This window comes from Peromyscus californicus, unplaced genomic scaffold, assembly GCF_007827085.1.
Source record: "Peromyscus californicus insignis strain IS unplaced genomic scaffold, ASM782708v3 Scaffold_5__1_contigs__length_169319896, whole genome shotgun sequence".
Lineage (NCBI taxonomy): Eukaryota > Metazoa > Chordata > Mammalia > Rodentia > Cricetidae > Peromyscus > Peromyscus californicus.
This window is the reverse complement of record NW_026294573.1, coordinates 31832649-31903751: the sequence shown is the minus strand read 5'-3', so window position 1 is coordinate 31903751 and position 71103 is coordinate 31832649. Positions and strand designations below refer to the sequence as shown.

At 47.7% G+C, this 71103-nt stretch overlaps 1 protein-coding gene and 1 long non-coding RNA gene across 4 annotated transcripts; one reads left to right on the top strand and one right to left on the bottom strand.

Moving 5' to 3' along the window:
* Window positions 1–25573: 25573 nt before the first annotated feature.
* Mfsd2a (MFSD2 lysolipid transporter A, lysophospholipid) lies at window positions 25574–40445 on the bottom strand. Of its 2 annotated transcripts, none has more exons than XM_052717001.1 (14): window positions 40204–40445; window positions 38600–38731; window positions 36002–36126; window positions 30921–31059; window positions 30723–30801; window positions 30054–30211; window positions 29522–29612; window positions 29284–29405; window positions 29018–29101; window positions 28366–28449; window positions 28144–28256; window positions 27781–27924; window positions 27512–27688; window positions 25574–26038 (listed from the first exon to the last, which is right to left on the bottom strand). In XM_052717001.1, exons 1-14 carry the CDS (start codon window positions 40294–40296, stop codon window positions 25975–25977), a joined length of 1605 nt encoding a protein of 534 aa, XP_052572961.1. In that variant the 5' UTR covers window positions 40297–40445; the 3' UTR covers window positions 25574–25974. The 2 variants fall into 2 exon arrangements, with proteins under 2 accessions (XP_052572961.1, XP_052572960.1); XM_052717000.1 differs by having other exon boundaries at window positions 38600–38734; window positions 40204–40444.
* Window positions 40446–40568: 123 nt separating this feature from the next.
* Window positions 40569–66445, top strand: LOC128096894 (uncharacterized). 2 transcript variants are annotated; one of them, XR_008213764.1, is made up of 3 exons: window positions 40569–40683; window positions 43186–43329; window positions 64968–66445. It is a non-coding gene; the product is annotated as an uncharacterized LOC128096894 (long non-coding RNA). The 2 variants fall into 2 exon arrangements; XR_008213763.1 differs by lacking the exon at window positions 64968–66445 and adding an exon at window positions 64504–64959.
* Window positions 66446–71103: the final 4658 nt, after the last annotated feature.

Sequence of the window (71103 nt, the reverse complement as noted above, 5' to 3'; positions counted from 1 at the left end):
AGTTCAGCTGAGAGCCATTCGGATATGAGGACACAGAGGCTTCCAGTCTGAGGAAAGAAGACCAGTTGAGAAGTTGGCCAGGTGAGGTTAGCTGTGGCTTGTTCTGTCTCTCTGATCTTCCAGTGTTCACCCCAATACTTGGCTCAGGTTTGATTTTATTAATAAGAACTTTTTAAGATTCCTGCTACACAGTGGGCAGAGTCTGTGGGTAGAGGTCCTCTGGAAAGGGGGAGCTGATGGCATGTTGAAAATGGGGGAGACCTCTCAGTCAGATCTGTGCTTAAGAAAAATCTCGGGGCTGGAGAGATGGCTCAGAGGTTAAGAGCACTGACTGCTCTTCCAGAGGTCCTGAGTTCAACTCCCAGCAACCACATGGTGGCTCACAACCATCTGTAATGAGATCTGGTGCCCTCTTCTGGTCATACATGCTGTATACAAAATAAATAAATAAATCTTTAAAAAAAAAAATCTCTCAGGTTGAGGATGTGGCTCAGCAGTAGATCACTTGGCCGGCATGTGTGGGGGCACCGGGTTTGATCCCAACCCCCCAAAGTAAATAAAAAAGAGAAATGACAAGTCTCTATGAAAATCGTGTGGCAAACAGATTGAAGCAGTCAAGACAGAAGGCAAGGGGACTTTAACGCGTCCAAGCAGCTCAAAACTGAGAGTAGTCGAGACCAGAGAGAGAGGGCAGTGAGCATGCAGGGAAGAGGACAGACAGAGCGAGAGATGACAGTGTGAGAGACTTCTAAATGTGAGCTGTGTAGCTCGAATTCTAACTGGTTTTAATAATAAAAACTGGAGCCAGATATCAGGGTGAATGCTGAAAGATCAGAGAGACAAAGGAGCAAGCCACAGCTGCCTCTTACCTCACCAACTCCTCACCCTGAAAGGGGTGAGCGCCTGTCTCCTCCTGCCTTACGTTCCTCTCTGCGCCCAGTCATTTCGCTTTCGGGCTCCACCTCCCTAGTGCTAGGATTAAAGGCTTGTGCCTCCCAAGTACTGGGATCAAAGGCACAAGATCCCAAGTGCAGGAATTAAAAGTGTGTGCCACCACTGCCTGGCCTCTTTGGTTAACCAGTGGCTAGCTCCGTACCCTGATCTCGAGGCTAGCTTTATTTGTTAGAGCACAAACAAAATCACCACAGAGCTGGGTCAGATCATGCCTGCCATAGTTTCCTGTTTCACTCAGAGTTAGAGCCAAAGCCTTTTCCATGGCTGCTCAGACCTTGGGTCCTCTACTCAGTTTCTTGATCTTGATTTTAGTTTATTTTTACTTTCTTGTTTCTTTTCTTTTCTTTTCTTTCTTTTTTTTTGTTGTTGTTTGTTTTTGTTTTTGTTTTTCGAGACAGGGTTTCTCTGTGTAGTTTTGATGCCTGTCTACAGAGGATCTCGCTCTATAGACCAGGCTGGCCTTGAACTCACAGAGATCCACCTGGCTCTGCCTCCCGAGTGCTGGGATCCAGGTCTCCTAGATTGGTCCACACACACAACTATTGTCATATTGTCATCAATAGAGTAACTCTAGAAACGGCTTTAAGCATCTGACAGTGACGCCAGGGCTTCTCACGAAGCTGTGCATGGTCTGCACTTGTTTGAATGTATAATATTTTATACAGCTCATTAGTTTGAAAGTTCCCATGCACAGTTGTTTGTGGGTGTTCTCAATTTGTCCCTCCTGATCCACTATTTTCTCTTGTACCCCACTCCCTGCCCTCAGGAGCCGTATCTAAGAAAGGCATCAGCCAGCTCACTTGCCCAGTGGCTTGCCGTTGGGTTCGGCCAAAAGAGGTCACTACCTCCTGTCTTGTCCTTTCGGGCCTGTGGGCGGCAGAGACTCTCAGGCGCTTCACCGTTCTTCTTGACTCCCATAACTTTGCCAATATTTTTTTGACAATGCTCCCTTCATTACATAGGTCTCAGTCAGACTGGGTTTGAGTGTGCCATCTGTTTCCTGCCAGGCCCTAACTAACACAGTAGACATATTTATTATCTTTGCATTTCATTTCAGAACAGTGCTGAGCCAAGTCACAAAAGACGTGTTGTAAAAAGGGGAGTTGGTCGAGAATGTGGAACATTTTACAGGACAGTTGAAACGGTTCTGCAGTAAACCCGTGGTTTAAAAAATATCGAGGGAGAAAGGACTGCAGATTACAGACACTGCAGGGTTCGGTTCAACACGGTATAATATATAACCCTGTCCCAAATCTAAATGTGAGCAAGCTCAGCCATGATGGGACCTGAGGCATTCAGCAATGACAGACCAGTCATTCCATAACACCCAAGAACTAACTTAGGTTCTGTTAAATTTGACAGTGACACCGTAGATAGATAGATAAGAAAATTGTCTATGTCTTTAAGACATGGATACTGAGATAAGCAGAGTGAAATAAGATACTACCCAGGATTTGCTTTACAATATTGTGATGAAGAAATGGAAGTAGTAATGGAAATGGGTGGTGTCTTAGTTACTTTTCTTTTTATTTTCTCATTTTTTATTTTATTTATTTAGTTAGTTAGTTTTTATCAAGACAGGGTTTCTCTGTGTAGCTTTGGAGCCTGTCCTGGATCTCACTTTGTAGACCAGGCTGGACTCGAACTCTGCCTCTCGAGTGCTGGGATTAAAGGTGTGCGCCACCACTGCCCAGCTCTTAGTTACTTTTCTATTGCTGTGATTAAAACACCGTGACCAAGGTAACGTATAAAAGAAGACATTTAATTTGGGGCTTATAGTTTCAGAGTGTTAGAGTTCATGGTCATCATGGTGAGGCGCATGGCAGCAGACAGGCCAGCATGGTGCTGGAGCAGTAGCTGAGAGCTCACATCTTGATCCACAAGCATAATGCAGAGAGAGAGAGAGAGAGAGAGAGAGAGAGGAGACAGAGAGCACTAACTGGAAATGGACTTTTGAAACCTCAAAGCCTAGCCACTACCACCCCACCCCCTACCCACCCTCACCCCCTTGCCTCCCCCAGTGACATACCTCCAATAAGGCCACACCTCCTAATTCTTCCCAAATAGTTTCACCAACTGGGAACCAAGCATTCAAATATATGAGCTTATGGGAACCATTCTCCTTCAAACCGTCATAGATGGAACTATAGTTAAATATTGAATATTGAATATTGAATTCAGGTGTCCATACCTATGAACACATTGTACTATTTATTTCCTTTTGTTTTGTATGTATGTCATGAAAAAATAGTTTACAAACCAAACATTCTCTGATTGGATCTGAGGCCTGCTCCAGCAAAGTAATTTATATCCCCTTCTATAAACCTAATCAAAAGTCCATGGCTGGGAGGCCCTGGGGGTGTGGAGGAACCTACTGCTATTGTTTTGCTAGACAGACACATTATCAAACTGCCTTCTAAATATTTGTGTTTGTTCCCTGTCTTCAGAGTTCTTCTACTGCTGTGAAGAGACACCATGACCACAGCAACTCTTATAAGGAAAACATTTAGTTAGGGCTGGATCACAGGTTCAGACGTTTGGTCCACTATTGTCATGGCAGGAAGCATGGTGGTATGTGGGCAGACATGGTGCTCAAGAAGGAGCCGAAAGTTCTACATCTGGATCTGCAGACAGCTGGAAAAGAAGAGACACTGGGCCTGGCTTAAACATTTGAAATCTCAAAGCCAGTGATACATTTCCTCCAACAAGGCCACACCTCCTATTAGTGTCATTACCTGGTAACCAAGCATTCAAATCTATGAGCCTCTGGGGGCCATTCCTATTCAAATCACCACATTCCTGTAGATCACTGCTACTATGGGAGATGTACGTCTGCAGTGGACATCAATGCAGACACTGAGGCTAAAGTGCTGAGAATAAGTGACCTTTGGATAGTCAGTCCTAAATGGGACATCTGTATCAACAACTCCTCCAGGTTCATGGAGGAAGATGGGGGTGGGAAGAATGTAAGAGTCAGAGGATGGGAAGGAGGGTTGTAAAAGGCTCTCTTCTGAACTCACAGCTGTGATCTACACAAGACCTGTACAAGGTCAAGCCCACAGGATAGATCAGCCAACATCCCAGCAGGCCACACTGATGGGACTTGGCGGGTTATTTTAAAACAAAGGAGAGAACAGGAGGGTGGCAAGGGGTGTTGTTGGGGGATGTCCTAGGAAAGCTGGAGGAGAAAGGGGGTGCGGGAATGATTAGGAAACATCGTATGCATGTATTAAATTGATATTCTAAAAACAGGCCCAGTGATTAAGAGCACTCACTGCTCTTACAGAGGACCTGGATTTGGTTCCCAGAACCCACACAGTGACTCACTTCTATCTGTAACTACAGTTCCAAAGGATTTGTTGCCTTCTTCTGGCCTCTGGAAGCAGCAGGCACACATGTGGTGCACGTACATACATGCACACTGGCCAATCCCGCATACACATAAAATAACTTCTGTAAAGATATTCTAGAAGCAAAAAGAAAGATAAAATAAATTTACAAAACAAAAGAACATCGATTAAAAAGACACTTTGGTGTAATGGAGTTGGGAGTCACCAGCAAACCACGGAAAGAAACATGGCTGTGAGAAGACACTTGAGATGGGGTCCTAGAAACTTCCGGTAGTTGTTGGAAGAACAGGAGGTGAAGCCAGGAAGCAGTGAGATTTTGAGGAGGTTATGAAGGTAGGGTCTCCAAGATAGAATCTGGGCCTTTAAGAAGAGATATCTGAGTGCAGGTTCTCTCTCTCTCTCTCTCTCTCTCTCTCTCTCTCCCCTCTCTCCCCTTCCCTTATGCAGACACAGAGAAAAGGTGACTGTCTGCGAAATTCTTCACCCAGCACCAAATCATGTCCTTTTCAGTCTTTAGAACCATGAGAAATAAATGGCTATTATTTAAACCATCACATCTATGCATTTTGCTATGACAATCTCACAGAACTAAGAAAATCATGTTGAGTCCAAGATTTGAGTTTGAGCAGGAGGGTATCAACATACAGACTTAAAGATCAATAAAAATGTTTTCTAATTTAAAAATGTGCAAGTTTCATAGAATCAAAAGGTGAATTTTAGAAATCTACGGGATATGCAATCAAGCAAATGCATTTCTATGTAGTAATGAGTAGCTGGAAAATGAAACTTACAAAACAGTATCATAGTTGGGTATGAGTGGTACATACCTGTAATCATAGCGTTTGGGAGATTGAGGCAGGAGGATCATCATGAGCTCAGGGCACACCTGAGGTATGAACAGAGACCTGGTGTGGTAGTTTGAATAAGAATGGCCCCCATAGCTTATAGATTTGAGTGCTTGGGAGTGGCACTATTTGAAAGGATTAGGAGGTGTGGCCTTATTGGAGGAAGTGTGTCACTGGGGCTGGGCTTTGAGGTTTCAAAACCCAAGCTAGCTCCAGTGTCTCTCCCTTTCTGCTGCCTATGGGTCCTGATGTAGAACTCTTAGGTACTTCTCCAGCACCACATCTGTCTGCACGCTGCAAGGTTCCCCGCCATGATAATGGACCAAACCTCTGAAATGGTAAGCAAATCCCAATTAAATGTTTTCCTTTAGAGCTGCTGTGGTCATGGTGTCTCTTCACGGGAGTAGAAACCCTAAGACACCTTGTTTCAAAAATACCAAAACTTTTTATGTATTTACATATATATGTGTATGTATGTTTGTATGTGTGTATGTATGTATTATTGTAACCATATCAAAAACATCAAATGCTGGCTGGGTGTAAACTCATGGCAAAGTTCTTGCCTCCCACGACCATGAGTAAAGCACCCTCTAGCCCAGCTAAGGAAAAAAAAAAAAAAAGGCAAGTATTTAAGAATAAATTCATTGAAAAACATGTGTGATCTCAATGCTGTTCAAAGTGACACATGGAAGACCTGTGATACAGGTGGTATAAAGAGTTTACCAAAGGTGCCTGGTGGTGGTGCATGCCTTTAATCTCAGCACTCGGGAGGCAGAGCCACGCAGATCTCTGTGAGGCCAGCCTGGGCTACAGAGTGAGTTCCAGGAAAGGCACAAAGCTACACAGAGAAACCCTGTCTCGAAAAACAGAAAAAAAAAAAAAAAAAAAAAAAAAGAGTTTACCAAAGGCACAGAAAGGGCAGAATTAATTGAACTACACTGCAGGAAAGTAGCAGGCATGTTCCCAGGCAGGAGGTGGTAACTCTGAGAGGAGTGGAGACTCGCTTGTAGCAGTTAAAGGGGAAGTTACCTGGTCTAATCAGCAAGAGAATTTGTGTGGGGGAGAATAACTGCATCAGGGTAGGCACATGGACATCTCACTCTCTTATGAAATTATAAATTTAATAGTGTAAATTTTCCTTGAGACTGGTCATTGGGTTACACTTCAGATGTCTATGTAAAAAAATCACAATATAACATTATATTATAGATGATAAAAAATCATAACATAAAATAGACATTAAAAAAAAGGTAGTCGTAGCTGGGCGGTGGTGGCACACGCCTTTAATCCCAGCACTCGGGAGGCAGAGCCAGATGGATCTCTGTGAGTTCGAGGGCAGCTTGGACTACAGGGTAAGATCCAGGACAGGCACCAAAACTACACGGAGAAACCCTATCTCGGGGGGGGAAAAAAAAGTAGTCATTGCCTGTTAAACTGTGGGAACCTTGCTTTGTTTTTCGGCCTTTTGTCTCTACACCCAAGGCTGAAAACAATAAAATATTCTTTTTCTTTCTTAAATTTTTATTTTATGTGTACGAGTGTTTTACCTGTATGTATGTCTGTGTACTACTTGCATGCTTGAGTACCCAAGTCATGAAGTCAGAAGAAGGCATCAGATGCCCTCGAACTGAAGTTATAAACATTGTGAGCCACCATATGGGTTCTGGAAACAAAACCTGGGTCCTCTGCAAGAGCAACAAGTGCTTGTAGCCTCTGAGCCATGTCTCCACCTCTCAACAAAACATTCTTGAGTCAGTTAAGCATGACCTACACACATGCACAAATTTTACATATTCATGACTTAGAAGACTCAATGGTAGTTAGATATCATTTGTTTCCAAAATGGTCACTTCAATGCAATATTTAATGGTTATTCAATGCAATAGTCTATCAAACTCTCAACAGGCACATTATCTCTGTTTGCATGTGTGCGTGTGTGTAAGATGACAAGCTTATTCCCAAGTGCATATCATATAATCAAAGGACCCTGAAATTGATTGATTGATTGATTGATTATTTTTGGATTTGCAAGACAGAGTTTCTCTGTGTAGCCTTGGCTGTCCTGGAACTAGCTCTCTAGACCAGGCTAGCCCGAAACTCAGAGATCCACCTGCCTCTGCCTCCCAAGTGCATGGATTATAGGTGTGTGTGCCTCACTGCCAGGAGAACCCTGAATATTTTTTTTTAAATGAATGATTTTAAAAGATGAAATTAAAGGTTGGAGAGATAGATAGCTCAGAGTGTCTCTTTCTCACTCTTCCCTCCCTCCCCCATGCTCACACACACACAGTGTGTGTGTGTGTGTGTGTGTGTGTGTGTGTGTGTGTGTGTGTGTGTGTTGGTACCTGAGGAGGGTGTTGGATTCCCTGGAACTGGCGTTACAGGCCACAATCTGTTCGATTGTGACCTATCTAACAGAGGTACTGAGAACTGAATTCCTGTTCTCTGCATGATCAACAATGCCTCAGGAAGGCATTTTAATCAGCATAACGATACTAGGGAGACAGACAATCGGCAGTTGTAGCCCTGCCTTCATGAGGGAGCAAGACGAGCTCTCAGGTTATATAGCCAAGGGACATAAGTGGGGGGGGGGGGGGGGGGCAAAAATGATGCATCATTGTGTCAGTCTTGTCGGCTTGACTATCATCAGGATTGGTCAGGCAGGACCTTACAGTGATAGCAAAGTCATTGCTGCATGGGACTTAATTTCCGCCAGTTACTGCTGTCCCTGAAGTCCAGGGTGACTGCAGAAGAGAATGACTCAGAGCTAAAGAGACAGTAAACTGGAAACAAAAATGTCAAATTTTGTTTTCACTCATTTATTATACGTGCATTGGTGTTTTTGTCTGCATATGTGTCTGTGCACCACATGCACGAGTTACAGATGATTATGAGATGTCATCTGGGTGCTGGGAATCAAACTTGGGTCATCTGGAAGAGCAGTCACTTCCCTTAACCTCTAAGCCATCTCTCCAGCCCCCAGAAAGGCCAAGTTTTAAATCCTGCTCTTAGCCATCGGACATTTGTCGGCCAAAGTAAAAAGTCGGTGCCTTTAGCGAAAGCAGACCTCAAGACCTTGTTACAGTAAGGGCATGTGTTTAGTGTGCACATCAGTTCCTGCACAAGTTTATAAATAGATAGGGTATGAGGGACTCTCCAGGAAGATGGCATGTCCTGGGTTTTCAACCAGAAGGGGGTTCCATGAAGAGTAATTGAGCTGTATGGTTATAATTTATATACTTTCCTGTATGTAAATTAAACTACAATACATTTAAAAGTTTTTTTTTATTATAAAAACATAAATGCGGCTGGGCGGTGGTGGCGCACGCCTTTAATCCCAGCACTCAGGAGGCAGAATCTGGTGGATCTCTGTGAGGTCGAGGCCAGCCTGGTCTACGTAATGAGATCCACAACAGGCACCAAAACTACACAGAGAAACTGTCTCGAAAAACCAAAAATAATAAATAAATAAATAATAAATGCATGCTCCTCAACCCCACGCACAAACAGAATATTTGAACAAGTATAACTTGAAGAATGATAAGCTTTTATTTCACCTCTAGGAATGTGGTTTGACTTCAGTTACCTGCAAGTCTTTAATGGGATAGACGGAGGATGCATTGGAGGCAGAAGCCAGCGGTCAGAACTGAAAACTGTGGGCAAGTCGTGAGCAGATGCCATAGCAACTGTGAAGGGGCCTTAAGAGCAAACTAGCTCCTTTTGGTCAGGAGGATGAAGTCTCCGATTTGAGTGAAGACCTAACATTCCATTGAACAGGTCACTGGCCTGGCTAAGTGAGCTCCCTTCAAGAAGGCGGGTTCAGCCGGGCGGTGGTGGCGCACGCCTTTAATCCCAGCACTCAGGAGGCAGAGCCAGGCGGATCTCTGTGAGTTCGAGGCCAGCCTGGTCTCCAAAGCGAGTTCCAGGAAAGGCACAAAGCTACACAGAGAAACCCTGTCTCGAAAAACCAAAAAAAAAAAAAGAAGGCGGGTTCACCTTAGGCTATGTTAAAGAAATGCAATTGGAGGAATAATTGGTCCTTAGTGAACTAATGTGCTTTTCCTTCCCAGAATTCCCAGCTCTTGTGCAGTTGCTCAGCTGCCGGGACCATGAGGTTTAGCTGGGTCGGCCTGACTCAAAAAGGTACAACTATTCTTTTTTCTTATCTTCTGTTTTTTTTTTTTGTGTGTGTGTGTGTGTGTGTGTGTGTGTGTGTGTGTGTGACAGGATTTCTCTGTGTAGCTTTGGAGCCTATCCTGGAACTCATTCTGTAGACCAGGCTGACCTCGAACTCACAAAGATCTGCCTGTCTCTGCTTCCCGAGTGCTGGAATTAAAGGCCTGTGCCACCACTGCCCAGCCTTCTGCATTTTCTTTCGAGTGCTGGCCAGAGCCTAAGAATGATTTTTCTGGTACCCACTCCTTACTATCCCTCTGAAGTCCCCTTCTCTGTCTGCCATAATGTAGTGGACCTTCATGCTGGCTCAACTCAAATGCCTTAGCATTTTTCTTCTCCATCTTCCTCCTCCTAGCAGTGGCCAAGATTCCCAGGTCTTTCTTTTAAAATCTAATAAAATTGTCCCCGAGCTTCCATTTGAGTCTGCTCTTAAATTCTCTTAGTTATGAGACTAGAAACCCCAAGAGGGAACTCTGATTTCTCGAGTATTAGTGACTCTTATGGGATTCCCCCAAATTTTCTAGTAACAGTAATACATGATATTTAAGACAGGAAGGACTTTTTAATACCACTCTCCAAAAATGAAAGTCAACCTTAGACCATAATGAGCTGTGACATATGCAAATAGAGCCACTGAAGCGATGTTTGATCAGGCGAAGGTTGGGCTGGACAACCCAGGTCTCTTCCTTGGCCATTGGATCCATTTAAGGACTATAGAGCAGGTTCAGCTCCTCCCAAATGACCAAGCCCATTTGCTAGAAATCAGACTTCTGGGAACCAACTCAGAAGTCTGGGTCTTGAAGGAAGTGAAGGGCTGAAGAGCATTAGGTCTTGGAAGTGGGGGTGGAGTCGGAGTCCAGAGAACACTAAGATGGGTTACTGGGGACTAAGGCATTTGTTAGAAGAGTTATTAATGCCATGAACAGATGGACAGAGGGGCAACAGCATGGCAGGGCTCTGAGACAGTTCGGACCCCAGCACCAGAAAGAGACAGTAAGCGGGTCTCAGAAGTGAGGAGCTAGAGCTCTGACAGAGGAAGGGACCTTTTCATTCAGTCCTCTAAGGATGGTGGGTGACCATCAAGAAGAACACAGAGCCAGGCTGTCTGAGTCACGCAGGAGGCAGGGAAGGGAGTTGGAAGCAGGATGTGCTATGCCTACACCTCCTTTGATGTCTTTAGGAAGAAAGAAGCTCAGGGTTGCCGAGGAAGAGCGCACCACTCCAATTCAAGTGTATTCTGATCAGACGAGCTGGGCATGGTGGTGCACGCCTTTAATCCCAGCACCCAGGAAGCAAAGGCGGGCAGGTCTCTCTATGAGCTCAAGGCCAGCCTGGTCTACATTGGGAGTTTCAGGCCAGTCAGAGCTACATAGTGAGACCCTGTCTTTAAAAAAAAAAAAAAATTTGTGGTAGTGGGGGACTGCGTTCGCGCTCTCCCCTGTTTAAAAAAAAAAAAAAAAAGGTGCAGACGCATAGCAGAAGAAGAAGAAGCATGTGGACAGAAAACGCCCTTGGTTTTTACTCTAAGGCAGGCAGTAACTGTGTCTTTTCTGCTTTGGCTGGGGTCTGACCTCACAGTTTTTCCTGATTAGCTAGTTTTAAAAGAATCTGAGCAAAGAAAATAAAGGAAATCGGGAAGGAGTCAGACAGTTGAGTTCTGAGAATGAAGCAGGGACTCTGTAATATAAATTTTACTGGGCAGGGGGATTGAAACATTTATATAAAGGTATTACAAGGTGGGGTGATAAAAAGATTTGAATTCATGCTATATAAAAAAAGTTTTACAGTGTTTGACAGAAAAGGCTAATATTTAATGTTTCTTACCACATTAACTCACTTCCCAGGTGAGAAATCTGGCACCAGGATGCTCTCACAAGCTGTCGGTGTGTGATGGGGTTGGTGGACACTGCTGCATACACTGTGGTCCAAGCACAGACTGTCAGAATCAAAGGAAACTCCAATTCAAAGGAAACTCCAATTCCCCAAACTCCTAAATACAGTCCAAATATCCAGAAATGAGCTCAACTTGGACTACAGGAGGATTTCTGGTGGTTAGATAAAAGCCAGTGTACCTCAGGACTTGGGAAGCCAGTTCCTGACTACAAAAGGAGTCATATCCCTTACCTCTGGCAGAAGAGACAGGTGGCTGGCTACCTGTGGTACCTGTCAACATATCAAAGCTCATGCTGGCCTCTAGGCTTCTTCAGTATCACAAGTACCTGCTATACATTTCAAAGCCCATGCTAGCATCCTAGCCCTTCTTACTGAAAAAAGAAAGAAAGAAAGAGAGAGAGAGAGAGAGAGAGAGAGAGAGAGAGAGAGAGAGAGAAAGAAAGAAAGAAAGAAAGAAAGAAAGAAAGAAAGAAAGAAAGAAAGAAAGAAAGAAAGAAAGAAAGGAAAGGAACATTCCTAGGTATGGAAGAGAGAAGTTTGTTATAGATACGTGGGAGAGTCTATCCAGAGGCAGGGAGGCAGAGACATCTGGGAGAGTCCAAAGTAGACATGACCAGACTGAGCTGTGCCATGTGAGGAGAGGAGGGAGGGGAAGGAAGAGAGGAGAAAGGGGAACCAGGCAAAACAGCCAGGAGAACCAAAGGTACAAAGGGAATGGGTAACCAAAATGGTTGGTTGTATAGGGAAGAGCAGCCCAGCCCTCTGGGCTGGAAAGTTCAGGGTAGGGGGCAGGCTGCCATCCAGGAGGACCCTGTAACAGGTAGGGATGGAGGGATGCAGGGAGAACCTGCCGGCAGTGCCCACTTTGATGTGTTAAATAGGCACCTCAGCCATTTGCTCCAGGTTTGAAACCTAACACTTAGCTTCTCCCGATTCTCAACTCTTTCCCCTCAGCTTCGGGTTCTCTTTATAACCCTGCTATTCCTGCTATGCTCTCTATGTTCTGCTCCTGCGATTCTCACCCTGCTCTCTCTAGTCTCTATTCCCTGCTGTTCTCCCCTCTCACAGAGAGCCCTGGCCATGTCCAGTCGGCTTCTTTCTCTCTGCTCTGGACTCTTCCAGATGCCTCTGGCTGTTCTTTCTCATATCTACAATAAAGACCTTCCTTCCACCATCGCACGGATCGGTCACATCATTAGTTCATACGCAGACCAGACTCCAGTATCTTACAAGTAGGACACAAAATAAGTCTTGCTTGGTACTCGAGGAAATAGCAGATATAGGGAGAAAACACAAAATCCTAGTAAAAGAAGTAGGTTAGCTTTGAACAGGGATTCCCTCAAAAAATATCTGACATTCTATTCTGCTCCTGTCCCCCTTCCCCTCTCAGAAACTGGAGGCTAAGACAGGTGGTCCTGGGGTTTTCTAAGTTCTGGGGTCCTTTAACGCTGCCTGGGAGTCCTTGAAGGGAAGGTGTTGTGGCAGTGGTTGTTTTGACTCTCCAGAAAGATGAGAGCTACTGAGGCTCTGAGTTTTTGTATCCCTTAGGAAACCACCAGGAAGGCAGATACTCCTGTCTCTCTCTACTTCTCCTACCTCAGGTTACTTTTAGGATATCTAAGATTCTTCTCAAACCACTTGGCCACATTGTATCACCTGGATGGCAAGGACCTGGCACACCCACCCCACCCAAGTCAGTTCCAAAGGGATCTATGTCAGAGGAAGGGCAACTTCCCAGGGCGGTGAGCAGTCAGGGCGCGCCCAGGGCCAGGCCTCTGGAGAGCCTAGGCCTCTTCCGGAACCAGCCTGAGGCCACAGCAATCAGGGACTTCCTTGATTGCTCTGGAGATATGAGCCCTAGCCTGTCCACCCTGGAGGAGAAAGGGGCTGGGCTCTAGATCCTGGAGTCTAGATATGATCTGAACACACAGCCCTAACTCCCCGACCTCTTCTTCCATATCTCTGCTTCTTATCTTTCTCTCTCTTTCCCTGACTCCTATTGGCAGGCACTGATTTATACCCTAAGGACAATTTTCCTAGACCTTGCCCTAAGGACCGACACTGCAGCAAGAGAGACAGACCTGTACAGTTTTCATCTCTCTTCTTGGCTATGTTCTAAAATCTGCACAAATAATAAGTTAGCAAATACTAGACTACTGATCTCTGGAGAAACACGAGGTTGGATTCCTGGAAGCCTCTGCTTGCGTCATTATTGCCAATTGATCAGTGCATAACGCGTGCTTCTATTTAGAGACACTATTGAACATGTATTGTTGACTCATCAACATTGATTTCATGCCTGAATGAAGCTTACTTAACACATGAATTCTCACAAGCTTCTTGTCAACAATCTTCGATATTATAGTTGAGAGCTATTTTAAATAGTGAAGTCACCAAGAGGAGCACAAAGACGCAAATGCCACCATGGCACTAAACAGACCACACATAGGACATTTGTTAACATGGTGGGTCAGAAAGGAAGAAATCAAGAGAATGGCCTTTTTCTGTTGTAGCTTATTACTAAGGTCAGATGTGTCTAGTTGCCTACCTCTCAAAAGCAGGAGCTGGAGAGATGGCTCAGCAGGTAAGAGCACTGACCGCTCTTCCAGAGGATCCGGATTCAACTCCCAGCACCCACATGGCAGCTCACAATTGTCTGTAACTCTTAGATCTGACACATAAAATAAAAATAATGTCTCAACTCAAAAGCCAGTACACAAAAATGTCATGTTCTTTCTCACATGCATATATATAAAGTAAGGATGTGACCATGCCAAGGTATGGTTGGGGGGTGTCTTAGTTAGGGTTTACTATCGCTATGAAGACACACCACGACCACGGCCACTCTTATAAAGGAAACATTTAATTGAGGGGGCTCACTTACAGTTTCAGAGGTTCAGCCCATTATAATCATGACGGGGAGCATGGCAACATGCAGGCAGATATGGTGCTGGAGCTGAGAGTCTTACATCTTGCAGGCCACAGGAAGTTGACTAACTGTCACACTGAGGGGAAGCTTGAGAAAAGAGACCCACAATGACACACTTCCTCCAACAAGGTCACACCTCCTAATAGTGCCACTCCCTTTGGGGGCCATTTTCTTTCAAACCACCACAGGAGGGTTGGTTTTTATTAGATATGAGGGAGAGCACAGCCAGAGGCATCTGAAAGAGTCCACAGCAGGGAGAGAAAGTGGTAAATAAACTAGGCAGGCACAATGGACTGTACCATGAGGGGGGGGGGGGGAAGCAAGAGAGCACATGGCCAAAATGGCAGGGTTATATGGGAATGAGAAGCTGGGGGAAGCAAAGCCCATGAGCTGGAGAAGTTTAGGGTAGGAGGCAGGGTGAAAAGAGCCACAGGGAATTGTGATACTGAGAAAGCCTGAGGCCAGCATGTGCTTTAATATGCTAATATGCACCACAGACAGTCATTGGTCCAGAGTTTCTTTTGGACCTAATACTGCAGATGCTGATTCACAATGTCATATATTAATGTCTGCATGCTTGCATATAAATGAGGGTAAGAGTGGGTACAGACTATGGAACCAGCAAGGAGACCATGGGAGGAGGAAAGGGTCATTGAAGAAGGGGATGTGGGGGTGTGGCAGTTAACCTTAACTGTCAATTTGACACAAACTAGGCACCTGAGAAGAGACTCTCAATGAAGGAATATCTACATTGGGTTGGCCTATGTGCATACCTGTACAGGATTATCTTAGATTAACCGAGATGGAATGTGCTGCCACTGTGGGTGATACATTCCCTAGGCAGGGGATCCTGAATTATGTAAAAGCGGAGCACAAGCAAATGAGCGTATATGCCCTCGCCGCTCTCTGCTCTTGACTGTGGATGTGATGCACATCACATTGGAGCTCCTCATATACGCCCTCGCCGCTCTCTGCTCTTGACTGTGGATGTGATGCACATCACATTGGAGTTCCTCATACATGCCCTCGCCACTCTCTGCTCTTGACTGTGGATGTGATGCACATCACATTGGAGCTCCTCATACACGCCCTCGCCGCTCTCTGCTCTTGACTGTGGATGTGATGCACATCACATTGGAGTTCCTCCCTGATTTTCTCACAACCGACTGTAATCTGGAATTGAAAGCTGAAGGAAACTCCTTTCTCCCCAGGTCACTTTTCGTCAGGGTATTTTATCACAGCCATAGAAAGAAACTATGGAGGGCTGTGGTGGGATAGAAGTGGGCAAGGGAGCTGGGGATGGGGGAGGAGAATCAGCAAAACAATTTTTTCTTATTTTTAAAAACGCATTTATTTTGCCGGGCAGTGGTGGCACACGCCTTTAATCCCAGCACTCAGGAGGCAGACAGAGACAGGCAGATCTCTGTGAGTTCAAGGCCAGCCTGGTCTGCAGAGCTGGTTCCAGGACAGGCTCCAAAGCTACAGAGAAACCCTGTCTAGAAAAACTGAACTAAACTAAACTAAAAACAAAAACCATATTTATTTTGTTTTGCCTGCATGTATGTGTGTGGACCACATGTGTGCCTGGTTCCCAGGAAAATCAGAAGAGGGAATTGGCTTTCCTAGGACTAGAGTTAAGGATGATTGGCTGTGAGTCACCATGTGCATGCTGGGAATCCAACCCAGGTCTTCTGCAAGAGCAACAAGTGCTCTTAAATCACTGAGCCATCTTTCCAGCCCAACAAAACAAATTTTGCTTGAAAATATCAGAAAGAAAGTTGATACAGTATATGCTAATTAAAAAGAACTTTTTTTAAAGCCAGCCTCAGAGAAATGAAAACTGCGTAGGAAGGCAGTTTATTCAAGAGCCAGAATTCTGAAAATATGGAGGCATGTGCTGGCTAGTTTTATGTCAACTTGACACAAGCTAGAGCCACTGGAGAGGAGAGGGTGGCAATTGAGAGGATGTCTCTGTAAGATCAGGCTGTAGGCAAGCCTGTAAGTCATTTTCTTCATTAGTGATTGATGGAAGAGGACCCAGTTCATTATGGGAGGTGCCACCCCTGGGCTGGTGGTCCTGAGTTCTATAAGAAAGCAGGCTGAGCAGGCCATGAGGAGCAAGCCAGTAAGCAGCATCCTCCATGACCTCTGCATCAGCTCCTGCCTCCAGGTGTTAGTTATTTCGCGGCGCTCTTACCCTGCGAGAAAATGTCACCAAACACGACAGAATCCACTAACAAGAGTTTTATTAAGATGAAAGGGACAGAGAGTGCCCAGGCCTGTGGAAGACACGTGTGTAGAGAAGAAGAGGAGGAGAGAGAGAAAGCCGGGGAATATGGCGCCGGTTTATAAAGGCTGGGCGTGCACAGGTCGACGTAACTACTCCACGCATGTGCGTAGATCACATGGTTGCGTTGCGTGCTCTTACGTAACCATGCAAAATCACGGATCCTGATCACGCAAGACACCTTGACCTGGAAATGGCTATTTTGACCTGGAACTGGCTAGGCGGAAGTGTCCAGGTCTGACAGGCATGTGCAAACACGCCCAACCATGGGGGCGTGTTGTGAATCCATCACCAGGTTCCTTCAGTAAAGAACTGCAATATGGAAGTGTAAGCCCAATAAACCTTTTTTCCCTGTCTAGTTAAGGTTTCTATTGCTGTGAAGAGACACCATGATTACAGGAACTCTAATAAAAACGTTTAATTGGGATGATTTGCTTACAGTTCAGAGGTTCAGTCCGTTATCATCATGGTGGGACATGGTGGCATAAAGGCAGACCTGGTACTGGAGGAGAAGCTGAGAGTTCTACATCTTGCAGGCAACAGGAAGTGGTCTGTCTCACTAGGAGTAGCTTAAGCAAAGGAGACCTCAAAGCCCAATCCACAGTGACACACTTCCTCCCACAAGGCCACACCCAGTCAAACAAAGCCACACTTCCTAATAGTGCCACTCCCTTTGGGGCCATTTACTTTCAAACCACCAATACTCCCCAAGTTGCTTCGGTTATGGTGTTTCGTCACAGCATTAGTGATCCTGACAAAGAGAGGGGACTATCATCCTCACCACTCCATCTTGGAGAACACTGGTACAAAAAAAACCCTTTTATAGGAAGGAAAGAGGGACCAGGATCAGAAGACTAAATGTGAAGTAAGATAGTTATCATTCAGGGCTTATCTGGCTAGAACTTTTGAATCGCCCTTGGCCTTCGGTGCTGGTTCCTGTTAGACAGACACATTAGTTTTCTGCATATTAAATCTCACAGTGCCTTAAATGCTCTCTTTCTGTTGATGTCCAGAATTGAAGAATAAGGAGAGTTGTTAGGAATTCTAATGCTGTCCGAAGGACTTTTGTCTAAACTCTGCCTGCGTAGCTGAAGAAAGATCACACAGCAGTAAACATCTTAATCTCTTTGATGCAGCTTCTCTTTAGAAGTTAGAATGCAGCCAAGTGGTGATGGCGGCGGTGGCACACGCCTTTAATCCAAGCACTCAGAGGCAGAGGCAGGCAGATCTCTGAGATCAAGGCCAGCCTTGTCTGCTTAGTGAGTTCCAGGACAGCCAGGGCTACACTGAGAAACCTTGTCTTAGGGGAAAAAAAGTGAGAATGCATGGCAAAAAAAGTGGCTACAACCTTGCAAAAGACAACTCATAAAGGAATGGCCCCTGTTGCAGCTGGGATGTGCAGTCAGGCTATCAAAAGTTTCGCTGTTCTGGGTCTGTCCGTGAGTGACTGAGTGGTTTTGGGCTACACAGAGAAACTCTGTCTTGGAACCGCCCTCCCACAAAAGTATTTGTAGATGTAACCAACCATCTTATTAAATAAGAAACACAGAGCCGATTCAGAGAAGAAAGCCAAGAGGTTAGAGCTAAGATCCTCACCCTTCCTGCTTCAGCCAAGAGAGCTCTCCAAAAGGGACCTACTTCCTGTGTGTATGTCTTTATATAGTCTAGCTGTTCTGCCTTCTCATTGGTTGTAAACCCAAACACATGACTGCTTCATCACTGCCTGTATGTACAGCCCTCCAGGTCCTCTATGGTATTGAGATTAAAGGCGTGTGTCTCCAATGTTGGATGTATCCTTGAACACACAGAGATCTACCTAGCTCTGTCTACCAAGTGCTGAGATTAAAGGCGTGCGCCACCACTGCCACGCTCGCTCTTGCTATGGCTCTAATAGCTCTGACCCCCGGGCAACTTTATTTATTAACATACAATTAAAATCACATTTCAGTACAAGTAAAATACCACCATAAGTATTGATTTTGGAGTTGCCATTAGTTTCTGCAAGTAGGCAACTTCACAATATGGAATATTGTGAGTAGTGAAGATCACCCAGGTTGAAGGAATCAGAGAAAAGAGTCTCAAATGGATGGCACTATGACTGTGTCTTAACGCTCAGGGAGGTCTGTACACGAAGTCCAAAAACTAAGTCATGTGGTACAACCAAGAACTATTTCTCTCCTGTTGCTAGGTGATGCCTTGATTTATTTTATTTTATTTTTTTTCTCTCAGAAGTGAAGTCTTCTATTTTACCATATCTTCTTACTGAATCCTGACCATTGAAGCCTTCTGCCCAGGTGGGAATGTTCTCTGACAACACAGTACACAGCCTCATGTAGCTATGAGATCCTGGAGGGGGACTGACTCTGTGTGACTGAGGAAATGAATTCTAATTTTTAATTGTGTTGAATTTAATTTATCATAATGAATTTAATAGCCACAGGTGATAGTGGTTACTATGGGCCACAATGTAGTTAGTTACAACTTACTGCATTTTGTATATGTAAGGGCCTGCCTTTGCATGTTATTTTTAAAACCCATTCACTTTTGCAGTGGTAATAATGGGACTCAGGTACATTCATTTTATACCCCATTTCTTACTTCGTTTTCTTGTTTAATTGTAGTTTTTCAGTTGATTAACTTGGATTCTCTTGAATAAACACATCTTTGACAAATGAAGGTAATTTTACTTATTCTAGTTCCCTTTTCATTTTATTTTCTTTTTTTTTTTTAAGATTTATTTATTTATTATGTATACAGCATGTATGACTGCAGGCCAGAAGAGGGCACCAGATCTCATTACAGATGGTTGTGAGCCACCATGTGGTTGCTGGGAATTGAACTCAGGACCTCTGGAAGAGCAGTCAGTGCTCTTAACCTCTGAGCCATCTCTCCAGCCCCTCATTTTATTTTCTTATCCAATTGCATTGGCCAATGCAGTTACTTACATGTTTGCTTTTGTGGTCCTGAAGATCAGTCCCAGAATCTTGTCTATGCTAAACAAGAATTCTAATGAGCTTCGTGTCCAGGGTCTCAGTGTATAGACCAAGCTGGCCTTTGACTCATCATCCTCCAGCCTCAGCCTCCTCCACACTGGGATTACCAGCGTGTGTCTTTATTCCAAGCATTGTGTAATGTAATTTACATATTTACATTGGTAACAGACAAGACTGGCTGTAACTATCCTGTTCTCACCAGTAAGTTCCTTCCTTCCCACCCCCACCCCCACCCCCCGCCTTTATTTCAGCGTTAAGAATTGAACCCAGAGCCATGTAGACATGCACAGCCGAGCACCTAAGCGCGGCTTCTCTCTCAGTTCTATGAAAATGATAGAAACAAGTGGCAGATAGATTTTTCTTCCTTCCCGTGCTTGCTGCTCTTCTGGTGACTTGTGTGTTGCCAAATGGGGGTGCCACTCACTGTTTCCCAAGTTAGAACTCTGGGCACCACCTTTCCCGGTCCTTCCCTCTCTCTTCGCTCCCTCCATCTGCTCCAGGCTAACTTGCTGCCAAGCCACCCTCTGTGTTCTCTACTGCCAGCACCCAGGTGGTGTGTTCAGAACTTCATTCACTCTGGGAACATTACATTTTAAATACAAAAAAAAAAAAAAAAAAAAAAGGCTTCCTACTAGACTGGTGAGACGCATGGGCAGGTAAAGGCACTTACAGGGTTCCATAAAGGCAGAAGGAAAGAATAGAGAACACAAAGTTGCCCTCTGATCTTCAGACACATGCTATGGCATGTGTGCCTTCTCATGTCACACACATGCACACATGTATACACACACACACACATACACATACAACATGATCAGTAGCAGCAGCTACTGATCTTAAACTTAAAATGTTTTTAAGTTTTCCTGCTTTCTATTCTACTCTCCCTTCCTTGAGTCTTTTGTTAGAAATAATTTTGGGGTCAAAATGAAATTCGACCACAATTCCAACTGAAGTGTCTGGGCAAGGTCAGCTTTACTCCTGGTGAAGAGAGCATGCTCACAAGAGCAAGCACAGAGGCAGGAGTACTTGGTTTTCATGCTAACTCAGGGCATCTTTTCCCCATTGGCTGTCATCCACGTCACAGTCTTATCCGACTGGCTGGGCTGAAAAGAACAGGAAATGAAGGAGGAAGGGAAGAGGATCTCCACTGTTCTAGTCCGTCAAATTCCTGGAATGCAATAGGAGCCTTGAAGGGGCGAGAGGGATTTAAACGTTTGCATACAAATCTCACAAGGTGAGGAAAAGAAAGAGATTTTAATTGCTTGTCCTCGACACAAGTTTTATAGTACTCGTATTTGATATTTTTACACTTTCCCCTCAGAGAAGTTGATACGGTCCTTCTAAATCGTTCATCTGCTATATGACACACCTGCTTCAAACTATTAACAGCGCTGTGCTCTTCTTAGAATGGATGTGTGCGCATCCTCTTCTGCCAACATTCTCAGCCTCACCTTACTGTCTTGGTGTTCTATTTTATTTTAGTTTAGTTTTAGTTTTTAGAGACAGGGTTTCTCTGTGTAGCCCTGTAGCCCCGGCTGTCCTGGAGCACACGCTGTAGACCGGGCTGGCCTCAAACTCAGAGCTCTGTCTGCCTCTGGCCCCAGAGTGCTGGCATTAAAGGCGTGCACCACCGCCACCACCCCACCCGGCTTGTCTTGGTGCTCTGCTCCTCATTCCTTGACGCCCGTCCCTGGCCTCCAAGCTTTAGCACAGGCAGTTCGTCTGGTCTCCCTCTTCTCTTTGCTTTTCTTCAATCTAATCTCACTGTTACTTCCTTATTTCCTTCCTCTTCCTGGTAACGTCCAGGAGCATGTTCGCTCAGTCTCAGGTTTTCCAAGCATGGAAAGAGTCCACAAAGGCGAGATTGCGCTGGAGCCCTACTCTTAGAAGAGGGCCCGTCGGAAGAAGGGCTCACTGGATACTGTGTCCAATAAGTAGCGTGTCTGCCCTTGGAGTCCTAGTGCGTGACAGCTTTTGGCATGTACTTCCTCTGATTTGATACTTTATATGATTCCTCTGATGGGGGCAGGATTGTAAGGCCCACACTTAGGAACCTTCAGTGGGTGATAGGGATGTGTGACATCCAGCCTTGTGTGCTCCTCCTCCCCTTAAGGTTTTTCTATTCTTTTTCTTTCTTCCTTTTTTCCTTCCTTTCTTTCTTTTTCTTTTTTTCTTCTCTCTCTCTCTCTCTCTCTCTCTCTCTCTCTCTCTCTCTCTCTCTCTCTCTCTCTCTCTCTCTCTCTTTTAACAGGGTCTCTCTGCGTAGTCCTGGTTGTCTAGGGCTCACTATATAGACAAGGCTGGCCTCAAACTCAGAGTGCTGGGATTAAGGGCCTGCACAGCCACCATGCCTAGTAAGGTTGACTCTTTTATAATGCAATCATCAGGAGCCAGCAGACTTTTTTCTCCAATGAAAATCGCTTTCCTATTTAAATGTTTTCAATGGTATTTTGACAGCACTCAGATTTAATTTCAGATCCTCACGCGGTCTTTGAAATCGTGGGGGTTCTAGATCTTGACACCCCCTAACTGCAGCTTGGCCTGTCCATGATCTGGTTCCTCCCCCTCTGAAGCACTAGGTTTTCTGTCCTTCAAACACACCAAGCTTTTCTGTAGTTCAGGACCTGCAGTAACTGTTTCTTCTCCCTACACCTCTTCACTCCAAACTCTTTAAACATCTGGCTAATTCTCTGTCCTGATTGAAGTCAAATGTCAATGAATATTCCAGAACATTCTAACCTAATCTTCCTTGGTCACATCTCTCCTTTTTTTTTTATGCGCTTATTACAATCTGAAATTATTTTTTGTTGGTTTTGTTTTTGTTTTAAGATTTTTTTTTTCTTGACACAAGGTCTCATTATATAGCTCAGGCTGGCCTTGAACTAGCTGTGTAGATCAAGCTGGCCTTAAACTCACAGATCTGCCTGCTCTCCTCCTGAGTGCTGGAATTAAAGGTGTGTACCACCACATCCAGAATACAATAAACGATAAAATAAAGATTTATTTTTCTTAATTCGGATGTGTGTCTGTGTGAGTGCCACATGTGTGCAGGTACCTGCAGAGTCCAGAAGAGGGTAGTGAATCCTATGGATGCTGGGACCAAACCTGTGTCCTTTGGAAGAGCGACAAGTACTCTTAACTACTGTTTCATCTCTCTAGTCCTCTAAAATTGTTTATTTCATTTTGTTTTTAATTAATCAGTTTATTTGTTTGCTTGTTAATGTGTACTGTGAGGGACACACACCATGACACATATGTGGAGGGCAGAGGGCAGCATGTAGCAATCAGGTCTCTTCTTCCACCATGAGGTTCCTGAGGATCAAACTCAGGCCAGGCTTGGTAGCAAGGGCCTTTACCCACTTAGCCACCTTGCGGGCCTTACATTCTGAGATTATTTATTATTACATCCTATCTAGTCATTGTGCTTCTCCACCAAGAATTCAAGCTCTGTGGTTGTACACCAATGTCCTTAGGGCCTAGCAGGTGCATGACCTATGACAGACTCACTGTGTATATGGAATAATATCTTAGATCAATGATTGATCTGTACTTTTTTTTTTAAACAATGTGGAGGGCTTGTACTTATCTCCCAGTAGGTGGCGCCAAAAGCACACCTGGTCCTCTGCAGTGGTGGGAGTTGAAGGGGGGAATGTTAAACAGTTGGGGGCTGCGGTAATGCGGGATCCGGACCAATGGAAGCCACACAGCATGTCTTCCAATGGATGGGGAAATGTGAGGGGTCTAGAAGGGCCTGGGGTAGTCAGTGCCCCTACAGGTCATTAGTGAGATTTCTGGAATAAGGAAAGCTTTCTGGAATCCTAGATCACTTCCCCCCCTCGCTATGTTCTGCATCCGGCCAAGTCACTCCTATGAATACAGAAGAGGGCTTTTGACGAGAAAGGCGCTTTTCTGTGAGCACAGAACTGAAGAGGGGCAGGGTTATGCGTTTAAATCTCCATAGAACATTTGGGGGACTCTCCAGACAGGAGTAAATTAGAGGGTCAGTAGGAACCTGGTCTGGCCTTCACCTAAGCAGTCTCCAGTGGGCTCTCACTCACTCGTTTAGTCCCACATGCCCACCCTACCATTTTTAGCCATGGGCTATGTGTAGAGACCACAAGGGAGGTAAGGTTCTGGAGCTGGCTTAGGGAGCAGACCCCCTCATGCAGGCTTGCTGGAACCAAGACCTGTTGGGAGAGCACTTGCAAGTAGTATAGCTGAAGCAGGAGAGTATTCTAGGATCAAGAGGTGGGCTAAAGAAAGGACTGCATCCGGATCTCAGGCTGTGTGGGGGTGGGGGTTTTGCAGGGCCATAGACATCCCCAGGGAGCAGCTGCATGAAGGCCCAAGTGATCTGAGCAGAGATCTGAGAAATAATTGTAGCAATAGAAAAGGAGCAAACTCACAAATTTAATTTTTGGTTTTTGTTTGTTTGTTTGTTTTTGCAGCACGGGGAATTGAACATAGTGCCTTGTAGATGGCAGACAAGCACTCTATGGAACGGTATGCACATCGTCATCATCATCATCATCATCATTATTATTGTGTTAAAGATAAGCCTTGGGCTATGGGTATGCTACAGTAGCAGAGCATTTGCTTAGCTTGAGCAAAGTCCTGGGTTTGATCCCCAGGAGTGCCAAAAAAAAAAACAAAAATAGAAAACAAGGACAAACCTTGGTAGTTATTGGTTAGAATTGAGGGAAGGGAAACAGGAGGGGGCCTGTGTAAACATTATAAAAATCCCTGAGTACTCCAGATGCAGGGACCAGCCTAGGCCCCGTGGCCCCTGTCTTGCCAGGGGCCTGACTGAAGATGGCAGTTACAAAGGCCACGGGCTTGGCCTAGTAGAATCCAACTAGTCACCGCTGAAGTGGTGAAAGACGTAGGGCCTCCAGCCAACCTGCTTGGACTTAAATCAACCCACCCACTTACTAATGACCTTTGTTAAGTCACTCAGCTTCCCCAGGCCTTGGTTTCCTTATCTGTAAAGTCAGAGTAATAACAGTACCTTCCTTGTAGGGAACTCATGACTGAATGAATTAGTGTGCATGAACATGTATACTAAAACATGTACCAAAAGTTTATCTGTAACAACAGAGCCCGAATTCAAAGGCCAAGCAAAACCAAATAGTCCCAACACTTCTCTCAGGGTCTCATTTACCTGTGTGTGAAACAAGGAGGTTGGACTAGTCACTCCTGGTCCCACCAGCTTTACTTCCTTGTGTTTTTGGAGCCTGACCTGGGTGTGCAACCCAGTCGGACGGTAGGGTGACCCTTGCAAACTTGTAAAAGCCAACTATTAAGTTTTCAGGGATTTACAAGATGGTACAAGCAAGCGTAACTTGACGAGGCTACAGCGGGAATGTTTGCGCTGTGGGAATGGGACAAATACTTTAACCAGGGCCTTTCCCCACCAGAGCCAGGCCACTACCCAATACCCACACCTAGACACATACAGTCTCCACCTTCAGCATCACTGACAACAGTTAAGGGAAAGGTCTCCAGGGACACGACAGACCCCCAACCAGTACACCTAGCCCCACAGGCTCAGGTATACACATGGTGACAGACAGAACAACAGTGGCCTGCTGTTTCCTTAGCCCTTCTCCCACATGGGGACACAGGGAGCAGTGGTTAAAATGCTCAGAGTCTCACAGAGATGGGATGGAGCTCCACTTGTATCACTCTTTGCCGTGTGACTTTAGCCATACCTTTTTTTTTTTTTTTGGTTTTTTGAGACAGGGTTTCTCTGTGTAGTTTTGGTGCCTGTCCTGGATCTCGCTCTGTAGACCAGGCTGGCCTGGAACTCACGGAGATCCACCTGCCTCTGCCTCCCGAGTGCTGGGATTAAGGGCATGCACTGCTGCCGCCACCCAGCTACACCTCTTTTAATGCTAGAGCTTGGGTTTTCATTTTTTTCTCTTTAAGACAGGGACAGTCCTGCCATGACACAAGAGTTCCACAGGTTCAATGAGATCACCATGAACTGTGTGCCAAACCAGCCTAAGGCACTTGGTACGGAGTAAATGTCAGCCAAGGCTGCTATTGTACCCTCAGGTATACTCACTGGCCCCAGGGACTTTGTGAGCCCATTGGCTATCTGGGTCTCACCATGGATGGCTAAGAACACAGAAGGAAGCAGGAAGCTTTGTTCTCCAGTTTTTATGAAAATTAATAACATTAATAGCTCACAGACATATACATACACACATCACTATGTACACAGTCATTAAGTTATTAATTAGTCTCTGTATAAAACGTTTCTACATTAGTGTCCTGAGCTAGCCCCAGTCAGTCCTTGGCATAAAATATTCACAGTAGCAGCCCTAGGGCTTGGCCCTGTGGGCAGGCAGTGAGGAGACGACGGAGCGGCCAGCCCTGCAGTGAGCACACATGTCCTGGGCTGCTCGCCCTCCATCCAGTCCTTGGTCCCTGTCTTGACACAGGAAGAAGAGCAGTTCAGTGCGAGGACAAAAAAGATCCTGTGCCTCATGCTACCTGGTGCCCCAGGTCCTTTGTGTGGCGGCTTCAGGTAACATGGCAGGTCCTAGAGAATGCTGGCGAGCTCTGTGGAGTCTGTATCAGAGCAGCCTGAGCTGCTGGCTTCATCTCTGCAACAGAAAAGACAGCTTAGAGGAAGCATCTTCACCCTCCTCCGCTGCCACCTGCCTTAGGAACCCTGGCCCTGGAGTTCAAGCCAGCTGTCAGTCTTGTCTACACCACAGGGCAGTTTGCTCACTCCTACGGTCGGCCCAGAAACTTCTGGTTGCTGTTCCTGCTGAACGAAGGAGGCCACCGCAAACCTCAGAGAGCCACTGGCTCTGGCTGGCTGACAAGGGGGCATGAGTCACTCCACCCTGCCCTATCATTTCTGGCCACGCCGGAGGACCTGTTTGCCAGGAGGGTGTCAGAGTACAGGTTACAGCTAGAACACAGGGCAGGGCTCAAAGCCTTATCCACAGTTCCTGGCCAAACTTCAATTTTCTTCATCTGCAGGATAGGAATCGTAAGAATCTTGCCATGGGAGTGGTGGCTGTCACCCCAGTACTTAGGAGGCAGAGCCAGGTGAGCCTTGGCTACACAACTAGTTTGATACCAGCCTGAGCTAAATGAGACCCTGCCTCAAAAAACAAAACACCTCAGCTGCCTAAGGATGGGTTTGTTAGAAGGCGGGGGTGGGGGGTGGGGAGTGTGTGTGGGGGTTGGGGGGGGAGTGTGGGAGGAGGGGGGGGGCGGGTTGTCCTGAAAGCATACTTCTGAACACAAGCTCCTTCAGGACAGGGAGTCTTGTTTGGTTTTAGAGACAGGGTCTCTCTACATAGCCCTGGTTATCTTGGAACGCACTATGTAGACCAGGCTGGCCTCAAACTAACAAAGATCCACCTGCCTCTGCCTCCTAGAGTTCTGGAATTACAGGCATGTGTCACCAAGCCTGGCCATTTTCTGTTTGTTTGTTTTTTGTTTTTGTTTTTCCTACCTCAATGCTGGCACTCAGAAAATGCTTGTTGCTTGTTGAGTAAATATATACAGAAGTAGTCAAAGTGTTACCTAGTGTGTAGCTAAGCATTTTCTGGATCTGTCCACCAGCGGCACAAGTTGAGAACTTAGACTGGCGTGCACACACACATACTCACACACACACACTCACACTCACATACACACTCACACATACACTCACATACACACACTCTCACACACAGACACACATTCACACACACACACACTCATACACACATACACACACTCTCACACAAGACACACACACATACACTCACACACACACATTCACACTCTCACACACATACACTCACACACACATTCACACACACATACACTCACACACACACATTCACACACACATACACTCTCACACACATACACTAACACACACTCACACACACATACACTCACACACACATACACACATACACTCACACACGTTCACACTCATACACACACTCTCACACACAGACGCACACACATACACTCACACACACATTCACACTCACACACACACTCACACACACATACACACACACACACACACACACACACACACACACACCCTCCCCCCCTGCTCTCACCGGAGAGCCTGCAGAGCTTTCTTATTCTGGCGCCGCTTCTCCTCATCGATGGGGTACAGCTTGAAGAGCAGCAAGCCCAGGAGGATGAGGATGATGGGAGCCATGGTCACCAGCATCTTCAGTGTAAACTTGACCTGTTCCGGCTGGGAGCACCCCTGTGTCTGGTACTCAGCAAAGCTGTGGGACCCAGTGGGCAAGGAGTGGTGAGGATGGAGTGCCTGGACCCTGCCCCTGTCCCCCGCCTTGCCCAAGACTCACAGGCCACTCACTCAAGACTGAGGGTGGAGACACCCAGGGAGACTCCAGAGGCAAACTTGGTGAAAAAGACATAGAAGGAAAAGAAGATGGGCTCAGTGCCAGGGGAGTGAGGGTGCTTCAGGTGGAAGTCGTCGATGACGTCGGGCAGCATAGACCTAGGCAGAGCGGGTGGTGGCAGCCGTGAGTGACCCCCCACCTAGCCACCAGCCTGTTCCTATGGTATCCGTGTCCATGGGAAGGAACTGCCTTCTGGGAGTTGCAGACCCACCTCATCCCAGACCCATAGAAAGGCAGGGGAGAAGCCACCAGAGCACACTCCCCAAGTGGAGGGGGTCGGCTCGGGGAACAAACTCAGTGAGCCTGTATCTACCTACCAGGGCAGCAAGAAAGCAGCTGCTACGCTGACACCAGCTGCTATGGCCACCACGTACGTGACGATTAGATTACTCTTCATGAGGGCCACCAAGATGAGAAAGGGAACTGCTGACTAGGACAGAGAAGGTGGAGGAAGGTGGGTCACCTGGGAGGCTCCCATCTGCAGCCCCCTCCCCACAGACCCAACGCAATCCCAACTCCACCCCTTGAGCCCCACTCACTGAGATCCCCACGTAGACAGCTGTCTTCTTGCCAAAGCGGGTTAGGAACCACTGCCAGATGGGGATGGTGAATGTGGCCGAGAGCTGTGAACGACAAAACGGTGGAGGAGGTGGGTTATTGCTGCAGAGAACCTCCCTGCCCTTTCCGGGGCCCGAAGATGCTCCCAGGTCAGCCACTGGCAGTGAGGAAGTTGATAGGCATGTCTGATGGCTTCCCGGGGGAGCGGAGAGCAAGCCATCCTCCCGGGCTTTTCATAACTCTGAATGCAAAGCTGCACAAAGTTGTTGGCCTCCTGCAGAGAACCTCCCTGCCCTTTCCAGGGCCCGAAGATGCTCCCAGGTCAGCCACTGGCAGTGAGGAAGTTGATAGGCATGTCTGATGGCTTCCCGGGGGAGCGGAGAGCAAGCCATCCTCCCGGGCTTTTCATAACTCTGAATGCAAAGCTGCACAAAGTTGTTGGCCTCCTTGTTTTTCCTGTATGGACACTGTAACCATCCAGCCTCAAATCCTCCTTTCATAACCCTCCCTAAGGGATTGCAGGTGAGGTCCAGGGAAACCTCCTTCATCCCTTCACGACTCGGGACCAGCCTGAAGGTACCCTCTGACTGTCCAAAGACCCATTCATCAGCTAACCATATGCCCTGTACTCACCATGATGGCCAGGAGGAGGTTCTGGAACTCGTTTCGGAAGCCCAAGGTATAGGTGCAGAACAAGGCGAAGTTGCCCTCCACCAGCTGGGAGATGGGGCAGAACAAGGAAACGAAAGGAGGAAGGTGACTTAGGGATTCCAGAGACCCCCCTACTTGCCCCACTCCCTCCTACCTGCCCCCGAGCTTCACCACAAGCCAAATCTTCTCCAACTCCACTCCTATCAGACCCGCTCTTAGAATGAGTATCTCAGGCCCCACCCACTCACCATGAAAGCCAGGGAGGTGAAAAGGAAGCCTGCGATGAGCTTGACATAGGGGCCATGACTCATGACCAGCCGGAGGCCCTGAAAGAAGGGCATCGACTCGGCCTGCTGGGCCTCGTAGGGTTCTAGGGACCAGAAAGGATCATGAGGAGGGAGCAGAGGTCCCCCCCAAGCCAGAGGACCAAGCAGGAGGGGTTCTGCCCCCCTGGCTGTGGGCTGACCCTCCCCAGTAGTGTCTCACCTCGCTGTTCTCGCACGCCTAGGACCAGAATGACAGCGCAGATGACGTAGATGGAGGCGATGATTCCTGCTGCCAGCAGGTATGCATTTTGCTATGACATACAGAGACAGGGTCAGTCTGATCTCAGCCCAGCAGCCCCACTCCACGATCTCAGGCCAGGCCTTTCTCCTGTGGGGGCCTCACTGTCTCCATCTGTGAACCAGGACGGTCATCCTGGACCTGCTGTTGCTTCCCAAGGCTGGGCTAAGTCCAAGTATACAAAATGTTACACGGCCAGACTGCGAAGTAGTGTGATCCCACAGCCCAAGTCTTCCCCCACCTCTGCAACCCACTGGGACCCTAGACAAGCTACTCAGCCTCCCAGCCTTCACTTTCCTTGTCTACAAAGTGGGTAGATGTACGTACTAATATTTACATTTACCAGACGCCCACTAATTAATAGACACCAGCTACTATTACTGCTTTTAGGATAACTGCAAAGCACCCCATTTGTTCTCCCCCCGATAAACCCCTGCCTTGCCAGGGGCCTCACCGTTTCTTTGAGGGAGGTGGTGCTCTGTGTACGATTGACAACTTCTGAGGCCACTACAGAGCCATTGTGGTCCTGGAGACAAGGTGCGTTGGCTTGGCCCACAATTTGTCCTTGGATTGCTGTGCCTATCACTGTACCCAGCACCTCCACAGTCATCCCTAGGCAGGGAGAGGGTCGTTTTTAGATGTGCCACGGGGCCTGTAGGCCCAGGGAAGAGAGTCATAAGGGAGCCACTCTTGGCTCCAGGTGAGTTGAGCGACGGGGCAGGAGGATGACATTTCAACCAACATTCATGGCTTTTCTCTGCGTAACCTTCAGACCAGTCCCTGTACCCCTCTGGGTCTCACTTGAGCAATAAAGGGATTGAGTTATTTTTTAACATGCTTTCATGGGCTGGGCATATAATTCAATGGTTAAGTGACTGCTTAGTAAACCTAAGGCTCTGGGGTCAATCCCCAGCATCAAAGAGAGACAGGGGACAGAGGGAGGGGGATTCACTACACACACACACACACACACACACACACACACACACACACACACACACACACACACTGTAGAGTAGAGCCAAGAGCTGGGCCCACAAAGTACAAGGTGTGGGAGGGGGGGCGGAGCAGAGAGGTCCAGGGCCCCCCTGGGGAGGGCCCAGCTCATAGGGGAGGGACTTACGATAGGCAGTGGCGGAGTCTCGCTCACTCTGCTCTGTGCTGATGAACATGGTGAGTGCTGAGTAGGGAACGTGGAAACACTGTTGTGGAAGAGAAGCTCTCGGCCAGTTAGATGGATGAAGAGACATGCAGAGGCCCCCAGGGATCGCCCTTGACCCTGCCCCTCACCAAGGTACCAAGGGCAGGAGCCCACACTCACCGTGACCAGTGTCTCAAAAAGGCAGTAGAAAAGCAGGTACCAGAGGAACCCATGGGACCTTTCCATCCCTAGTGGGAAGTCAGGCACGAACCAGATGAGGAAGTAGGCGATGATGGCCAGGGGAGTGGAGAAGATGATCCTGAGTAAGGGAAAGTTCTGAGCGGAGGCAGGAGGATTCTAAGAGCCCACATCTGTTTCGCAGGTGCCCATCAACAGAGAAGGAATTTTCTATTCTGAACCCTCCCAACCCAGAGCCTCAGGGGAAGAGACTGATGGCCGTGCCCAGAGGACCGAAGAGGGCAACTTCCTGGACCAAAATCTCAAGCAAGGAGCTTGAAGGGGTCAGAGAGCAAGGAGCATGGGGTCAGACTCCGAGTCTCATGCATGTCTTTCCTGGAGCAGGAGTGCCAGTGAAAGGGACATTCTAGCACCTGTCCTCTGCCCTCCCATGCTTCATTTGTACACACAGGGAAGCTAGAGCGGGTGGGAGAGGCCAGCGTCTGGTGAAGGAAGGGAGAGGGTCCGCGGGAGAGGACGGGACCCAGTCACAGAACTGTAAGGAGGATGGGGGACAAATGTCTGGCTCCCATGGGAGTCCAGCCTATCACGAGAGGCTATTCCTCAGGACGGATCAACTTCACAGCTTCAGCACAGGAAGCGGAACACAAAGGTTCTACAGAAGAAGGCCTCAGGCCAGCAAGACGGCTCAGTGGGTAAGAGCGTTTGCTGCCAGACCTAACAGCCTGATACTCTTCCCCGGAACACGCATGGCGCAAGGAGGGAACCGACTCCCACAAGTTGTCCTCTGGCCTCCACATGTACTGTGGCATGCCCCTGTGTCTGCAGACATGCCCACACACAAGCACAATAAATATTTTTAAAAAGAGGAAGGCCCTGAGTTACATACACTTCTGGGGTCCAATTCTGAGTCTGTCACTATAAAAACTTAGTCTAAAAAAACAAACAAACAAAAAATTTAGTCTTGAGCAAATTATTTAACTTCTCTGAAACTCATTTCCTCACATATAAAATGAAAATAAGAAATAGTACACTGCCTACATTCAACATTTACTCAACTATTTATGGAGCTCAGTGATGTGCTAGGAACTGTTCTGACTGTGGAAGATGTATCTGTGAAGAAAAAGACACCATTGCTCTCACAGAACTCACAGTCTAGTCGGTAAACAACATAGATTTCGTGCTATTCAGCCCTAAAAATGAAATTCTTGACACATATTACAACAGAGAACCCTGAGGAATGGCCAAGCGTCTAAAAGACAAGTATTGTACAGTTTAACTTGGGGGGGGGTGTCCACCAAATCCATAGTTTCATATGGAAGATACATCAGCTCCTAAGGGCACTTACTATGCCTGATGACCTGAGTTCAAATTCACAGAGCCCATACGGCAGAAAGAATCAACTCCTGAAAGTTGTCCCCTCACACACACACACACACACACACACACACACACACACACACACACCACCACCACCACCACCACCACCACCACCACCACCACCACCATACACTCTCCTTGAACAAAACAAAAAGTGGTTGACAGATTGACAGGTGGAGGGGGAAGTAGGGATTATCTTTTAATGAACTCAGAGTTTTGGTTTGGAAAGATGAAAAAGTATTGGGATGTGCCAGGCAGTAGTGGCGCACGCCTTTAATCCCAGCGCTTCAGAAGCAGAGACCGGCAGACCTCTGAGTTCAAAGCCAGCCTGGTCTACAAATCGAATTCCAGGACAGTCAGGGCTTTGCAGAAAAATAGCAACAATAAAAAATAATGGGACGGGAGGGCATGATGGTCACACAAGGATGCAAATATGCTTAACCCTACTTTATCGGACACCTTAAAGTTTACAGTGAGCCAGGTGACTTTAATCCCAGCACTGGGGAGGCAGAGGCAGGTGGATCTCTGTGAGTTTGAGGACAGCCTGGTCTACAGAGTGAGTTTCAGGACAGCCAGGGATACAGAGAGAGACCCTATCTGGAAAAAACAGCAACAACAAAAAAGGTTACAACGAGCTGGGCAGAGTGGTGCAGGACTAGAGTCCCCACATTCAAGAGACAGAGGCAAAAAGATGTGAGTTCAAAGTCAACCTGGGCTACTTCATGAGATCTGTTTTTTTGGGTTTTTTTTTTTGTTTTTGTTTTGTTTTTTTTTTTTAAATGAAAGACAAGGGCTAGAGGGATGGCTCAGCAATTAAGAGCATTTGTTCTTGCATAAGACCTAGGTTAAATTTTCAGTACCCACATGGCAGCTCATAACCATTCATAACTCCAGTTTCAAGAGATCCAAAGTCCTCTTCTGACCTCCTCAGGTACCAGGCACAGGTGTACTTGCAAGCAAAACACTCATACACTATATATATATATATATATATATATATATATATATATATATATATATATATATATATATATGTTTGATTTTGCATTTTCATTTTTTTTGAGACAAAGTCTCTCTATGTAATCATGCAGACCAGGCTGGCCTCATGTTCAGGGAATCCCCTGTCTCAAGAGGCAGAAGCAGGTGGATTTCTGTAGTCTGAGGGCAACCTGGTTTATATAACAAGTTGCAGGGCAGCCAGGGCTACATAGTGAGACCCTGTCTCAAAAACAAACCAAACCAAACAAGGGTTGAGCCGGAGGTGTTGGTACATGACTATCATCTGAACATTTAGGAGGTAGAGAACAGTGAGTTGGAGGCCAGCCTGGGCTACAGGAAACCTAGTCTTCAAAGAACACAACCAAACAAAGATCAAGGCTGTAGAACGCTTGCCTGGCATGGGCAAGGCCCTACTTTTGAGTTCTACCACAAATAAATCCATAAATAAGGGAAATGCTATATATATATTTTTTTTTCATAGTCTTTATACAGTTATAACATATTGAATGGTGGTAAATGCTATGGAGAAAAGGAAGCAGGCTAGAGGAGGCTAAAGCTGTAGACTAAAGCAGGCTAATAGCCAGGAGACCGCGGGCTCAGTTCACAGCTGGCTGCGAGGGCAGTGGCTGAGAAGGCATGGATCCGGTCAGAGAGTCTGCATTACAGACCTCTGAGGCAAGTGTGGGCCCAGGCAGGGGACAGTCTGTGCAAAGGTCCTTAGGCAGGAGTATGGAACAGCAGGACCCATGGGCTGGAGTGCAGTGAGCAAGAGAGATGGAATCGGGAGATAAGGAGGAGAAAGGGACACCTCACAGGCAAATAAATGTGAGGACTTCAACTCTGGGGGTTGAAGTCGGCTCGAGTCTTAAGTGAGTTGACAGAAAAAATGTTGAACAGGACTTGGGACGTTAAGTGTTTGCTGTGATCATATCAGGAAGGCTCAACAGGAGAAGAGGTCTTCGGGAACCACTACAGGCCAGGGCCACAAGTGGGCAATGCCTGGCAACCAACCTCAGGGGACAGCCTGCTGCACCTCGGTGTGACCCTGCTGACAGGGTCTCACAGATGGCCTTAGGAAGTCCTGGGAAAGAGAATGTCAGCACCTTTGTGGTCTGCAGGAGGGGCTTGCGGTGGGAACTGCCCTACCGTCTGGGAGGAGACCCGGCTAACACTAACCAACCCTGACAGACCCAGACTCTTGCTGGTCTCTGGGCGTGAGGAGATGCAGCCTGGGATGAACACAAGCGCCCCTCAGCCTATGAGCCATCCCATGTGTATTCTGTCACACGCCCAGGCCCTTGCCACCCAGAAAGCAGCCTAAGGGGTCCCCAGCAACTCTCCTGGAGTAGCTGCCACACTGACCAAGCAAAAGTCCTCAGGCCTCCCTCCTACAGGGAAGCCATGCTTGGCCCTCCTCCTCCTCCTCCTCCTCCTCCTCCTCCTCCTCCTCCTCCTCCTCCTCCTCCTCCTCCTCCTCCTCCTCCTCCTCCACGTTGTCTCCTCAGAGAACAGGGCTCCTTCTCAGCCTTCCTCAAACTCCCCATCCTCTTAGCCAGGCCGCTGAACAGCTCTGCTGGCCTAGGAACCCGATGTGACTGGGAGTAACCCTGTGAGGCAGCGCATCAGACAGCGGGCCTCCTATTGGCTGGGCCTCATGAGGCGATGTGGGAGCAGGGCCCCGCCCTCCACCAGCTGCCAGGAGGCCGGCACAGGGCCAAGTCTCCACAGGCTGGCGCTCACAGCTCCCTGAGCAGCTTGCCCAGGTAAAGGAGGCTCTCCTGCCCTCCCCTCCATCCCCTTGGCCATGAAGCCTGGATCAAAGGCTCCAAGCTGGGCTTTTGCCAGGGGCTGGCAGGATTGGGGTGGGTGGGGGGCCTCGTGGGAAAGGAAACCGTGGAGGTGCAGAGGCTGCTGGAAGAGCTTTGAAGGCCGGAGACCAGGTATGGGCGCCCCTGGGGCAGGAAGGCGCCCACTTAAGCTTGGATGGGCTGGAGATGAAAGGGGTACACTCCCCCCACCCCCTGAAGCAGGATGTCCTGGAGGGAACCAGAGCCCGGGCTTGGCCTGTCTTGTGCGGCTCCATCACTGTCTGATCTATGGCAACTGCCTCCCCCAACCTTGTTCCACAGGCTGAGGCTGAACAGACTCAAGGAACAATCCCATTCTCAGTATCGCCCCTACCCATGTCCTACCATCAACCACCTTGAAGGAACGTCAAATTGGGTATCAATACCTGCCAGGCATTATTCTGAGTGGTTTACATATTAAAATCCTCACCATACCTCCATTTTCCCCTAAGGTTCAGAGATGTTAAGTAACTTGCTCAACACAACACAGCTCTAAGTAGCGACGCTGCCAACTGTTCTGAAGACCAGCTTCTGCCACTACAGAAGTGACGAGTGGGAGAACTGAGGATTCCAGCTTCACCAAAGTGAGTGAGAGGACCTCCCTGAGCTGAGGGAGGGGAACCAACGTCACTTGGGCCAGCCCAGAAATGAACTGGCTAGGTGTCCCAGTGCCCATGTCCGGGGCAGCTAAGGCCTCAGCTTGGGGTTTCAACACCTTTGAGCTTTTGTGTCACCTCGTCCCCTCACGCCCCAGCCTGTGACAAGACGCAGAAGGACTGACGGACAAATAGACCGGAAGCCTCGCCTTGTGCACTGTGAAGGAGCGTCTCTACTTACCAGGGCATGAGGCGGCCCAGGCGGGTCCAGGAGGATTTGCTGATGCAGAAGCCCACCAGAGGGTCAGTGAAGGCATCCCAGGCTCGGCCCACAAAAAGTATAATGGAAGCAGGGAGCGGGTCCACCTGCCGTGGGGAAGAGGCCAAAGAAGACATTCACCTCAGCAGGGATTTCCTCACTGTCAGCCAGGCCGTGGAGACCTGTTCCCCCTGGATCTTAAACATTTTCACTCACTTTTTCTCTTTTCAAGACAGGGCTTCTCTGTGTAGCCCTGACTGTCCTGGAACTCGCTCTGTAGACCAGGCTGGCTTTGAACTCAGAGACCCACCTGCCTCTGCCTCCCAAGTGCTGGGATCAAAGGCATGGGCCACCACCGCCCAGTTTCCCTCACTTCCTTAATAGTGACAGTAGCAGAGCCAGGGGCTCAGCTCAGTGGCAGCATGATTGCTTGCCTAGAATGGATGAGGTGCTGGGTTCAATTCCCCCACACTGTGAAAAAACAATAATTACAACAGCAACTGGGCATGGTGACGCACGCCTTTAACCCCAGCATCCGGTAGACAGAGGCAGACGGATTTCTGTGAGTTCAGTGCCAGCCTGGTCTACAGAGTAAGTTCCAGGACAGTCAAGACTACATAGAGACACTCAGTCTCCAAAAGACAAAATAATAGTAATAATAATAATGATGACGACAACAGCATTTCTCTGATAACTATGTTATCAGAGTAGGACTGTGTTCGAAGCTTTTCTGGATCTTTCCTTCCCTCTGCTACACTTAAAAACATCTCACCAGACAGAATGAACACAGAATCATTTCCTTCCTTCTTTCTCACAGTTCTGAGTCCCTGACCACCTGATAACAGAGCTAGTGTCTGTTCCCTGGGCAACCACAGTGAGCCTCAGTTTGCTCATCTGTATAAGAGTTATGGGTTGTAGTGTGGTTTATGAGGTCAGGCTTTATCCTGGATATGGACAAAAGAATCTATAGATGCTTTCCTTCATCTTCTTTTTTTAAGAATCCATCTTATTATTTTAAGTTATGTGATTGGGGGGGGCATGGGGTTGTTTGAATGAATACAGGAGGCCAGAGGCATTGGATCCCCTAAAGCTGGAGTTCTAGCCAGTTGTGGTTTTGAGTGGCCTGGTACAGGTACTCACAACTCAGGTCCTCTGAAAAGAGCAGCAAGCCGTTAACCACTGAGCAATCTGTCCAGTGACCTCCCCCGACCATGACACTGTGAGTGAGTGTGTGTGTGTATGTGTGTGTGTGTGTGTGTGTGTGAGAGAGAGAGAGAGAGAGAGAGAGAGAGAGAGAGAGAGAGAGAGAGAAAGAGATCTCATTTGTACTCCTGACTGGCCTAGAACTTGGTAAGTAGACTAGACCAGGATCCTCCTCTTGGCTCTCCCTTCCCAGTGCTGGGATTACAGATGTGTATGTGTGTATGTGTGTGTGTGTGTGTGTGTGTGTGTGTGTGTGACTATGCCTGCCCTATAGATGCTTTTTAGAAAGTGGCCAGTCACCTTCAAACACTCTAGGTTCTAAATACATATTTTTTGGTTTCAACCTCATCCATAAAGCCTTGATTTTTTTTTTTTATACTTTGTTTTTGAGACAGGGTCCCAGACTGGTTTTGAAAACTCAATCCTCCTGTCTCAGCCTCCTAAGTGCTGGGCTAACAGGCATGTGTCGCCATGTCCAGTTGTTAAAACCCTGCTCCGGAAAGCTGGCCACCTTCCTGAACTGTACGCCCCTACCTACACTCACCCCACTCACTCTAACCCCATTTTATGCTCAACTGCAGGTTCCTCTTATTTATACCCGCTTGGGGCCCAGCCATGGGAACTGTTTGAGACCTTAGCTACTGAATGAGTCTTCTGTCCTTTCTGGGGCTCAGGGTTCCACACCTGCAAGTGGAAACTAATATGCCTCACTTGCCCGGCGATGCTACACAGAAAAGAGCCAGTGAGGGCACCCTGGAGCCATGGTTACTCAGTCTCCCACTCTCTCATCCAGACAGGGTGAATTCTTTGGATGCCAGGCTGCTGGCCAAGGCTTCTCAAATACACACAGTAGCCCTGCTTCACCCAAACTACCCCTCCCCATCAGAGACCCCAAGTACTGGGGCACTCTCACACATGCCCACACCTTCAGGTTTCCCTATCCCCCACCAAGTTGCCACTTCTCAGGTGAAGGTGAGATACATTTCTCCCAAGAGCCTGGCAACATCCACTAAAACCCTGAGCCAACCCAGCTGACTGTCTTCCAGCCAGGGACATGGTGTGCCAGTCTCTTCTAAGAACAGCGTCACCAACGGGTCCCATTCTCCCTCACAGCCGCTGCTTAGCCCTCCAGGCTCTATTGCTCCTGCCAGGCAAGGGAGAGTTGCCAGCCATGGTTCCTGGGGCAGAAAGACAGACTCCCTTCCTGGACACTTCCGAAAGCCTTGTTTCTCATCCACTGTGACCCTGAGTGGCAGCCAAGGAATGTGTTCTGGTCCTGTTTTACCACGGGGGAAGACCTGGTGAACCTACCAAGAAGAGCCTACCGCTTCCCACCTCTGGATACTGGAGGAGCCTGCCGGCGCTCAGGTCACTCACCTTAGCCACATCCAGCAGGTAGATCTGCAGGAAGAACCCCAGGGCACAGCCTGTCAGCTGGTATGGGGCCCCTCCAACTGCATAACAAAGCTTGTTGCAAATGGACAACTGCTGTGTCTTCTTCTTTGGCTCCTTCTGGGGAGAGAAGGGAAGACTGAAAACAAACCCAGGATTCTGGCCTCCAACCTAGTCTCCAGCCAACCGGACCAGAAGGAACAGCTCCTCCACCCTGCCCAGTTCCCACCTAGGGAAATCCCACTTCCCCTACCCCAGAGGAAGTTGCCCTTAAACTCAGACTTATCCCCTGCATCTCCCCTAGACTCTTGAGGAAACCTATCACCCTCCATCTTTAAAGATCATCTCCCAGGTCAGGTGTGGGGAGGTAGAGCCAGGCAGGTCTCTGAGTTTGAGGCCAGCTTGGTCTACAGAGCGATTTCCTAGACAGCCAGGACTACACAGAGAAACCCTGTCACAAACAAACAAACAAAAACATAAAAATCTTCTCCCAGGTCCTCAGCCTTTGCTCCTTTCCAAGTTACCCAGAGAGAGCATGTTATAGCAGTGGACTGGTACCCCGCCCCGCACTAGCTGCCACAACCTGAAAATCCTCTTGTTGCCTGAGCCCAGCCCAGACTCCCTCCCTGACGCCCCGCAAGAGCCAGGATCCACCTGCCTACTGGTTGAGGGCACCAAGGCTGCGGGAGGCCCCACCCCAGCCCGCTGCAGCCACAGCTGTTCCTTCCATCTGTCCCAAAGTTCCTGGGCCCCTGTAGGCAATCTTCAGCTCTAGGCAAACCCTTGAGCAGCCCTACCCTCCGGCTCCCTGACACAAACCCCATCCAGCGCCTAGGGGACCTTGGAGAGGGGTGAAAAGGGTTCCAGGTGCAGGGCTCGGCCTGCTCCGGGTGGAGCACTAGGGGAGGCTGAGGTTGCCCGGGGAAAGTAGAGATTACTCATACAGCATAATTGCTCACTCGCTCCTTCCAAGATCAGTTAATAAAATTAAAAGGAAAAGTTAAGCACCTCCCAAGCAGATCTATTGTCAGAGATCCCTTTCCTGGGGCCGCATGGTTTCATGGGCTGGTTAAATAGGTCCACAGAGCTTGGACCGGCCAGAGAAAGAGTGGAGACATACGGGACGCTGCGCATGTGAACCCTCATAGTCACACAAACGCTTTCGGTATGCGGCTCCTTTAAGAGCAGAGCCCTTGTTCTTATGAATGAACTTGAGTGGCCCTTCTCAGAGTTAAAGCGTGAGAGTGGAGGGGGCGAAAGAGGGGGATGAGAGGTGAAGAACCAAGGGGACTCTCAGATTTTGGGGGTCTCTCTAGATCTAAGGAGAGAACCTAGCGTGGCTCAGCACAGGAGAACCTAGAGCGCCGGGGAGAGCCCCACGCCATGCAGAGTTGCCGGCACCGCTCTTGGCGCAAACCCAGTGGAGGGTTGAGCAAAGAGGCTACAGACTTTCTCCATCACTCTCCGGTCCCGGAGCACCACTTGGACTTCCTTCTTTTTCCAAGCCTCACCGCACCCTGTTACCCACCACAGTGTCCCAAGACCAGGCCTACCCCAGAAGCCCCTGTGCCCGCCTCTCGGGACCTCACCTTCACCTGGACCGGCCGTTCACTAGCTTGGAGGATGCCGGTGGGGAGCAGCCCCGCCGCGGAACCGCTCTCGGCGCCCTCTCCTTTGGCCATGACCCGCGGGCCACGCCGTCTGGAACCGGGACTCGGGGATGCTCCTGTGTTCCGCGGGCCCGCACTCGCCTGGGTCTCCCCGTCCTAGGAGCAGCCGCAGCTACCAGCACGTTCGCCAGCACTGAGCAAACCAGGATCGCCGGCAAGGAAAACTCCTCTCGCATGCCCCCTCCGCGCCTCTTAAAGGTTCGGTCCTGAGCTTCCAGCCAATCCCTTCACGCGCCTGCCCTACTCGTCTGGCGGAGCCTCGCTGCTTAGCCACGTTCTCAAAGCCGGCATCCGGCAACGCGTGCTCCTAACCACCTAAACAAGGCTGAGAAACCCACCTGACTCGCCCAAGGAAACTGAAGCCCAAGGCTGAAAGTGACCTGCCCGAGGCCCCCCAGAGTGAGTTCTCCCCGAGTCGAGCCTGCTAGCCCATAACTTCTGAACCCTTTAAAATCTGCCTCCTTTAAAGTCTGGAGTCAGGTGGCTTCTCCCCTCCCCCAAACCTGAGGTCATAGGCTGCAACTTTCACTATCAATGTCCCCCTCCCATGTCTCAAGATCGGCCGTTCCTTTGCCTTTGATATTTAGGGAGCCTTTTTCTTTCTTTTCTTTTCTCTTCTTTTTTTCTTTTTCTTTTGGGGGGGGGGCTTTTCGAGACAGGGTTTCTCTGTGTAGTTTTGGAGCCTGTCCTGGAACTCACTCTGGCCTCAAACTCACAGAGATCCACCTGCCTCTGCCCCCCAAGTGCTGGGATTTAAGGCGTGCACCACCATTGCCCAGCTCTAGGGAGCCTTTTTCAATGGGAGAAAAAATTAGCCAGCCCATTGGATGCCCCTTCCAGCAGGGAAGCTCTCAAGTTATACGAAGGAGTCATGGGCACAGCAGCCTTTTATGGATAGCTTCTAACAGACTTAACACAATCTCATTGGGTGCCCAGGAACTCCATCCGAGGGTGGTACTATTATTATCCCCATTTTATAGCTGAGGAAAGGGGGACACGGAGAAGAGGAGCAGCTGTTATGACAGAGTGTACAGGCCAGGAAGGTTTTGTCCAGTTCCTAAGTCTTTGCTCATGACTCTCCTGTTCTGCCTCTCAGCATAAATTACAGAAGGCTGGACTGGGTGTATGTGCTCCCAGACAGGAAGCCCTGGGAGATACAAGACTCCAAAAGCCCTCTGTGTCAAAAAGGAGAAAAAGGAAAGCTTTGAGAAAGAGAATACAGAGGAATGTGGTCCTTGAGAGAGAGGACCTTCATCTAAACAGAGCAGGCGTAACTGCCAGCAAAGAGCAGCCTTTTCTTCCACCTCTGCTAATGTCACCCCAGGCTTCCCAGATCCCCAGCAGCCTGGGTGACGTCCAGCTCTCCCTCATCAGTGAAGTTACTGCTGAGATTCTCAGAGGCCGCTCACACACGACCTGTGTTTCTCTGGGCCAGACTCCTTTTTTTTTTCTTTTAACTCAAATTGCAGGGAAGAGATATTGAGATCGGACTCCCCCACGATGATCACAGCACGCTCCCTGGTGCGCCCTGGCAGATTCCATCTGGGCACATCCGCTGTACAGAAACAAGCCAGTGAAACGGTGAAGACCATCAGAAGGCATGGGCGAGGCTCCATGTCCTCACTCTGAGCCATGTGACACGACCCTGTCCCATAAGAAGGCATAGGCAGGCTTTTTGTCCCCACTGTGAGCTGTGTGACACACTCTGTCCCATAAGAAGGCACAGATGGGGCTCCATGTCCCCACTGTGAGCCGTGTGACCCTACCCAGTCTCTCTTCCCTGTTTTAGTCTTGATTTGACTACGGTGTCCTCTCTGATCTCTTTCAGCCCTAAATTCTTCACTCCCTTGAATCATAGCATCCCGTAAATGATCTGAATCACCAGGCCAGATCATGCTCCCCTTGAAAATAAAAACTATATCTCTTTTACTTCCACATCTCACTAAACTACAGTGAGTGAATGTTCAAACACCAGAGGAGCCCATTCAGAAAAGCTGCAGGCACCTCCAGCTCTACAGTTGATCCTGGACAATTCCTGTTACCCTCCTTGTGTGCAAAGTAGGAACCTATCTGATAGGGTTGTTTGGGGGATATGACAAGAAACTGTAGAGGAAGTGTTTAGCACAAGAGCTCAGGAGCTGAGGCTGGGCTGGTCCCCTCCTGGCCTGATTCCAGTCTGTCAGTGTAGCAATGCAAGATTCCAGATATGGCCTGACCAAGCCAGTACAATAGGCCTATTATTTCCCCCAGTCTGGACACGACACATTGTTAATGCAGCCTAAGACTGCTAGGCTGCAGAGCCTTTCTCTCCCGTGATCAGTTCCCATCAGGTTGTGGCTAACTAAATCATTCAGATCCTTTGCACCAGAGCTTGGGGTCAAGTCAAGGTTCTTCACCATCCTCTACTTTGTGTAATGCTGTCAACCTCTCAGCAGAATAATGTCACCGTGCTTATTTCAGCCTGTAGAAATCGTTTTGAATCCTGGCTCTGTTGCCCACAATTTTCTTCCACTATAAATTCAGGTCCAGCTCACCCTGGCAACTTCAGTTCTATCCGTATTGGTCAGGACAGAGCCCGGTAACATGGCCCTACAGACAAGCATTCACCGTGAGCTGAGTCAGAGCAGCATAAACACAACAGTTCCCGATTAGCACATACCCAGCATGTCTTGGGCAAGCACCGTGCTCAGTGCTTTGCTTTGAATATACCATCTAGTTCATTTCTCCCAACACTAGCTAGGGTGTTTTTGGAGACACCAAAGACTAAAAGAAGAGAAACAGGGATTTGATTTTATAAACTTGATAACAGACTTGGTTGTTATCCTTCAGGTACCTACAGTCCTGACCATATGACTCCATTAGTCCCTTTAGACATTCTCCTTTCTCCCTTCTCCTATCCAGACCACCAGGCGAGCTCTGGACACCTCACCAGCTCTATGAGCCTCAGAAGACTGGATCATAAACCTGGACCCCTTCTTCACAGCCACCATCGTCTCATGAGAGAAAGAACTTCTCCCGAGTGGGCAGGCAGCTACCTATCCAATGGTAGGACTGCCTTCTAGCCCCTAGTACCTTTTCTGGGTCTAGCTCAGGCTCTCAGTTAAGGACAAATGAGTGTAAGTTCTCTGTGTTGCTCTGTATCCATGCAAGGCTGCAACTGGGTACTCCCCCAGAGAATTTCTGGATCCCCCAACCTTTCCGGAAGTAGAGAAGCAGAGTGTGTACAAAGGTCCCAGAGAGGATAAGAATACTGTTCAGTTGGTAGCGTGCTGGTCTAGCATGCAAAAAGCCCCACGTTTGATTCCCAGTAACTGTCATGGTGGTGCATGCCTGCTATCCCAGCACTTAGGAGACTGAGGCAGGAGGGTTGTTCAAGACTAGCTAGCCTAGTCAGAGAGTGGGGAGTGGGGGTGGTGGATGCCTTTAATGCCAGCACTCAGGAGGCAGAGGTAAGTGGATCTCTGAGTTCAAGGCCAGCCTGGTCTACAGAGCAAGTTCCAGGACAACCAAGGCTACACAGAGAGACTCTGTCTTGGAAGAAAAAAAAAAAAGTAGAAAGCCATAGAGGAAAACACCAGATGTTGACCTCTGGCTTCCACATGTGTGCACATGGCTAAATATACACTGTCCCTCCACGTGCATGCGCATGCACACACACACACACACACACACACACACACACACACACACACAACTTCATTGGTTTGGCGTGAGTATGTGAAGATTAGATGGAATGCTTAAAATAGTGAGCTTGACACACCATAAGCCAATGGTTCTCAACTTGTGGGTCGTAATCCCTTTGGGGGTCACATACCAGATATCCTGAATATCAGATATTTACATTAAAATTCATAACAGTAGCAAAATTACAGTTTTGAAGTAGCAACAAAAATACTTTTATGGTAGGGGTCCCCACACCATGAGGAACTGTATTAAAGGGTTGCAGCATTAGGAAGGGTGAGAACCCCTGCTGTAAGCAGTTTATAAAGTACTTCATTGTTGCTGTTGTTGTTATCATTATTTCTACACCGGGCAAAACATCACCAAACAAGGTTCTTTTTGTCAAAAAGATAAAATTTGCTTGTAACTCGCTGTACATCTTTAATCCCAGAACTCAGGAGGCAGAAGCCGGCAGATCTCTGTGAGTTTGAGACCAGCGTGGTCTATATAGAGAGTTCCAGGACAGCCAGGGCTATAGAAAGACCTTGTCTCAACAAGAAAAACAATGTTTGTTGTAAATGGTTGGGGGCTAGATTACATCTAATGACTCAAGATGGTATTTCTGGCCCACTGGGATGCTGCCAGGGCAAGTAACCAGAGAACTACTTGGAAGCTGGTACTTGCATATTATTGTTGAGGGGAAGGGTTGCTGAATACTATTGCTGCCAGGTGGAGTATTTGCAATCTGTCACTTAGTGGTAAGATTGATCTATAGTCCCAACCTGTCAGTCCTATGACCCTGACTTCTGGAGAAAAGGGTCAAGCCCATACTTTTCTCAACAACTCACTGGCAGATTTACATCCTGGGTGGGGGTGCTGTAGGGAACGGGCAGGGCCTGTTGCAAAGGCTTCCCGGAATAGCTGCAGAGATAGGGATGTCTCAGCCTGTTTCTGATCTGGTCCCTTCGTTTGTCCCATGAAGAGGAGGTGGGGCAGAAAATTAGGAGGAGGGAACTTTGAGGGTCCCAAGAGAGGCTCCTTGGAGAGGAAGTGTCCAAGGGCCCTTGAAGTCACTTGAGGCTGCTAGTTCCTGGAATATTGGTTAGGTAATTATGGATCAGGAGAGGCCTCAAGACTAATCTCTCTGATCCCTTGAGGCCATGGACCACTCCACAGGAAAGCTTCCTGAACTGGTGATAGGTGATTCCAACCCTCAGTTCTCTGGGAACTGAGGAACGTAGAGAGTACCCAGAGATTCCGTGGGACAACTGGTACCCCTGCTTCCAACTAATGCCTCAGGGTCTTCTTATTCTGCACTCTCATAAGTTCAAGGCTCCTGTCCCCAGACAAAAGAGAGCCCTACTCCTACTCCTGAGGAGATGTAAAGATGAAGGAATGGCAGAAGCTGGCAAAGCTTGTCACCCTTGGCTCACAAGGCCACGCTAAGATCGTACGGTGCTAGGTAGGGAGGCTACAGTGGTTTACGCCAAGCCACCAGGTGCCCTCGGGGCTCATGAGATCAAGTGAAGAACTCTTTGAGCAAGAGCCCAGGCAAGGAGTGTCAGAGGGTGAGGATGAGTGCCTGAGCCACACCCCTCCCTACCTGACTAGCTAGCACGATGCCCTCCTCATGCTCACACCATGTTTCTGCAAGGAAGCCTTGCCCTAGTCCGATGGCCTTGACCCATTCATAGTTGGAAGAGCCTAGACTCAGGTTAATTGGATAGGAAGGAACAGAGCTTGCCTTGTCCCTGGAGTCTTGTCTCCTCTTTGGGCTTCCTTTTCGTCCATCTGAACAGATAGCTGCTTGCCATCTCCACTGAGGCATGCCAGGACCTTATTATGATAATGTTTGGTCTCATTTATATTGATTAAAGGCGAGAAGCGATAAGAGCAGAGCTAGGACCTAGCTAGGTTTGTCAGGGTTCTGTCTCTGGTTACATATGTGATTTGGGGCAGGTCACAGCGTCTCTGCACCTCCTGTATCTGATCGGATCTGTACTTATGCTTCATGGTGCTATCCCGAGGATCTAACGAGACAGCGTCTGTGTTCAAAACAAACTTTACAGGTCACAACACATGATAGCTTCTTCTCTACACCTGCTCCTGATTGTCACGATGTATGCTTTTGACCAGTAGGCACTGGGAGAACAAATTTCTTACCATGTTTTGAAATGCAGAACTTAACGCGTGGTGCTGTGGGTGGGTGGGTAGAGGTGGGAAGGGAGGGGGATGGAGAGCACAAAAGGATACGTAAAGGGATCAGGGTGGCCTTATGGATGCAGTCATTTAGGCTTCCTTTGGACCAGCACAGGGATGAACAAGGTATGACCCATCTTGTGTGTGTGTGTGTGTGTGTGTGTGTGTGTGTGTGTGTGTTTTCTTCAAGACAGGGTTTCTCTGTGTAGTTTTGTGCCTTTTCCTGGAACTCACTTGGTAGCCCAGGCTGGCCTCGAACTCAGAGAGATCCGCCTGGCTCTGCCTCCAGAGTGCTGGGATTAAAGGCGTGCGCCACCACCGCCCGGCTCATCTTGTGTTTTAAAGAGATCCCACCTAGTTGTGGAGGGAAATATAGGCAGAATATGACCACGTGATATGACCAAGGCCAGTCGAACTCCATCTGAGTGCCCAGAATTGAGAACACCAGATTCCGTTTGAGGGATGTAAGTCTTGAAAGGCTTCAAGGAGGAGGTAATGACAGAGCTAGCTAAGTGCTATAGGATGAGGTGAGGAAGTAGGATGTGAGACAAAGGGAAGGCCTGGGACACAGGTGTGACAAGGTCAAAGAGCAGTGAGCCGCTTGCACTGGCTGCCCTGGAAATGGATGGTCTGTGAAGGTCAATGGTAGGAGCTCTGCATCATGCTACAGGCAGAGTGGAGCCCTAGGAAGCACTCTGAGCACAAGAGTGAAGTGATTAGAGCTACAGAGGGAGGCTTCCCAGCACAGTTCAGAGCCTGAGCTGGGTGATGGGGTCTGCTGAGCCTTAGTGGTGTGCTTGGTAAGATAGGATCTGGTGAGAATCCTCAGACTCTCATCCTATCCTCTCAAACGACAGCAGCAGCACTTAGGTCCCTCTAATTCAATTTTCCTTTTTGCCTTTTTGAGACAGGGTTTCCCTGTATAGTCTGGGAACTCACCCTGTAGACCAGGCTGACCTCCAACTTACAGAGATCCACCTGCCTCTGCCTCCCAAGTGCTGGGACTAAAGGCATGTGCCACCACCATGCCGAATTCAACTCTTAATAATAATCAGAGGATTAAAAAAAAATCCGAGCCGGGCAGTGGTGGTGCACACCTTTAACCCCAGGGCTTGGGAAGAAGAAGCAGGAGAATCTCTGTGATCCAACCTGATTTATCTAGTGAGTTTCAGGCCAGTATAATGAAGCCCTGCCACAAAAAAACAAAAACAAAAAACAAAAAAAACCCAAACAAACAAAAGTTGGATTGGGGATATAGTTCAATTGCTCAAGAGCTCACAGCACGCCCATACAAATCTGAATTCAGATCCCAAGCTCTCGTTTAAAAAGCTGGGCATGCTCCTTTAATCTCAGTGCTGAGAAAGGAGGCCAATGGGTCTAGCCCAGTTGGTGAGCTCCAAAGTCTCAAAATAAAGTGGAGGGTCAGTGAGATGATTCAGTGAGGAAAGACACTTGCTGACAAGCCTGATGACCTGAGTTCAATCCCTGGGATCCAGTTGATAGAAGGAGAGAACTGACTCCTGCCAGTTGTACATTGACTTGCACACACACACACACACACACACACACACACACACACACACTTTGGGCTAGAGATATAGTTGTTGGTAGAGTGCTTGTCCAGTATGCCCAAAATGCTGGGTTCAGTCCTCAGTGCAGCACAGTCTGGCCACGGTGGTATATGCCAGTAATCCCAACATTTGGGAGGTAGAGGTAGGAGCAACAGAAGTTCAAGGCCATCCTCAGATACATGGCAAGTTTGAGACCCATCTGGGCTACGGGAGACCTTGACCAAAAAAAGAAAAAAAATTCTATTTTATCCCCATTTGAAGCAACCAATTTTAAATATTCAATAAATGTTGATGAATAAGGATAAGTTAAGTGGGGACATGGTGGCACACCCCTGTATTTTCAGCACTAGAAAGTCAGAGGCAGGAGGATCAGGAGTTCAAGGCCATCTTTGGCTACACGTCAACTTCAAGACTAGACTGGGCAATAGAGACTCTGTCGGAAAGCCAGAGAAGAGAAGGACCCAAAGTCGAAGAGCAGCAGCAGCTGCAGCTTCCTGCCCCATCAGGCTTCTGAGGAGCAGCCCTTGCAGAGAAAGCCTCCTCACAGTGATCATCCAGACTGGAGAACACCCACCTGCCCTTCTGCACCTCCTCCCAGGAGCTCTCACCAGGGGTTAGGTCGGCATCTGAAATCCCCTCCTTGGGTCCTATCCTTGGACTCCTTTGGCTGGTGCTAGGAGGAATGTTGGGGAGCTGGTATCCTCTGGACTGGGTGTAGAGTGCTAGGTTTGAATTCTGTTCAAGTTGGCCTCTCTTGTTCTTTAAGACAGATTTTCTCTGTGTAGCCCTGACTGTCCTGGAACTCGCTCTGTAGACCAGGCTGGCCTCGAACTCACAGAGATCCTCCTGCGGAGTGCTAGGATTAAAGGCTGCACCACCACACCTGGCTTAAAGTTGGACTCTTTTTTTTTTTTTTTTTTTTTTTTTTGGTTTTTCGAGACAGGGTTTCTCTGTGTAGCTTTGCGCCTTTCCTGGATCTCGCGCTGTAGACCAGGCTGGTCTCGAACTCACAAAGATCCACCTGCCTCTGCCTCCCGAGTGCTGGGATTAAAGGCGTGCGCCAACACTGCCCGGCAAAGTTGGACTCTTAAATCTGGAGTTAGGATGGGGCCTGGCAAGCCTGGCGGTGGTGGTGCATGCCTTTGATCAGGAGGCAGAGGCAGGCAGATCTCTAAATTTGAGGCCAGCCTGGTCTATAGAGTGAGTTCCAGGACAGCCAGAGCTACACACAGAGAAACCCTGTCTCAAAATAACAAAAAAAAAAAAACAAATAAATAAATAAATAAATAAACAACAACAACAAAAAAGATGGGACCTCGCCTGACCTAGGTTCTAGGCTTTTGGGTGGGTTCTGAGCTGGACTCAACGACTCTGCTCTCATTTCGCTTTGATCTGGGTTCTAGTGCCAGAACACTGGGCCTTCTGTGCACTAGGCTTTGAGTCTGTGAGCCAGGTTAAGTCCTGGGATTGAACCTAAGTTCTGAGCCTTGGTCTTTGGCTCCGGCTGGACTTTGGGCCTGGTCCAGGTTGTTCTCTGAGTTCTGTAACCTGGGTTCTAGGCTTGAGACTTTGGACTAGGGTTGGACTGGCTTGGGCTCCGGGTTCTGGGCTCTGGATTATATATTAGCACTGGGATGGTTTTGAGATCTGGGTTCTGGGTCTCATCTCTAGATGAACTTAGGGGCTGGGTGGGGTTCTAGACTGAGGTAGTCAACTGTGGTCTCTGACGTGCAGCTTATGTTGGTTACAGTGGAATGTTCCTGAAGGGAGTAAGGCCTTTTACCCCATTCCTCCTCTTGGAAGCTCAACTTTGCTCCTCCTGGGACAGTGGGGCCAAGAGAAGGTACTAGTAGGTTTGTTGAGTTGCCAGAAGGAAGTAGAAGGTAAAGGGTAAGGCAAGTGGCATGTAGAGTGTCCTCGGGTGACCAGAGGCCATCCTGCCTATTGTTAGGACCTTCCTACTAAGCAGAGAACAGTGAGGAAGCGCTGATCTAGCCCACAACCTGGCTTCTTGGGGTATGTGTGTGTGTGTGTGTGTGTGTGTGTGTGTGTGTGTGTGTGTGTGTGTGTGTGAGAGAGAGAGAGAGAGAGAGAGAGAGAGAGAGAGAGAGAGAGAGAGAGAGAGCGCATGCAAGGCTTGAATCTGAGTTTGAGGAGTATCCATCCCCAACCTCATTCCCAGAGACTTTGCCCTGTTCTAGCCTCTAACCACAAGTGGGGGTTAAAGCTTTCAGGCTTTACAAGAGGCTCTTCCAAGGGCATACTCTTGCCTGGATCACTTCTCCCTCATAACAGACTCTCTCTCTCTCTCTCTCTCTCTCTCTCTCTCTCTCTCTCTCTCTCTCTCTCTCTCTCTCGTGTGTGTGTGTGTGTGTGTGTGTGTGTGTGTGTGTGTGTTATGATGTGCATGCACACATGCAGGTGGGCTTATGCACACACATGGAGGTCAGAGGACAACTTTGGGCGTCACCTCATTTGAGACAGGGTCTCTTTGCTGTTCACAGTTCTGAGTCAGGCCAGCTGGTATGAGAGCTTCAGGGCAGTTTCTTGACTCTGCCTGCCATCTCACCAGGATGAGAGACACATGTCACAGTGCCTGGCTTTTTGTAGGTTCTGGGTTTCGAATTCAAGGCCCAGGCTTACACAGCAAGCAAGCACTGGACTGTTCCTAGCCCCGCTCCGTATTTGTTCCCTTAGCTGCCCACTTCCTCCTTAAGATGCTCCAAAGCCTCCTGCCCAGTGAGATTGCCCCTGCTGGTCCTTCGGACTCTCTTCCTTCACAGTAACTTCCAGAGAAGCTAGCAAGGAGTGGGAAACTGGCCTCTTTGCTTCCCCTACACTTTCACTTACCCCCTCTAGCACAGGAACTCAGGGCAGCCAGCTTCACTGAGGTGACAGGAATGGCTGCAGGGAAATGCAGCTATTAATAAGAAATCTCAAACTGTCCATGTCAACCAGGTGTAGTGATGCACACCTTTAATCCCAGCACTTGAGAGGCAGAGGCAGGCGGATCTCTGTGAGTCTGAGGTGAGTCTAGTCTACAGAGTGAGTTTCAGGACAGCCAGGGCTTTGTAGAGAGACCCTGTCTCAAAACAAACACATTGCACATGTCATTCCTCGCTGAGGGGATTACAACAGCATCACTGGTCAGTTTTTTTCACAGCAGTTTTAGGGGTACATTCAGTTCCTAACTTGATCCCCTGTCCCAGATCCTCCTTACAATCCCAGAAGGATACCACCTTCCAGTTCTCCACCAGCAAAATCTCCAGTAGGCTCTATACAGAAAACCACCCTCCCCAAGACACAGGACAAGCTCAATAGGAGAAGAAACGATAGAAAACTCCCAAGTTCTGTTATTGGGTCCAGAATCATATCGCAGCAGGATGGAGGAGTGTAGAGAACAGGTTTCAGCTTGGGGCAGGTGTGGCAGTTTTGAACTTCAGTTTTGTCCCCTTACAATCTTCCTGCCCATGAGAAGTGACAAGCTATGCCTGCTCCTTATTGTTCAGACTTGGCCTTTTAGAACAAGTGGGGATGGCAGTGAGGTGGCTAAATGTGGATCAAACAGACACTTCGAAAGTGGTCTTTCTGTGCAGTAGTGCAGTCTAAATCCATACTGAAGAAGAGGTGCTTTCTGAAAGGCTTTATAATCTGGCACCTGCCGACGGTGATGCTAAGGCTCAAAGTATTTCCCCAGCAACGACAAAGCCTCTGCATGCATCCTTCTGTCTGTGTCACTGCCCACCATGCAATATCGAGAGACCTGGCAGAAAGCGTGAACCCATGGTGGTTCCTTTCAGGTGCATAGCCTTCCTATAAGAGCTTTGAAATAATCATGTCTTTACCGCAGACCAGGTGAAAATCATGGGTTAGGACTGGAATTTTCCCCACCCCTGAGCACAGTAATCCAGAGGTGTGGGCCTTTGGTTGTCTGAGCACATCTCTCTTCCTTTGGCCCCTGTTCCGGTCCCCACTGGGTTCCATGGTCCTGCTTATCTGTGTTCCAGCCTTGTTTATCCATTCTTTAAAAGCCTCAAGGCTGTGAACCTCTGCTCTCGTTTGGATTTCCTCCTTCCTTCTTTTCTCTCTTTCTTCCTTTTAGTATTGGGGATTGAACCAAGGCTTCACACACGCTAGGACAGGAACTCTACCACTGAGTTCTATCCCAGAGCCCCCTCTCTTTAAATTACATTTATTTATTTGTTGCCTGGAGGGTGCACATGCCACTGTATGCAAGTAGAGGTCAGAGGACAATTTTCAGGAGTTGGTTGTCTCATGTGGGTTTCAGGATTTGAACTCTGGTTGACAGGCTTGGCAGCTAGTGCCTTTACCCAGTGAGCCATCTCACCCTTCTCTGCCCTTTTTAACGTGTGTGTGTGTGTGTGTGTGTGTGTGTGTGTGTGTGTGTGTGTGTGTGTGTGTATGTGTGTGCGTGTGCATTTAGAGGGACACACATGTGTCATCTACCTTGTTTGCAGAGTGCCATTTGTTGTTCACACCTGCATAGCCAGGCGTGGTCTCCTGAGCTTCAGAGGATTCTCCGGCTCCGTTTTTCATCCTGTCATAGGAGTATTCAGTTCTGGACTTGGGCTATGATGCCTGACTTTACGCACATGCTGGTTATTTGAACTCAGATCCTCACCCTTGTGCAGCAAGCTCTTTATCTCCTGTGCCAGCTCCCCACCCACCCACCCTTTATTTTTACTTGTTATTTTGAGACTATCTTAGTAAGTTGCCCAGGCTGTCTTTGAACTTGCTCCTGTAGCCCAGGCAGGCCTTGAACTTTCAGCCCTTCCGTTTCTACCTTTGCAGTAGCTGGGATTACAGGCCTAGAGTTTGCATTTAGTTCTTGACATGTCTCATGTTGGTCATTCTGTCTTCCTATAGGAGCGCCACTATGCAGTAGCTAGTTGAGGATGCCTTCACTTCAGACAGCATTTGCTGAGCCATGTGTCAGACAGAATCCCTCCATTCAGAGTCTGAGGGAGGGCAAACTTGTAAATAAATCACTAAAATAAGAGTAATTAAATGATGACAGAGGGAAACAGAAGTGATATGGATAAAATTGCTATGTTGCACAGTCCTGGGGTCCATATGACTGGTCCTCCCCACAAAGAGCTTGCAATGAGATGGCCTTCAGCATGTGGGAATGAACTCAAAGCAGCCATCTGACTCAGCCATGGGAGTCCAACCAAGTGCCTTGAGGAGACCAAGCATTAGTTGAGGTTCCAAGGGCAAATTCTCCAGGTAGCTGAGGAAAAAGGGGCCGTCAGAGCAAACCAAACCACATGTCCAATGTCACAGAAGAGGACCGAGGGAATGTTTACAATACTAGGAAGTCTTCAAAATAACATTTCGGCTTATGCACCGAGCACATGCCAGGGGAGGATGCCTAGCGCTCACTTGCTAAAAGAGTTAATGAATGCAAGAACTCTAGTAATAGAAGTCATAATCGGCAGCATTTGTTAACCACTTGTGAATGTAAGAACTATAATAATAGAAGTCATAATGGCAGCATTTGTTAACCACTCATTTGACATCCAGCACTCAGCTGAGGGAGTCACATGCATTTTCTCATATTAACTCATAGCAACCCCATGAGGTAGACTCTTTATTATCTTATCTCTACAGATAGGGAAACTGAGACTCAGAGAAGTTAAGCAACTTGTGGGTCACAGACCTACTGAACTACAGAGTCAAGATGCACACCCAGGGCCCCCGACTCTAGAGTCCCAAGCCTTTCCCTCAACACCAAGTCCTTGACTTTGGACAGTAGCTTCTGTGCAGACCAGAGACACACCAGCTATCTTCTTAGGTCTCCTTGAGGTTTCCCAACAGTAATGTCGCCCAGGGAGTATTGGCTTTGACCAGGCTCAACTCCACTGGGAGCTTCAGTAGAGAGAGAAAGCAGGGAGGGAATTGTGGGAGCCCAAGTGTCTGGGAAATGCCCCTGGGATTCTTGGAGCTCTCCAAGAGAAATCTGAGAGAGGCCAGAGTCCTGCCCAGGACAAACCAAACCAAACAAACAAACAAAAACAAACAAAAAACCCAACAACTATTTGGCAAGTTTATTTTGAATCGTAGGTAGGGTGAGATCTCATTACGCTTGAAGAAAAAAAAACTGTCTGTTCTCAGCTTACTCATGTGTGAATTCCTCCCCACATCACCTGCTTCCTAAGCCATTCAGGACTTGCCAGCCTTCTCTCCCTCTGTTTCTTCAAGACGGGGTTTCTCTATATAACAGCCCTGTTGTCCTGGAACTCAGTTTGTAGACTGGCCTCAAACTCACAGAGATCCACCTGCCTCTGCCTCTGCCTCTGTCTCCCAAGTGCTGCCTCCAAAGGCGTGGGCAGCCACCCCCAACCTGTCTTCAAGATTTTTATCCTGATTCTTTATCCCAGGAGGCTGACACATCTACTAGCCCCTTCTTCTGCCATCTTGGGTCAGTTCCAAATGACTCCTTTCTCAGCTCCAGGTCACTGTGAACTGCTAGTAGAGGTGATGGAGGCATACGTACTCTGTAGCTTTTTGCCTGGTCCTTGCCCACTCACTGGCTCCCCACACCCAGCCTTATTCAAGGGCTTTTCTGCCTCCAGGTGTCCTTCAATGATAGCATTCAGGGGGCCTCTTCTCTTAACCCTCTTGTCTATGTCATCCTCTGCCACTGCTTCAACGGCCATCTTGACTATATGACCAAATCTGTAACCCGTTTATATCCAGGTGCTTAAATGTGTATTTTATACTTGTATTCATATAATTAGCATGTCCTTTGTTAGGCCACGTGTCTAGAAGATGACATGGACTTTAACTCTAAGGGGCTTGTATGGCTTAGATTTGGCTATAGGTGACAGAAGAGCTCAACTCTGGGCCAGTGAGCTGGCTCAGTGAATAAAGGTGCTTGCCAACAAGCCTAACTGACGACATGAATTTGATCCCAGAAACCGCATGGAAGAAGGAGAGAACCAGCTCCCAAAAGTGCACTCATATTTACACACACACACACACACACACACACACACACACACACACACACACACACACTTCAACTAGTTATGAGTCTGGGAATAATCAGTCCCGAGCTAGTGCAATAGATCCAAGGTCATAAAAGTCCTCGTGCTTTTCATTTTACTTCTCTTCCAACCCCTGCCATCCTGAACGATACTTCATGGCCCAATCAATATACTCAGTCAGATTCTAGCCAGCCTAAAGGAAGATGGAGTGAAAAACAGCACATTCCCCCTTTAATACCAGTTCCCCAAAGTGGCATGAATTACTTCTGCCTAAGCTGTTGGCCAGCGCTTAGTCACACAGCCACACCTAACTTCAAGGAATTCTGGAAAATAAAGATAGATTTTTTACTCCATGCCAACCATGGGGGTAGCCAAAAAAGGAAGCCTCAGTGACAAGCCCAGTAAATGGATATTAAGGAACAGGAAGTAGTTGCAGTTTAAGAGTTGACATGTATCTTGAAATTGAGATATGAGTCCAAGTTAACGAGGCAGAAAAGGGTGTTTGGGCTACCCAGGGCATTTAGGTATTTTGTTTTCTTTGAGACAGCCTCATGCATCCCAGGCTAGCCTTGAATTAGATGTGCAGCTGAGAATGATCTTGAACTGTTGATCTGCCTGCTTCTATCTCCTGAGTGCTGAGATTACAGGAATGTGCCGCAATGCCCTGTTGAGATTACAGGAATTACTGCAATGCCCTGTTTGTGCTTTGCTGTGGATCGAACCCAGGGCTCTGTGCACGCTAGATAATTACTCTACTAAGCGAGCCACAAGCCCAGCCGCAGAGAGCACTTTTGAAAGTGCAGGTGCTTGGGAGGTGGGGGTTGTACTCACTAGGATGGTGCCAGATGTCCCACTCTTGTGCTCTCTGTCTTATTCCCTTCAGACAGAATCTTTCTCTTATCTTGGAGCTAGGCTGGCATTCAGAAAATCCCAGTGATCCCTGTCCCCAACAGTGCTGGGGTTACAGGAGCACATGTGGCCACTCCAACTTTTTATATGGATTGCTGGGATGTGTGGGCGAGGCTCTCATGTTTGAGCAAGCACTCTAACCACTGAACTATCTCCCCAGCCCCCAGGATCACACATTTTAGTCATCTTGAGAGGGGAGGAACAGCCCCTGCAGAGGGAAGAGGCACTTAGGGGTGGAGTAGAAGGGGACACCCCAGTTAAAAGTAGATTCCTGCAGAAACTAGCCCATGTACATTTTGGCCCTGAAAGTCTCCCTAGACTTCCCTGGCACAGACTTGAGTTCCAAGAGATGTCGATTTGCAATTAGATCAAGTGCCCTGAGGGGCAAGGAAGCTCTGGAAAGCCTGAAGCTGGCCGCAAGTGCTGAACTAAGAACCCAAGACTGGTCATTGGCAGGATGGCCATTGGCCCTGGCATCTCAACTGCTAGTCAATGGCAGGGCAATTTGTGGGGCGCTGAGGCCACACAAACTGCCTGCTGGGGCCTCCTCCCAGACATATCACAAGCCTTCCAAAGGTTGTGTTTATTTCTCTGATGTGGCTACAGACATGGGGTTGGGGGGCAGGGCAGCCATCTGGGCATGGTGACTTTGGCTCTGTAGAAATGAACTCAGGTCCCAAAGCTCTGTCTCTACTGTCCTTTGTTCCCATAGCAAGAGGACAATGACTTTGGCCCAGGTTACCTCAGAGAGTTCAGCTGGAAATCCCAAATATTCCAACACCTGCTCACTGCCTGACAGAGCTCCACAACTCAGTGTTCCCCTGACCTCCTTCCACAACAAGCATACATACATATAGACTTAATGCACGTGGACACCCAGGTCCTTATGTGTCTGCATATACATACTTATTCTCACACACAAGTCTCATCTGCCACACACATGTGACATATAGGCAGAGCCCTCCCACTACACATATCACATATAGACCCTATGTACCCCAACTCCCTGGCACACACATTGCAGATATAGACACACTAAATACACAATATTCTAACATGTCCATACTCTCCATATATATATTATGCTATATGTATGCATACCACACATGCACCTATAGCTACTTATTCACCTACACATCATATCCAGGTCTCCATCAATGTTGTTTGTTCCTATGTTTTTCAAGCAAGGTCCCCAAGCTCTTTTTTTGCTTGTTTGTTTTCCCAAGATAGGGTTTCTTTGTGTAGTCTTGGCTGTCCTGGAACTTGCTCTGTGGACCAGGTTGGCCTCAGACTCACAGAGATCCACCTGCTTCTGCCTCCTGAGTGCTGGGATTAAAAGCTTGTGCCACCATCGCCTGGCATTTTTCTGTTGTAGGAATTTAGCAGAATCATTGTATAGGGTAGATATTAGAATGAACAGCTGGTTTTTTGTTTGTTTGTTTGTTCTTGTTTTGTTTTGTTTTTTAAGAAACACTTTGACCTTAAAGAATCCTTGTGAAAAACAGTGATTGTTTTGCTGAAGGGGCTTTGCAGCCATCCCATGACTTTGGTCACAAGATACCTCAGGCACACCCAAGGCTCTTGTATTATTGTGTATTGCACACGATACATAATGAAGGACTAGAGTCATGGGGACATGTGATGCTCTCCTTTAGCAAGACATGTAAATTAGGATTAGGGACCCTGGTATGAGGAAATACTTTGTGTAACAATCAATATGCCTTTGTACAGCTGTTCGGGGTTCAATCCATCAGAAGAGATTGGACCTTCCTGTTGCCATGTAGGCCTTAAAGTTTCATCCTGGAGTGCCTTCTTTCTTCAATTGACCTGTGCTACATGGTCCACCCTGACATTTTCTTTTGGTTGTTTTGTTGTTTTGTTTTTGAGACAGGGTCTTTTTGTGTAACATGTAGCCCTGGCTGTCCTTTAACTCGCTATGTAGACCATGGTGGCCTTGAACTCACAGAGATGCTGGGAGTGCTGGGATTCAAGGCATGTGCCACCATTCCTGGCGCCAAGTTCTTGTATCCATAGGAATCCTTGCCTTTTGCGCTGTAAGGAGACAGAGACTCAGAGAGGAAGTTGGAGAAGAGATGACAGTGTCTCCATTACTCCAACCCAAATACATCTACATGGCCTGTAGGAAAGAAGGAATGCTGGCCTTTGCCCTACTACCCTATGAACCATTGTGTGTTCCTGACGTCAGGGACATGGAGTTCTGGCAGGAGCTCCAGCATGCTGCCTGGGCTCTGTATCTACTACACAAGATACCCTGGAGACAACCGTGCCAGCCAAGAGCCTGGAAGCCAACCTGTGCCAGGCCCACCAATGCCATGGGGGCAGAAGCCCTTGTGCAATAGCAGTTGACCCCAGGGACCCGAGGAAAGGGCAAAAGGCCTCATAGGCCTCATGGTCCACAGCTTTGTTTCCTGTCATTCTTGTATCAGATGTCTTTTCATCTTATTCTCTTAAGGTACCAAGGATAGAACCCAGGGCCTGGCCTGTATGAGGCCATAGAAATACACCCCTTGCTCCTGTATTCTCTCAGACATGGAGCCCAAGGAGGGGCTTAAACCTCCCAGCCAGTAAATGGTAGTTCCTTCTTTTTTAAGTCAGGGTCTCACTATGTAGCCTGGCTGGCCTGGAACTCACTATATAGACCAGGCTGGCCTCGAACTCACAGAGACCCACCTGCGTCTGTCTCTTTAGTGCTGGGATTAAAGGTGTGCGCCACCAAGCCTGGCAATGGTAGTTTCTTGCATTGAACTAGGGACTGTTGGTTCCCACAGTGTCCTGAGGGCTAGGATGCTGCAGCTAGCTGGTCCCAGGCTAGGGTAATGATGCAGGCTGTGGGAGGCTCTGTTTCAGGCTTCTCACTTTCCACTCTGTCTGACTAGGAATACCGAGGCAAGAGCCTTCTCCTAAGGGAAGTAAAATTGGGGATCAGGAGAGTGGGGAGACACTTGGCTGAGTTAAGCTCTTAATAGACTGGGATATTGAGTCAAAGCTGGCAGCAGGCCAAGAACTACAGTTTGAGCATAGTTTGAGGCAGGTCTGGGCTAGAATTAGAGTTGGAACTAAACCAAGAACCACGAACTGAAGCTACCACCAGTGGCTGGAAGAGATGCAGGCCAGGACAAGGGGCTGAACCAGACCTGGGAGGGAGGAGATGGGGACTGAGAGGAAGGCAGTCCCACCACATGTTAGCAGAACCTCGCTGGTATGTAAGGTGCAGTGTTGAGCACAGAGGGAGGAGTGTGGGTGCTCCCCTGTCTACCGAGGCCACAGGTTCACCATGTTCTGGCAAAGGACCCTGCACCGAGCTATGCTTAAAGGGTGGTCCAAACGTCAGTTGGCAGAGTTGGGTAAGAGAGATCAAAGTGGGGAGAAATTGTGGTAGGTGGAATAGGTGGTGGGAGCAAAGACCCAAGAGCAAGAAAGCCCAGGACAGGGTCTGTTCAGAAGAGGTAGGCTAGCTTTCTGACTGGCTAAAGTGCACAGCTGGGCCCAGGACAGTGGCATTAGCTCTGGTAATAACAACTCATAGACTCTGGTGACTTGCTTAGGAATGTGAACTTTATTCAGAGGGCAAGGGGATATCATTGACAGAAGTTGAGGGTGGTGACGTGGTCAGAATCGTGCTGTAGAAGAGCCCTCTGGCTGCTGATATGAACAAGAGACTGGAGGTGGGGAGACCAGAGAGGCAGCCAATGGCACAGCCGGGCCAGGAGCCCCGGATAGAGAGTGACCCATAAGTAAAGGGGAAAGGGGCAGATGCTGGGTCTGTAGAGGGGCAGGATCTACAGGATGTGGTGATCATCTGGAGGTAGGGTGTGAAGGAGAGGTGGAGCCTAGCATGACACCAAGCTGGCTGGAAGGCCAAAAGACCATTGGGGAATGGGGCCACATGGGAGAGACTAGAGGGGTGAGTCTGTCTGTCCAGCTCTGCTTTTCACCAGCTGTGTGTCCTTGGAATGTGCCTTCTGTTCTCTGAGCCTCAGTTTCCTCTTCTACAGAATGGGAAAAGTTCTATTTCCTCCAGAGGAAATATATGAGGGCTAGACAAAACATTTCTGAGGGTGAGCCACACACAGTCAATTGTTGCATCTGATCTCCAGCTCCCAAGCAAGATGCTGGCTGACCTCAGCCATGGTTCTGAAAGCTCCAGGAAGTGAAGCAGGAACAGTCTGGGGAGCTGGCATGGCACCCCATCACTCCTGGCTGAGAAGAATGTCCTGGAGTCCTATTTGCTCACTCTTCAGCCAGTTGGGTCCTTCCTCCTCTTCCCAGCAGTGTCCTGGGGGCCTATCAAGTGGCCCTGGAGGGCAGGAAGCTTCACTGAACGGTACTCAGAAGGGTTTGAACTTGCCTGGAACCTTGCCCCACCTCATCCTTTACCTGACTACAGCAGGATCCACTCCACGTCCCCTTGGCCCACTCCTCAGTCCACCTCTGTGGTGAGATCCTGGGGAGCGGCCCATTACTACAGATTGGGGGTGAGTTTTTCAGGCGCCTCTACTCCCTTTGACATCCTTCCAATTCTCTTAAACATAATTTCTTAACTATAAATGGATCCTCAGCTAGTCCTATCTGACTGCACACAATGCTGGGGCTGATGGTATGTATCCCTCTCCAACTCTTGTCTCACCAACAATGAATCTTAAACCCAGCTCCCTCTCCCAGCCACTAGAGGTCTAGTGGTCCACCAGTCTCCTTGTGACTGACCCAGACTCTCTGACCCAACAGGTTAAAAGGCAGACAGACCTTCCTCTAGACCCTCAAAACATTCTCCCAGGCCAGAAACACAAGTCTTGTCTCTTTGCAGCTCCATGTCCTGTCAATCCTATTTTAAGCAACTGTCTGTCACCTGTCCTCTCCACACCACCCACGTGAGGTGGCTACATCTTCCCAGTTACGGAGTCCTGGCCTCAGGTCCAGTTGCGCCGACTCAGATCTTTTCCTTGGTGTGGGTAATCCCATGGGTACACACACTGCCCCATTATGACATATTTTAAAATTCTTTCATTAGAAGATTGTTCCAGAAGGCCATTTTTGAAAAACATCAACCAATCAAGGATCCCAACTAAATTTAAAAAAAAATCTGTATTTCAAAATAAATTTGTCTTTCAGATCCTTGCAACAGGGAATTGCCCAAGAGGTCTTCTTTAAACTTATACAACGATTAACACCACTTTGCAAGAGGGCACACAAAAATACAGAGAGAGAGACACACACACACACAGAGAGAGAGAGAGAGAGAGAGAGAGAGAGAGAGAGAGAGAGAGAGAGAGAGCACCTCCTTTAAGGATAACCCAACAGCTTATAAAACACAACCTCCCACATTGTCAATTTTTTTCAAAAGACTCCAAACTCTGAGTTGAAATTTCACAACTTTTAAATGTCGCATATCAGTTTGAAAAGTTTTTTAAACCATGGTGCAGGCTTCCAATTTGCAGCTTTGTGCTCTCCCTCCAATGGTCTTTTGTCATAATAAAAATCAAAATTCGTTTTTAAGAATCCTTCACTTGTTTGCTAGCTGCTGCTGTGCTCCACGCAGAATTCATTGATTCCAGCACTCTCCAGAGCCGTGGAGCTCCCTCCACACTTTCAATCCAATACAGAGAAACGTCTTCCAACAGCTCAGAGTTCCATTTGTCAGTCGCACGCTAGTTGGTAGAGCAGCCACGATTCCAACCCACTCTGCAGAGACCACCTCCAGTTTCGAAGAGCCAAAGATCTGTAGAATCGTGGGCTGTTTTGCGTTTACTAGTGCCTCTGCTCAATGATTGATGGGTGAAAGAGCACACAAGTGCCTCAGTGAGTGAAAGCATAGAAATCCTCTTCTGGTTCGGCCTATATCTGCTTGAGAACCACAACCCTGCCCAGGGAGCCAAGAATGCGCTTAGTGGTCCTGTTCGGTGGCTCAGCGGGAAGCGGGGCTCGCACAATGCAGGTGCTGGCTGCTCCCTCTTCCGTTGCTTTGAGGCTCACGACAGCCCCGGCTGGCCGCTGCTTCCTGTAGCGCAGCCCTGGGCCTGCCATATCCGGCTGCCTGCATCCCAGACCCAGAAGCCCGGGTAAAGGTGGAGGACACGGCCATAGGGAAGAGGTACCCCTTATCAGGCGCGGAGCACTTGGCAGTGTCTTGGCTCAGAGAGCTGGTATCAGTCCAGGATGCACTTTGCCAGCGGTGTGGTCCGTGTACATACTCCCTCACTACTGGACTTGTTAACTCCTTGTTTTTGCCCCACCACCTCCCTACTTCCTTCCTTGACACACAATATCAGGGTAGGGGGGCGCGTCCCTTTTATTCAACACCTTTTACATCATGGAACACCTTCTTGGGTATGGAAATAGGCGGCTGAGAGCTTTGCTTGGATGAACTCATTGTGTCTACATAGAAGCCAGACCTGTTGATAAACAAGCACTTACCTGGGTTGGGGAGATAACTCAACAGGTGCCTGTCTCCAAATCTGTTCACTTTGAGTTCAGTCTCAGGATCCCGCATGTCAGAAGGAGACTCCCACAAGTCACACACACAGACACAGATACACACACACGTTTTTTTGTTTTTTTTAAAGAAGTGTTCACCTTATTTTCCAAGCTAAGCAACAGAAGACCAGATTTGTTGGTTAAAGTGCCTTTCTTTGGTCATACCGCTGGCAGGGGGCACAAGCTTAGTTCCCAGATCACTGTCTTCATATATGCTGTGTGGATTTTTTGTTTGTTTGTTTTGTTTTGTTGTTTGGTTTTTCAAGACAGGGTCTCTGTGCATAGCCCTGGCTGTCCTGGAACTCACTCTGTAGGCTGGCCTGGAACTCAGAGGTCTGCCTGCCTCTGCCTCCCTGGGATTACTGCTGTGTTTTAAAGCCAGTTTGGAGGTGTAGATGAAGGTAGAAACCAACCCCGATCCTCAGGAAGCTCCCCTTCTGATGGGAAAACATGTTCCGTCCCAGGAGATGGCCACGAGGCAGGCAGGAAGCCCACACAGGTCTCTGGAGTAGGCAGCAGCTGCTACAGACCCTGAGCCTGAGGCTAACACCTTCAGGCCACGCTTGGACCATAGCACAGTGATGACACATTCCCAGAGCCCCCAACAGCCTGGCCTGATGAAATGTCCCTCCACAGGGACATCTGTGAGTGTGTCTCTGGCCAGACCTGGAAAAGCCCAGCCCCTCAGGACAGCAGCTGGTGTGAGAAAGACCTAAGCAAAGATATTATAGCATGCATTTAGATCAACCTGCAGTGGAGGGGAGTCAGGGATGGGAAACCCTGCTTTGTAGCATGCGTGAGTTTCCATGCAGTAAATACTTTTCCATGGCCAATTTCAAGTTATCAGATTCAAAGATAGATAGTAGCATACTACTATATAATACTCCTTGCATAACAGAGATGGTACCAGTAAAATAGAGTAAAAATTAAAAATTTATGTTTGGCGTCATTATATTATTTATTTTGAGGCAGGGTCTCATGTGGTTCAGGCTGGTCTTGAACTGACTACGTGCCAAGAAGGACCTTGGACTCCTGGTCTTCTTGCCTTTACCTCCCAAGTGCTGAGATTACAGGCATGTGCTACCATGCCCAGCTGCAGTCCTTTCTAATACAGTTGATTTAAGTATACGTTTGTATAGCTTAATTTTTAATGACTGTGTTTAACAACCAACTCCCATGAGCTCTGAAATTGCAACAAGTGGCTCTCATCAAGCTGATACAAGCCAGCTCCCACAAAGCACTGGGCTGACATCATCCCTCAGCTCCTCAGCTGTGGTCTCCCTGGCTTTATCAGCCTGGTTGAATTCGCCATCTCTCTAGCCTGGGTTTCCCTCTAGTGGACAGAAGAGTCATTTCCAAGTAATTCTGCACCTGTGCCCGGAGCGCAGCAACCCCGAGCAGAGTCACTATGACTCACAGGCAAGAGTTTCTTTATTTTAAAATTTTATTTATTTATGTGTCTTTGTGTCTCTCTGTATGAATTTATGTGCATAAGAAAGTTCCTTCAAGAAAGACCATAGTGCCGACAGTGGTGGCGCACACCTTTAATCCCAGCACTCAGGAGGCAGAGGTAGGCAGATCTCTGAGTTTTGAAGCCAGCCTGGGCTACAGAACAAGTTCCAGGACAGCCAGGGCTACACAGAGAAACCCTGTCTCAAAATAAAACAAAACAAAACAAAAACAAAAACAAAACAAAACTAAACTAAACTAAAATGAAACAAAAAGACAATAGTTTCTCAATTGTCCTGAGGCACTACACACCTGGTATTCCATCCCAGTGAACGACATTATCTCCAGGATTTCTCAAAAACTCAGTGCACAATGCTTTTGCCATACACCTGTGAGGACAGGAATTCAGGTCCCTAGAACCCACATAGAGCCAGAGACAGTCGTATGTTTCTGTATTCCCAGAACACTAATGATGAGAAGTGGGGTAGAAACAAGGGAAGCCCTGGAAGGCCAAAGGCCAGCTAGTCTGGGCTGAATACAGTGATGGGCAACAACAGATCCCGTCTCAAAGAAGATGGAAGGTTGTGGACCTTTAGCAGAATCATTGTATGGGGTAGATATCAGAATGAGCAGCTGGTTTTTTTTTTTTTTTGTTGTTTGTTTTAGAAAATCTTTGACCTTAAAGAATCCTTGTGGAAAACAGTGATTGTTTTGCTGAAGGGGCTTTGCAGCCATCCCATGACTTTGGTCACATGATGCCTCAGGCACACCTGAGGCTCTTGTATTATTGTGTATTGCACACGATACATAATGAAGGACTAGAGTCATGGGGGCATGTGATGCTCTCCTTTAGCAAGACATGTAAATTAGGATTAGGGACCCTGGTATGAGGAAATACTTTGTGTAACAATCAATATGCCTTTGTACAGCTGTTCGGAGTTCAGTCCATCAGAAGAAGCTGGACCTTCCTGCTGTCACGTAATTTCATCTTGGAGTGCCTTCTTTCTTCAACCGACCCCCGCTGCACAGTGCACCCCAACAGAAGGTGACTGACTAAGGTCATCTCTGGCCTCCATACAAACGCATCACACACACACACAATCTTGTACCCTGTGTAGCAGCTCAGGATGGCTACATCAGCCCATCAGGCTTGGGGGCCAGCCCTCCCTTTTCGGTTATCAGGTCTTTAAGAAGGAAAACTGGAAGAGCCACTTTGGGAAGCAAGGCTGACGTCCACACAGAAGGAAAGGGAGCCAATCAGATACCGAGCTGAACTCAGAACACCCCCTGCCTCACTGTGCTTGGAATATTAGGAAGTAATCTTCCCAAAGTGGAGATCCACCTAGGTTCTTCTGCCCCCAAACCCATGACTGTCTATCACTTTCCTTTCCAGCTTCTCTGCCATGGAGTCAAGCATTGACTGGGAAATCAACAGATCATTTGCCTCAATTCCCCAAGGAAAAAAAAAAAAAGCAGAAAACTGACACTCTGGAAGTTGTATGGGACAGGCAAGTCACCAGGCTGAGCAGACGGCACTTGAATTCTGTATTGCACCGAAACTGGGGGTGATCACCTTACAGATGGGGAAACTGAGGATTGGCACAAGCTGGTCTAGTTTGACCAGCTTCCCAATGGAGAACTCTTCTGTGCAATCCACTTACTTCTCTTTATGAAAGCTGCTGTTTTCCTGTTGGGCCTGGCTGCTTCCTCAGGTTGTCTACAGAGCTAAGCACAAAGTCCCCAGAACCCTTTTCCCACTGTGCTTAGGGCCTAGGTCACATTCCTTAGAGGGTTCTAAGGGAGGGGGGGGGGGGGCTTTGCAGTGAAACCCAAGCAGAGATAACGGAGCCACTGATATGGAATGAAAAATTAGCCCTTAATCTGATTAAATGCTTCAAACGCTCCTTTCTCATCCTCTCCCAACTTTCTCCTCATTTTTGCTGGGAGACTTGGTGTTTTTGTTTTGTTTTGTTGTGTGTGTGTTTTGTTTCGTTTTGTTTTGCAGTGCTAGGCCTCAGACCAGAGCCTTACCCATTCTACATCCCCAGCTGCTGGAACCCTTGACATCTCCAAGGCTCAGATTAAATATCCCCGCCCCCTCCCGCTCCAGAAAGCCCTCCACACTCTTTGGTCCAATCTGCAGAAGGAAAGTAAGAATTGCAGTAAAGGACGAGCAGGTTGCTGGCTGAGCGTGAGGGCTGAGCACACACGTGTTTATCTCCACTTACTCCTTCAGGTCCACTGACGCCACAAGTGGTTTAGGAAAAAGTTGTGTGACGTTTAAACTCACGAGGACAAAATGAAAGAAAGATAAAAAGTTGAGTGCACACCTCATATCATATATGAAAACTAACGAGTGCTGGGTGTGGAGTCTAATGCCTGCAATCCCGGCACCCCAGAGACTGAGCCAAGAGAATGGAAGGTTTCAAGCCTACCTGTGCTACATAGCAAGACCCTCTCAAACAAAAGAGAGGATAGAGGAGGAGAGGGAAAGAAAATTCAAATGGATCTAAATATAGGGGCGGAAGAGATGGCCCCACGTACAAGAGCACTTACTCACTAAGAGCACTAGACTGGAGGTCAGGTCCCATCCAGTAGCCAGGTGCAGTCTCACACAGACCTGTAACTCCAGCACTGAGAGGGGCAGACGAAGGATGATTGCTGGAGCTTGTTGGCTGGCTGCCAGCCTATCAAAAATACAAGCTCCAATTTCAGTGAGAGACCCTTCCTCAAAGGAAATGGGAGGTCTGGAGAGATGGCTCAGAGGTTAAGAGCACTGGCTGCTCTTCCAAAGGTCCTGAGTTCAATTCCCAGCAACCATAGAGTGACTCACTACCATCCAGAATGAGATCTGGTGCCCTCTTCTGGCCTGCAGGGATGCATGCAGGCAGAACACTGTATACATAATAAATAAATACATCTTTAAAAAAAAAAAAAAGGACTCTTTCCCTCGACCCTCGCCCTTCACTACCCCCACTCATGTCCAGGCTGTTCATGTAGATCTTATTCCATTTCTCTGTCATTGGGCGATCCCTGTGTCTTTCTTGGGGTCCTGTTTTCCAGGTAGCCTCCCTGGTGATGTGAGTAGCAGTCCAGTCATCCTTGTTCCACATCTAGTATCCTGCTATGAGTGAGTACATACATGTTTGTCTGAGTCTGGGTTACCTCACTCAGGATGATTTTTTCTAGATCCATCCATTTGTCTGCAAACCTCATGATGTCATTGTTTTTCTCTGCTGAGTAGTATTCCATTGTGTATATGTACCATATTTTGTTTATCCATTCTTCATTTGAAGGGCATCTAGGTTGTTTCCATGTTCTGGCTATTACAAACAATGCTGATATGAACATAGCTGAACGAGTGCTTGAGGGAAAGAGAGCTTGGGGGAGCGGGAGATCCCAGCTGGATCAACAACAGAGAGGGAGAACAAGGAATAGGAGACCATGGTAAATGAAGACCACATGAGAATAGGAAGAAGCAAAGTACTAGAGAGGCCCACAGAAATCCACAAAGATACCCCCACAACAGACTGCTGGCAATGGTCGAGAGACAGCCCGAACTGACCTACTCTGGTGATGGGATGGCCAAACACCCTAATTGTCGTGCTAGAAACCTCATCCAACTACTGAGGGATCTGGATGCAGAGATCCATGACTAGGCCCCAGGTGGATCTCTGGGAGTCCAATTAGCGAGAATGAGGAGGGTTTATATGAGTGAGAATTGTTGAGACCAAGGTTGGATAAAGCACAGGGACAAATAGCCAAACGAATGGAAACACATGAACTATGAACCAATGGCTGAGGGGTCCCCAACTGGATCAGGCCCTCTGAGTGGGTGAGACAGTTGATTGGCCTGATCTGTTTGGGAGGCATCCAGGCAGTGGGACCGGGTCCTGTGCTCATTGCATGAGTTGGCTGTTTGAAACCTAGGGCCTATGCAGGATCGCTTGGCTCGGCCTGGGAGGAGGGGACTGGACCTACCTGGACTGAGTCTACCAGGTTGATCTCAGTCTGTGGGGAAGGCTTTGCCCTGGAGGAGATGGGAATGGGGGGCGGGCTGGGGGAAGGTGAGGGGGGCGGGAGGGGGGAGAACAAGGGAATCCGTGGCTGATATGTAGAACTGAATTGTATTGCAAAATAAAAATAAAAAAAGAAAAAAAAAAAAGGAAACAGGAGAATGATAGAGGAGGACACCCCATGCCCTCCTCTGGCCTCTGTGCACACTTTCACATACACACGTGTATACCACACACACATATGCACCACACACATGCATGCACACAAAGACCTAAATCTAAATAAAAGTACTAGAACTCTACTCTTTAGGGACTATAGGGATGAGTCTAGAAGGCCTTGGATTTTGCAACTGATTCTTAAATATGACATCAATATTTGTAAGTAACAACAGCAAAAAAAAAAAAAAAGGAAATTAGATTTTATCAAAATTAAAAACTCAGGCAGGTATGATGGCTCACACTTGTAATCCCAGCATTCTGAAGGCTGAGGAAGAAAGATTTTGAGTTCATGACCAGCCTGGATTACATGGGCTAGCCTGGGCCACAGAGAGGCATTTAAAAACTTTTGTGCCAAGGCTCCTTTAAACCCTTTCCCTTCTCAACATCTTTCACTTGAGTATTTGTTTTTGAGGCCTGGAGTTCACTATGTAGCCCAGGCTGGCTTGCCTCTGTCTCCTGAGTGCTGAGATTAAGGGCATGTGCCATCACATCTAACTTCACCTGAAAAATTTCTATGTGGCCCTGGGTATGTAGGTCTATAAAATAGGTATAAAAATCAAACACCGTGCCGGGCGGTGGTGGCGCACGCCTTTAATCCCAGCACTCGGGAGGCAGAGCCAGGCGGATCTCTGTGAGTTCGAGGCCAGCCTGGGCTACCAAGTGAGTCCCAGGAAAGGCACAAAGCTACACAGAGAAACCCTGTCTCGAAAAACCAAAAAAAAAAAAAAAAAAAAAAAAATCAAACACCAACAGACAAGAAATCAGAAAAAATTTCACCTTTATATATATATATATATATATATATATATATATATGTATGTATGTATGTATGTATGTATGTATGTATGTATGTATATATATGTTTTTCAAGACAGAGTTTCTCCGTGTAGTGTAGTTTTGGTGCCTTTCCTGGAACTCGCTTTGTAGACCAGGCTGGCCTCGAACTCGCAGAGATCCGCCTGGCTCTGCCTCCCGAGTGCTGGGATTAAAGGCATGTGCCACCACCACCCGGCTAGTTTTTATAATTTTTTAAAGGTGAGTGAAAGCAGGGTTCAGTGATGGGTGCCTATTATCCTGGAACTTGGGAGGTAGAGGCAGGAGATTAAGGAGCCCAAGGGCAGCCTCAGCCAGGACCCTGTCTCAAAATGAAAATAAATTTAAAAGAAAGAAAAATAGAATAAGAAGACAAGAAAAAAAAAGTCAGCAGGTCATCCCTTGCCACACAAGCCTGAACGCTTGAATTCATCCGTTAAACCCACATGAGGGTGGAAGGAGAGAACCAAGCCTGACCTCCACACATGTGCTCTGCACACACGTGTCCATCCACTGTCACTGCCTCACTGTTACATAAAGTAAAGGGAAAGATGGCTCAGCAATTAAGAGTACTAGCTATTCTTCCAGGGAGTGGGGTTCAATTCCCAAGGCTCACATGGTGGCTCACAACCATCTGTCACTCCAGTTCCAGGGGATCTGATGCCCTCTTTTGGCCTCTAAGGGCACCAGGCACACACATGGTGCATAGACAGGCATGCAGGGAAAACACTCATAGATATAAAATAAAATAATAAAATAAATTTAAAAATAAATTTAAAAAATTAAACCATGAAACCAATTTTTCATAATTAGCAAAACTTTTATGAATCCAAGACACTACCAAGAAAGTGAAAAAAAAGGGGGGGCTAGGCAGATGGCTCAGGGTAAGGGGCAGTTACTGTTACTGCAGAGGACCCAGGTTCAATCCCCAGCACCTTACAACCATCTATAACTCCGGTTCTGTGGGATCCGCCCTCTTCTGACCTCTTTTGGGCACCAGGCATGTATGTGGTGCACACACATATACAAATAAGCAAACATTCATATGCATAAAATACAATCAACAAACCTAATTTTTTTTTTTTTTTTTTTTTTTTTTTGGTTTTTCGAGACAGGGTTTCTCTGTGTAGCTTTGCGCCTTTCCTGGGACTCACTTGGTAGCCCAGGCTGGCCTCGAACTCACAGAGATCCGCCTGGCTCTGTCTCCCGAGTGCTGGGATTAAAGGCGTGCGCCACCACCGCCCGGCAATTTTTAATAAATTTTGAAAAACCAGGCAGCAAGGTTCAGCATGCATTTGAGGAAGTCCTCCGACAAAAAAAACCACAGGGCACTGTAAACAATGAAGAATTCAAAGAGAATAGAAAAAACAGAGGAAAAGGAAAATTTTCAAGCTTTAAAATTAATATAAAACCCATAAGTAGCCTCAGAGGGGAGGGGGGAAGAACAGGAAGCTACAAAAAAAGAAAGTTTAGAGAAGTGTAGCATTATGTTCCACACCTGGAGTCCCAGCATGCAGGGGGTCACAAGTTCAAAACCAACTTGGGCTGCATCATGAGTTTGATGTGAGCTAGGATTATAAAGGCAAACTCTGTCTGAAACAAAGCAAAACAAAAACAGAAAAGAGCAAGTAAGGAGAGAAGAGGAGGAGAGAGAACATTTAGGAAATTAAAAAAAAACATTTAGGAAATAAAAACTATAATGGCAAAAAAAATAAATTAGTAAGCCCACAAAAATTGTGAGGTTCATTGTTCATAGTTTGAATGGGGAGTTCATGCTATGGTAGGTGTCATCACTGGGATCATTATCCAAATGACTGAACTCAACTCTGGTTCTATATCACCTTCCCCAGAGATTAGATTAATACCAGATGGCTCAAAGCACCAATTTTTAATCACATGGTTGGGTTCTCCGGCATGTGTCATCTTAAACTATGTAAGGGTCTACAGTGAATCACCTTATTAGTACAAACTATCAGGGCCTCTGTGATAACGAAGACGATTCTGATACTTGGGGAATTCCAAGGCTCGCTTCCTGCCTCCCTGGGACAAAGTCTAGTCAAATTCTTTATTACAATAGACCCACACAAGAGCACATTGTTGACTTCAGAATGCCAGAGACAGAGTACAAGCTCAAAGAGCTCAGAAAGACAGGTGACATACAAAGGCTTGTAGAACACATGATGTTGGTCTTCTCAGTACAGCACTGGTTGCTAGGAAACAAGAAAGCAACACCTTTATAATTCTCAGGGGTAATCTAAAATTTTATACCAAGCCAAACTAGCCACCCAAATCGAGGGTATAATAAACACCATTTCAGAAAGGCTGCATCTCAGAATCTTTTCGTTCCAAGTACACTTTCTCAGGCAGATGTTGGATGATGTGCTTCACTAGAGTGAGGAAGTAAATCAAGAAAGAGGAAGAAATGAGCTCTAGATGACAGGCCATCAACACAGGAGAGAAGCAGCGGGGATTTCCAGAATG

What these genes read in the sequence shown, in the direction of transcription:
- Mfsd2a (XM_052717000.1), bottom strand. Translation starts at nt 40,296, where the DNA reads ATGGCCAAAGGAGAGGGCGCCGAGAGCGGTTCCGCGGCGGGGCTGCTC. An exon ending in ACCTGCTGGATGTGGCTAAG is followed by an intron (nt 36,127 to 38,599) that starts GTGAGTGACCTG and finishes TCCCCACGGCAG; the next exon opens with GTGGACCCGCTCCCTGCTTC. An exon ending in TTTTTGAGACACTGGTCACG is followed by an intron (nt 30,802 to 30,920) that starts GTGAGTGTGGGC and finishes CTTCCACAACAG; the next exon opens with TGTTTCCACGTTCCCTACTC.